The following is a 72,089-nucleotide window of genomic DNA, read 5'->3' as shown; positions in this document are numbered from 1 at the left end:
CAGAAACAAGCAGGTGATAAAACAGGTCTTGGATATGGATCAAATGAATGACTGGCTCAAAAGAAAATACTCAACCGTACTCTAGTGGGAACAATCCCAATGAAATGAGATTTGTTCGATCTAATACGATATATGAACACGCTGAACCAGATATAGATGTTAAACAACCAAGTCGCTATGGTAAAGGCAAGCACGAAGGACTAGGGTATGTGAAACCTAAGATCCCTAGGAAAGAAGAGACATGGAATAAACCAAGATTGAATGAACAAAGAATGGGAAACCAAACTAAGTTCAAACAATCAAAGTTTGAACCAAGTCAACTCAAGTACAGGAATCATCGGGTGACACATAACCAACACTTCAATTGTAAGCCTGTTCAAAAATGATATAGACTGAATAACACAGATCAGAGGTTCAAACAGTACACTGTAAAGCCTAGACCACACACAAATTCACATCGTGTACCTCGACCGACTCACTTTGTAAACACTCACATGGGTAAAACCGTTAGAGTAATTCAGGTGTGGGTTCCAAAAGGTCTAATCCAATTTGGACCCAAATAGATAAGGGTACCATGGTTGTACATTCTTTTTACAGGTACTATCAGTAAAATCAGTCGAGAAGAATAGTGCAACAGAAAGTTCAACGTGGTATCTTGATAGCGGATGCTCCAGACACATGACTGGAAACAAAGACTTACTATCCGATATCATACATTACAAAGGACCTAAGATTATTTTTGGTGATAACTCAAAGGGTAAGACCGTGGGTAAGGATAAGATTATTCATGGTAACTTTATCATTAATGATGTATTACTCATTGATAACTTATGTTATAATCTGATTGGCATCAGTCAACTAAGTGACAATGGTAATATTGTTGAATTTCTTAAACATTCTTGCATGATCAAATCTAGCAACGACGATATTATGCTAACCGGACAAAGAGAACAAAACACGTATAGGCTGAATTGGCAAAGTAAACAACCGATAGTTCCTACTTGTTTTGTTGCTCAGAATGATAAGCAGTGGTTATGGCATAAACGGCTCAACCATTTAAATTTCAAGACCATTAAGCATCTGAGTAAACATGAGTTGGTTCTTGGCTTGCCCAAAGGTGATTTTAAAATAGATAGAGTGTGCTCCGCTTGTCAGCAGGGCAAACAGGTGAGAGCTTCTTTTAAAAACAAAGGATGCTCATGTTCTTCCAAATGCTTGGATCTGTTACATATGGATCTGTTTGGTCCTATACCGATTAGGAGCTTAGGGGGAATGAGATATACCTTAGTGATTGTGGATGATTACTCTCGATTTACTTGGGTAATTTTCTTATCATCCAAAGATCAAACTGCTACTCACCTGATAAAGATTTTCAAACGTATGCAAAATGAGAAACATACTAGGATAGACAGGATCAAGAGTGATAGAGGCACTGAGTTTTTAAACAAAACTCTTGAATCCTATCTAGATGACCAAGGCATCAAGCATGAGTTATCTGCTGCTCGGACCCCACAGCAAAATGGGGTTGCTGAACGAAGAAATCGAACTCTTAAGGAGGCATCCAGAACTATGATTGCTGATTCCAATGTATCTCAAAGACTCTGGGCAGAAGCAATTAACACAACATGTTACACTCAAAACAGATCTATGATTAACAAGAGACACAAAAAAATACCATATGAGATCTGGAATGGCACAAAACATGATGTCTCGTATTTTAAAGTATTTGGTTGTGTTTGTTATATTCATGATAATGGAAAACATCGCCTGACAGCTTTTGATGCAAAAGCAGATGAAGGCATATTTGTTGGATTTTCCTTAGTCAGCCGAGCTTACAGAGTGTTCAATAAAAGATCACTGACTATAGAGGAATCCATTCATGTTATTTTTGATGAAACTACTGTATGTGCAGAAAATGTGAGACCTCATTTCTAATCAACTCTCATCAGAGAACAAGCGATATATAAACAAAAAACCAATAATATATATATATTTTTTTTAAAAGGAGGCTCGCGCGCTCGCGCTGACATCAGCGCGCCCGCGCCTACGCCCCGCAAAAACCAGCGCACCCGCGCTCTAAGTAAGAGAGCCCGCGCCCATACCTCGCAAAGAGGCCGCGCGCCCGCGCCATCCCCTCGCCCAGAATCGTGAAGGCACTGAAATAAACTCAATAAAAACCTAAACACTTGCATTAAGAGTATTTGACATGCCAAAACAATACAAGAAAGGTTTAGGGAAGAGAAACATTCAATACGTTAGTATCTACATCGATTCTTGCTTACAAAACAATTACAAGAAGTTCGAATGACTAAACATGTTCGCAAAACATAACTAGGTTGACATGCTGATTCGACTTCTAAACGAGTCTCACTTCTATCTCTTGCTCTGGACGCTAACCAGGTCTATGCTGACTTGATCCTGCCCTTTCTGTTGCCAAGTACACATACAAAACAAAGCAACAGCCGGATAACCGGTGAGAATGATAATCCCAGTAAAAGCAACATATCAAGTAATACAACAATAACCATGCTTTCAAGACAACAACACAATCAATAACAACGTAATGAAATGCATGTCTTTAAATCGGGATATCAAATCTGATAAACAAAGGATTGCTGCTGTGCTTTTGGGATCCCGAGTATGAGATCATGTGACGACTCACCGACTCTCCCAATCGAGGTGGTGCCACATATCTCACTCCTCTAGACTTTGAGCAACCATAATGAGTATGCTAGCACTAGGCGATACGACTACGACCTAGGCCACTCAATCATAGTTCCCAAACATCCAAACAAAAAGGGCGGTTCTGCCCGCTGAATCAACGTAGGCTCAAGATGAATGCATAACAGAAACATAAACATAAGCCACATAAACAACTCAAATAACAACCGAAAATACAAGTTCCACATGCTAGAACAAGTATTGATGCAATATGTGATTTGAAATGGAAACTCGAGAACCAACAGTCCCGAGTATGCTATCCCACTACAATGACTGCTTTTACCTTTCAATGTCGTAGATCCAACTCCGGACAAGCTACAACAAAAGATTATATCAACAACTATACAACCTAACCAATAAACAACGGTTCAAGGTAAAACTCTTTACCGATCTTCGTCCAACTCTCGACGAACAATGCTGCTAACACAGGGCTCGACAAACTCCAACGAATCTGTTCAGATACAAATCAAATATCAATTACCATGATCAACTTACAAGCCAAGTTCAACAACTCAAAAACGGTTCAAATCTCCAAAACTCAAACCGACGGCATAACGGCTATAACTGAACAAACCGACAATGCAGACAGCAGTTCAATAGCGATATAACCTCATAACAATGCTAAGACAACCAAAACAAGGCAAACCCATCAATCTCAAAATCCACATTTTCGAAAATGGCTTCCAAAAATCATAACAATTCCGAATGTCGCTCTATTTCAAAATCGACAGATAATAAACGATCAGAACTCCGCCAAGAATAACATACTAGAATCTAAATCGATTCTAACAACCTCCGAAAAACAAAACATATCCGATCGGAGAAATACTTACTGTATAACGGAGCTCTCACTGCAGTGATCACCAATCTTCCTTCAGAAATAATTTCCAACGGCCGGATCGAGCTCGGACTGAAATCCCAAAGCTTGGAAGCAAAAGGAATCGGCTACAATGGAGGAGGAAGGAATGGGGAAGGAGATGAAGACTTTGTCAACCAAGTTCTAAGAGTAGATAATATATAAAATCCACAATTTGCGTTTTAGTCCCTAAAAAATCCAATTTTTGCAAAAAGGACCTTGATCAAAATCAAGTCGGCTCGTGAACTCTACAATATCCGATTAACTCAAATAAACTCATTTAAGATAAAAACGGGGCGTTAAAATTCTCCCCCACAAAAAAAAAATTCGTCCTCGAAATCAATAAGAACCACAACTCATAAGATAGAATAAAGAACTAAAGACAGTAAGAAGAACTCACGTCATCCGAATAACTCCAGAAATCGCTGCCTCATGTCAGATTCTGTCTCCCAAGTCACTTCCTCGACTCCATGACGGCTCCACTGCACTTTCACCAATGGAATTGACTTGGTTCTAAGTTGTTTCTCCTTCCGATCAAGGATCTGAATCGGTCGCTCAAAGTAGCTCAGAGTCTCGTCTAACTCGGCTTCGTCAGGCTGAAGAATATGAGAAGGATCTGGATGATACTTTCGCAGCATAGAGACGTGAAAAACGTCGTGAATACCAGATAAAGACGGAGGAAGTGCAAGTCTATAGGCAAGATCGCCTATCTTCTCGAGAATCTCGTACGGACCGATGAATCTCGAAGATAACTTTCCTCTCTTCCCAAATCTAACAGTGCCTCTGAAAGGTGAAATCTTCAGAAAGACTCGGTCTCCCTGATCAAAACTCAGAGGTCTACGCCTGACATTCGCATACTTTGCCTGTCTATCTTGAGCTGACTTCATTCTGGTCTGAATGATCTTAACCTGCTCTTGAAAGAGTGGGTGCCCAGTGAGCCAACTTGTGGCTATGGGCTTTGATGACTCTTTGTACAAACGATCTTTTGTTTAATATAATTTACACTTTTATTAATGGCAATGACTTTATCTTTCTTCATATTGTTATATTGTGATATACTATTGTTGTTTTGATAAAGACCTTGAATATACTATAGTGTATGTAAGATGTGGTAGAACATGGGGATGTCTATCATGAAATACATCTTATAGTCACTGTATATTCTAAACTGTTCCTAGTCGATTGAGCCGTCCGATAATAAGGATAAGGATCGCTCGAGTTTGAGACTAGCATTTGCGATGCGGAGTACCACGTTTCATTGGTAGGGAACATGGAGATGTTCGAAGCATGCAAATGGATATTCATAGGATGAATAATCGAACTACCCTATCCGGACTTTCCAAGTGGTTATCACTTATCGAGTGGATAAAGTCCGCGGTTTTGGTTGTACACCATTAGTCCTTACTACTTGAAACATCATGGAGACTCTATATGCTAGTACTGTGCTTTGACTCGTTTACCGACTCTATGGGGGTCATCAGGTGTCGGGATTGGGTACAGTTACAACACATATAGGAGTCGATGCATTGTTGTCAAGGATTCACCACATACTTGCGAGTGTGGATATCCTATGCGATCTGAGGAGATATTAGTGTGACGAATCTCTGGCCAGAGTACTTGATGTGATTTAAGAAATGGTTTCTTAGTAGCACATGCGATGTCACTAATTTGATCTTCAAGATGTATTGCATAGTTATCGAATCTTGAGCGACTCTCGATATACCAATGGTTGTTGATTCGATCGGGATATTTGGATGAAGGGACCGTACTGTACGCTAACCAAAATCTACTGGTTCTTGTAGGCACTATCAGTGATACCTAGGGAATCATGGGGCGATGTTGCTAGGCGCTTTACCATGATTCGTTGGGCAAGTCGGAAATCGTTGTTCCGAGTCACAAGGAGTTGTGAGCCCACGGCTAGCTGTATCCCTGAACCATTGAGGGTCACACAGTGTAATGGAGTTTTAATCCCCGTTGAGATAGTTAAATTTAAAGAGTTAAATTTAATGAATAAAGAAGTTGGACTTCTTAAATAAGAGTAAGGGAGTAGGATTTCCTAAAATGACATAGGGATGTACATTTTTGGAAACCACTGAATTCGGATTCAGGAAAATTTATCTTGACTTTAAAATGTGCAGAAATGGTTTTTGTGCACATTGGTAAAATCGGTTTATCAATCGGAGTCACGATGAATTTTATATTAATTTCTGAACATGCGGGCTTTGCTTGTCGGGCCTCAACTTATGACTAATGGGCCCTAAGGTGTTAGTGGCCTGCATTATAAATAAGTTATTGCAGTACAGAAATTACACACAACTGGTCATAATTGAGACAGGATTTTTCGAAAAACCCTAGCCTCCCCTCTCAGTTCGGCCGCCCCTTCCCTTTCTCTGCCTGAGAAATTCCGGTCTGTGATTTTGAATTGCAGTCTGGAATAGCGAATCAAATTCGTTTATTCTCTTCGTAGAAAACTTTTGATAGATTTTCTAGTGCAATCTATCAGAGGGATTAAACCTCTATTCGTGGACCTGATTGAAGGAAAGCTTGTTCATCAGTTCCAGGGAGATACAAGAAGCGCAGAGAAATCTGTGTGGTGTCCAATAATCTCGCTTCGAGATTGAAGGTAAAATTTAATAATAGTTATTTAATTTTACACACACTTATAATTTAATCGTTAAACGGTTGATACCCACACTATGGAATTGTTCCATAATAAAATTTTTAAACTTCCGCTGCACCGGGTATCAATCGTGATTGATCTGAACGCCAGTTTTCCAAAAGTGGTATCAGAGCCAGGTTGCTCAGATCAAACGATTAAATTAATCGATTGTACAAAAATTTTTGAGTCTTGGTTTTTTTAAAACAAAATAAATATTTTAAATAAAAAAAAAAAAATTTTCGGGCAAAACCCGGGCAGCGATTGGATCGCTGCCCGGTGGGGCAGCGACGGTCGCTGCCCCGGGCGGCGCACGGCGCCGCCCAAAGGGGGCGCACAGCGCCGCCCAGGGGCGGCGCTCAGCGCCGCCAGGGCAGCGCTCGGCGCTGCCCAGCGCAGAGCAGCGCAGGGCAGCGCACGGCGCCGCCCAGGGGCGGCGCCAGGCGCCGCCAGGGCAGCGATTGTCGCTGCCCTAAAGGGGCAGCCGGGCTGCCTCGGCCCGCGCCCACGGGTGCGGGCCGGCCCGGGAGTGTCCCGGACGGCCCGCGGGAAAAATTATTTTTTATTTAAATTAATTTTAATGTGTTAAAATTTTATTTTTGGTCCGGTCAAAAATTGTTTTTGATTGGTTCACGAGGCATCGGATCGAATTGTTCGAGTCCGAAAATTTTAAAATTGATTTTTGGATAAATTTGAATTTTTGGAAAATTTTAATATTTTATCCTTAAATTGAATTTTGAAATCAATTATTTTTGGTACAATTGATGATAAGATTTGATCTTATGTATATATTAAGTAAAATATGATTTTATCTATAAAATTAGATTCTGTAGATAAAATATGATTTTATTTAATAAAAGGTAAAATATGATTTTATATGTAAAATATGATTTTATCCTGTTTAAATTTAAATTGCCATATGCATGATATCCAATAAATTAATTTTGAATTAAATGTTATTGGATAAGGATGATCGATTGCCATGACCAATTTTGTAGGTGTATGTTAGGAATTTACATTTGTTTTATTGTTGTTGGTTTTATTAATGGGCCTGGTTTATGGCCCAATATGAATGTCATATGTAATAAAAGTGGGCTTGGTTTGTGGCCCGTTCCCACCCCTAAAATGTATCCCCTACTTGTCATTGCTATTTATTGTAAATACATTAGATTTAGTGGGAGATCAAGATTTGAAGATTGTGGGCCCAGCAGACAATAAAGACGAAGAAATGTAAATTGGAAGATAATGTAATAGGATTGCATTGCATACTGCATATTACCTAGGATTGGACTAAGACTCGTGATTGGCAACCACGAGTCAATTAGAAATGGAATCGATCATCCTATATATAATATATGATATTATGATTGTATGCATGTTTTAGACATAATTGTATGAATCCGGCAAGCATACAATAAATTGAAAAATGATGAGACAAATTTTCATAATTAAAAATCCCTCATTTTAAATATGATTTAAAATTGATATCAAGATAAATAAAGGAAATTTGAATTTGTTTAAATGTTCCTACCTTCCATCAACGGTCAATGTATGTGATGCTACCCGCGGATACGGTCCGGCTCATATTATTGGGGGGGCCCGTCCGTCGGAAAGCTGTACATTGGATCGACACATGTTGTAAGTTGGGTGGAACTCCCATGGGATCGGCTCATATTATTGGGGGATCCACATGGCGACCGTCCATCACAACTTAATATTGATGGGTCATCTTGACATGTCACTATAAACGGCGTCATATTATTGGGCCCTTATTGGACATGAGGTAAATACATGGGGGTTGCTTTGGAAGCAATTGGGCTCTACCTTTTGAGAATTATGGTTGGCTGATATTATTCGGGACCATAAGTTTGTCAATTGGACTCCATGTTCTCACTAAGGAAAAAGTTTCCCGCTTTCACTAGAGGGTAGTGAAATCGTTAAAATAGTGGGAGTGAGATTCATAAAATTAAATTCGCCTATTTTATGTCTTAGTAAATTGCTTAAACAATCATTGATATATGTCTGTTTTTCTTTTCAGTATTTCATACAATGAATTCGCGTAATCCATTATTCTCGATCCTCGAACAAAACAAGTTGACTGGCGCAAACTATACGGAATGGTTCCGGAAGTTAAAGATTGTCTTGACATCGGAGAAGATGCTCTACGTGTTAGAGAAATCACCTCCGAAGGAAGCACCAGCTGACGTAAGTCCGGAGGAATTGGCCAAACTTGATGCATGGTGGGACCATGACATCAAGACCAAATGCTATATGCAAGCCTCGATGTCTGATGAACTCCAAAGGCGATTTGAGGACACCGTGAATGCTGCTGACATTCACGCTCAACTCAAGGAACTTTTTGGGGCTCAATCGAGGGCTGAAAGGTTCGCTACTGTTAAGGAGCTAATGACGTGTCGCATGCGTGAAGGGACTTCGGTCCGTGATCATGGGGTACGAGTGATTTGGCTCATACAGAAGTTAGCAACTCTTGATTTGGTGTTGGAGCATGAACTCAACGTGGATTTACTGCTTCTGTCTCTTCCTTCTTCGTTTGACGGATTTGTGGTAAATTTTAATATGAACAAGATAGAAGCCACCCTTGAAGAGATGGTCAATATGCTTGTGACATATGAATCCACACTAAAGAAGGATAAACCAGCTTTCTTGGTGGGCTCCTCATCTTCTGCTAAGAAGGGGCCAAGTACGAAGGGTAAGAAACGTTCTGCCCCACCCAAGAAAGTCGAACCCGAGAAGAAGCACAAGACAAAGGCTTCAAACAATGGAAAATCCAAGGATGTTTGCCATTACTGCAAGAAGCCCGGTCATTGGAAGCGCAACTGCAAAGAATATCTAGAGCAGTTGGGAACTGCAAAGGGTATGTTCTATATTGAAATAAACATTTCACTTAATACTACTTCTTGGGTATTGGATACCGGATGTGGATCTCACATTTGCAATGATTTGCAGGTGATGACAAGAAGTCGCAGGCTTAGAATGGGTGAGACCCAGCTGAGGCTCGGGAATGGTTCCAGAGTTGAAGCTACAGCCATTGGAGATGTTTGTTTAATTTTGCAGAACGGTTTTAAGTTATTTTTAAGAGATGTTTTATTTGTTCCGGATTTAATTAAAAACATTATTTCTGTTTCTATGCTAGATAGAGATGATTATTCTTGCAATTTTGTGAATGGGATTTGCAATATTTACAAGAATGAATGTTTGATTGGAAATGGACAACTTGAAAACGATCTATACAACTTAAAACTAAAAGACGTTCCAATAAATTATATTGATAAACCGGCGACAACAAACAAAAGGAAAATCGATAGTCAAAACCCGGCAAACCTTTGGCACGCTAGACTAGGTCATATTTCCTCAAGGAGGATGAACAAGCTAGTGGGAGAGGGCATGTTTGATATGTCTGATATTAACTCTCTACCTACTTGTGAATCCTGCCTAAAAGGGAAAATGACTAAATCTCCTTTTAAGGGGAAACCTGAGCGTAGTCAAAATCTGTTGGATTTGATCCATACAGATGTTTGTGGTCCATTTAGAGTTGGGACTCAACATGGCCACACCTACTTCATTACCTTTACTGATGATTATTCAAGGTATGGGTATTTATATTTAATGAAATATAAGTATGAAGCATTTGAAAAGTTCAAAGAATTCAAGGCTGAAGTAGAAAATAAGCTAGGTAAAAGTATTAAAGCACTTCGATCGGATCGAGGTGGAGAATACTTAAGTACCGTTTTTTTGGACTATCTAAAAGAGAATGGGATTCTCTCTCAGTGGACTCCTCCTATGACACCACAACTTAATGGTGTATCGGAGCGTCGTAATCGAACTTTGTTGGACATGGTTCGATCCATGATGAGCTTCACTGAGCTTCCACCTTCGTTTTGGGGCTATGCGCTTGAAACGGCGGTATTGTTGTTGAACAATGTCCACACTAAAGCAGTGGACAAAACACCATACGAGTTATGGAATGGCAAAGCTCCTAAGTATTCGTACTTAAGGATTTGGGGATGTCCTGCTTACGTGAAGCAGACAGTGGGAGATAAGTTGGATAGTCGATCCAGCTTATGTTATTTTGTAGGGTATCCGAAGAATTCAATCGGATATTATTTCTATTATCCTGCTTAAACAAAGGTGTTTGTTTCTAGGAATGCCACCTTCTTGGAGAAGGAGTTCTTATTGGATAAGAAAGGCGAGATGATAAAACTCGAAGAAGTTCGAGAAGAACCCGAAATACAAAATAACGATCCTACACCTCAGGAACCATTGCTGGACACGCCTGAACCTAGAAGATCCGAGAGGACTTCTAGACCTCCTATTCGATATGGTCTTCTTCTTGAAGGGGATCAAGATGAACCCGACATTGGATGTGATCCAAGAAACTTCAAGGAAGCGATTTCTGATGCGGATTCAAATTTATGGCTTGAAGCTATGCAGTCAGAATTAGATTCGATGCATACAAACCAAGTTTGGTCTTTAGTAGATCCTCCCGATGGAATTGTTCCAATAGGGTGTAAATGGATCTACAAGAGAAAGCTTGGGCCTGATGGTAAGGTATTGACCTACAAGGCGCGATTGGTGGCGAAAGGTTACACTCAAAGACAAGGAGTTGACTATGATGAAACCTTTTCACCAGTTGCAATGTTCAAGTCCATAAGAATCCTTATTGCTATAGCTGCATGGTATGACTATGAGATATGGCAAATGGATGTGAAGACTGCTTTTCTTAATGGAGACATTAAGGAAGAAATCTATATGAAGCAGCCAGAGGGGTTCACATCCATGGGAAGCGAGCATAAGGTATGCAAGCTTCAGAGATCAATTTATGGTCTAAAACAAGCATCAAGAAGTTGGAACCAGAAATTTGATGAAACAATAAAAGATTTTGGTTTCATCAAGAACCCGGAGGAACCGTGCGTGTACAAGAAAGTAGTTAAGGATGCTGTGACATTCTTAGTACTTTATGTTGATGACATCCTACTCATTGGGAATGATGTAGGGATGTTGCAGTCAACAAAGATATGGTTATCAGGTAGATTCTCGATGAAGGATTTGGGTGAGGCATCCAACATTCTTGGGATACAGATCTATAGAGATAGATCTAAGAGAATGATAGGACTCACTCAATCAACCTACATCGACACCATATTGAAACGGTTTTCAATGGATGGGTCCAAGAGAGGACATCTACCCATGTGTCATGGAGTTTCTTTATCCAAGTCTATGTGTCCCAAGACTGATGCAGAGATAGAGAATATGACACATGTACCATATGCGTCAGCTATAGGTAGTATCATGTATGGGATGATATCTACCAGACCGGATGTAGCATTTGCTCTGAGTGTCACGAGCAGATATCAGGCTAATCCTGGTCAAATGCATTGGAAAGCCGTGAAGGACATTCTTAAGTACTTACGAAGGACTAAGAATATGTTCATGGTATATGGAGGACGAGATCTGAAATTGGAAGGCTATACCGACTCTAGCTTCCAAAGTGACGTGGATGACTCGAAGTCAACCTCTGGATTTGTGTTCATGCTCAATGGCGGTGCTGTCTCTTGGAAGAGTTCCAAGCAGGACACCACAGCGGATTCCACCACTGAGGCTGAATACATTGCAGCATCAGCTGCTGCTAAAGAGGCCGTTTGATGAGGAAGTTCGTCCAAGAGTTGGGCGTCATTCCTGAATTTGTTGGTCCAGTCCCGGTGTACTGTGACAACACGGGTGCCGTTGCTCAAGCAAAGGAACCAAGGTCTCATCAAAGATCCAAACACGTACTGAGAAAATACCACATCATCCGGGAGATTGTGGAAAGAGGAGACATCACTGTCGAACGAGTGGCCTCTGCAGACAATATCGCTGATCCGCTTACTAAGCCCTTGCCAGGACCATTGTTTGACAAACATCGCGAAGCAATGGGTCTACGTAGTATGACTAGTTGGCTATAGGGCAAGTGGGAGATTGAAAGAGTGGGTGCCCAGTGAGCCAACTTGTGGCTATGGGCTTTGATGACTCTTTGTACAAACGATCTTTTGTTTAATATAATTTACACTTTTATTAATGGCAATGACTTTATCTTTCTTCATATTGTTATATTGTGATATACTATTGTTGTTTTGATAAAGACCTTGAATATACTATAGTGTATGTAAGATGTGGTAGAACATGGGGATGTCTATCATGAAATACATCTTATAGTCACTGTATATTCTAAACTGTTCCTAGTCGATTGAGCCATCCGATAATAAGGATAAGGATCGCTCGAGTTTGAGACTAGCATTTGCGATGCGGAGTACCACGTTTCATTGGTAGGGAACATGGAGATGTTCGAAGCATGCAAATGGATATTCATAGGATGAATAATCGAACTACCCTATCCGGACTTTCCAAGTGGTTATCACTTATCGAGTGGATAAAGTCCGCGGTTTTGGTTGTACACCATTAGTCCTTACTACTTGAAACATCATGGAGACTCTATATGCTAGTACTGTGCTTTGACTCGTTTACCGACTCTATGGGGGTCATCAGGTGTCGGGATTGGGTACAGTTACAACACATATAGGAGTCGATGCATTGTTGTCAAGGATTCACCACATACTTGCGAGTGTGGATATCCTATGCGATCTGAGGAGATATTAGTGTGACGAATCTCTGGCCAGAGTACTTGATGTGATTTAAGAAATGGTTTCTTAGTAGCACATGCGATGTCACTAATTTGATCTTCAAGATGTATTGCATAGTTATCAAATCTTGAGCGACTCTCGATATACCAATGGTTGTTGATTCGATCGGGATATTTGGATGAAGGGATCGTACTGTACGCTAACCAAAATCTACTGGTTCTTGTAGGCACTATCAGTGATACCTAGGGAATCATGGGGCGATGTTGCTAGGCGCTTTACCATGATTCGTTGGGCAAGTCGGAAATCGTTGTTCCGAGTCACAAGGAGTTGTGAGCCCACGGCTAGCTGTATCCCTGAACCATTGAGGGTCACACAGTGTAATGGAGTTTTAATCCCCGTTGAGATAGTTAAATTTAAAGAGTTAAATTTAATGAATAAAGAAGTTGGACTTCTTAAATAAGAGTAAGGGAGTAGGATTTCCTAAAATGACATAGGGATGTACATTTTTGGAAACCACTGAATTCGGATTCAAGAAAATTTATCTTGACTTTAAAATGTGCAGAAATGGTTTCTGTGCACATTGGTAAAATCGGTTTATCAATCGGAGTCACGATGAATTTTATATTAATTTCTGAACATGCGGGCTTTGCTTGTCGGGCCTCAACTTATGACTAATGGGCCCTAAGGTGTTAGTGGCCTGCATTATAAATAAGTTATTGCAGTACAGAAATTACACACAACTGGTCATAATTGAGACAGGATTTTTCGAAAAACCCTAGCCTCCCCTCTCAGTTCGGCCGCCCCTTCCCTTTCTCTGCCTGAGAAATTCCGGTCTGTGATTTTGAATTGCAGTCTGGAATAGCGAATCAAATTCGTTTATTCTCTTCGTAGAAAACTTCTGATAGATTTTCTAGTGCAATCTATCAGAGGGATTAAACCTCTATTCGTGGACCTGATTGAAGGAAAGCTTGTTCATCAGTTCCAGGGAGATACAAGAAGCGCAGAGAAATCTGTGTGGTGTCCAATAATCTCGCTTCGAGATTGAAGGTAAAATTTAATAATAGTTATTTAATTTTACACACACTTATAATTTAATCGTTAAACGGTTGATACCCACACTATGGAATTGTTCCATAATAAAATTTTTAAACTTCCGCTGCACCGGGTATCAATCGTGATTGATCTGAACGCCAGTTTTCCAACAGCTCTGCCATATCTCTAAGCATCTCCGGTCCCAAATCTGGTGACTCGGACAAATCATCCCAAAACAACGGAGATCGGCACTTCTTACCATACAAAGCCTCAAAAGGCGCCATACCGATACTCGCTTGGAAGCTATTGTTGTAAGAAACTCGACAAGAGGAAAAGAATCCTGCCAACTAGTGCCAAAGTCTAGCACTACCGCTCGCAGCATATCCTCTAACGTCTGGATAGTCCGCTCTGACTGTCCATCATTCTGAGGATGATAAGCTGTACTCAGATGCAATCGAGTACCAAGTGCCTCTTGAAGACTGTGCTAGAAGTGCGAAGTGAATCTAGGGTCTCGGTCTGAAACGATCGACTTCGGCACCCCATGCAATCTCACAACATTGCTAACATACAACTCAGTCATCTGATCATGACAATACGTCATCCTGTACGGAATAAAACACGCAGACTTCGTCAATCGGTCGATCACTACCCAAATGGCATCGCATCCTCGAACGGATCGTGGTAGCTTCGTGACGAAATCCATGGAAATGTGATCCCACTTCCATTCAGGAATAGATAGACTGTGCAACAGACCTCCTGGTCGCTTCCGTTCTGCTTTTACTTGCTGACAGTTCAAACACCGAGATACAAACCTCGCTACGTCGCTCTTCATTCTCTTCCACCAGAACTGGTTCTTCAGGTCGTTGCACATCTTACGACCTCCAGGATGAATACTAAACCGACTGCAATGAGCCTCTCGGAGAATACGCTGTCTCAATTCCAAAATATCAGGCACAACAATACAGTTATTCACATACAGTACATCATATCTAACCTGGAATTCAGACTGATGCCCAGATCTGACTTTCTCTACTGAAACCTGAATGCTCGGCTCAGACTTCTGTGCTTCTCTGATTGCAACAAACAACTCCGGTTCGGCTTGAATAGCAAACACTCTGATAGTCTCCCTATCTGTTTCAAACTCTAAACCAGAAGTGCAATAATCATCGATCAACTGAGAAACACCAATAGTAGAATGAGATAAAGAACATAGCTTTCGGCTCAAGGCATCTGCAACTGCATTCGACTTTCCCGGATAATACTTGATTTCACAGTCGAAATCCTTCAACAGATCTAACCATCTTCTCTGTCTCATATTCAGCTCTGCCTGTGAAAACAAGTACTTAAGGCTCTTATGATCAGAAAAGATCTCGAAAGACTCACCATAAAGATAGTGATGCCAGATCTTCAGAGCAAAAATGATCGCAGCTAGTTCAAGATCATGAACCGGATAACGAGTCTCGTGCGGTTTCAGCTGCCTCGATGCATACGCTATCACATGCTTATGCTGCATAAAAACACAACCCAAGCCTCGGTTAGAAGCATCACAATAGACTGTGAAACCTCCAGTACCCTTCGGAATAGAAAGAATTGGAGCACTGGTCAGTCTCCTCTTCAGATCAACAAAGCTAGCCTCACAATCTGGAGTCCAAACAAAAGGCGCATTCTTCTGAGTCAGCTGGGTAATTGGCTTGGCAATAGACGAGAAACCCTCGATGAAACGACGGTAATAACCAGCGAAAACCATGAAGCTTCGGATCTCTGGCACTGAAGTAGGTCTAGGCCAATTCATAACCGCTTCAATCTTGCTGGGATCGACAGAAATCTCATCTTCAGAAATAATATGACCAAGAAAGACAACTCGATCTAACCAGAATTCACACTTAGACAGCTTGGCAAACAACTGCTCAACTCGCAAAATCTGCAGTACGGTCCTCAAGTGCTCTGCATGGTCAGTACGGTTCTTCGAGTAGATAAGAATATCATCGATAAAGATAATGACGAACTCATCTAAATAACGCTGAAAGATACGGTTCATCAAACCCATAAAAACCGCTGGAGCATTAGTCAAACCGAACGGCATGACTATAAACTCAAAGTGACCATACCTCGTTCTGAATGCGGTCTTAGGAACATCTTCCTCTCGCACTCTCAGCTGGTGATAGACTGACCTTAGATCAATCTTAGAATAGACAGAAGAACCCTGCAGCTGATCAAAAAGGTCATCTATTCGGGGTAAAGGATACCTTTCTTAACTGTAGCCTGATTCAATTGGCAGTAGTCGATACAGAGCCGCATAGAACCATCCTTCTTCCGAACAAAAAGCATAGGAGCACCCCAAGGCGATACACTAGGTCGGATGTATCCCTTGGAAATCAAATCCTCAATCTGCTCCTTCAACTCTCTCCATTCAATAAGTGTCATACGATAAGGAGCTTTTGAAATAGGTTGAGTACCTGGCACTAAGTCAATACTGAATTCGATTTCTCGAATAGGTGGCAATCCAGGAACATCTTTCGGAAACACATCAGCAAAATCTCTAACCACTGGTAAGTCAACAAAAAGCTGGGCTAGATTTTAGTACATCAACCGCATAAACCAAAAATCCTTCTGCACCTCTCTGTAACAAACGAGTCATAGATAACACTGAAATCAAAGGGATTCTAGATCGAGAACCCTTACCAAAGAATTTCCACTCGTCTGCCATTTCAGGTCTGAACCTGACAACCTTCAGAAAACAATCAACTGTTGCCCTGTACTTGGTCAAAGCATCTATACCGACAATACAATCAAAATCTGACAACCCAAGCACAATACAGTCGAATTCTAACAAATTCCCCTCAAAACAAAGTTCACAGTTCCTGACTAGTCTGACAGAAACAATTCCTCCACCCAAAGGTGAAGTAACAGCTACTATAGTAGGCAACAACTCAGTAGGCAAGACATGCAATAACACAAATTTCTCAGAGATAAAGGAATGGGAAGCACCTGTATCTATCAAAACATGAGCAGAATAACCAAAAATCGAACAGTTACCTGCTATAACATCGTCAGGTGCTGCCTGAGCCTGATCCTCTGTCAAAGCAAAGACTCGTGCCTGCGGTCTCGGAGGCTGGTTCGCACTAGAGTTACCTCCCTGTCTGTTCTGCTACTGAGGCTGGAAAGAGTGCACTGCAGAAGACTGCCTCTCGGGTTGAGCTGCAGGTCGAGATGAACTTCTGCTCTGAGCTCTATCTCTGCTACGCTGAGGGCACACCTTAGAGAAGTGTCCCGGTTGCTGGCAGTTGTTACAATTACCGAAGACTCCCACACACTGATCCGGTGAGTGTCTTCCCCCACACTTGCTGCAGTACATGGCTGAAGATCTAGAACTCTGTCCTGAACCGAATTGCTTCGAACCACTGGAACTAAAAGAACTGTTCCCCTGCCTCTTGAACTATTTACCTCTTGCTTTGTACTGATCTTTTCTGTTTCCCCCACTGTTTCCACCTTCATACCTTTGCTGCTGGTTCTGATGCTGTGGTGGCTGATTGTGATACTGAGATGGTGGGTTCTGATACTGCCTCTGTTGCTGAGGTGCTACCTGGTTACCTCTTTGCCTCCACAAGCCTGCTTCTGCTCCCTTTGCGTGATTCATGGCATCCGCAAAGTTGTTAGGCATGTTGGTGTTTACCAACGTGAAGACGTTGGGGTTCAAACCATTGATGAGCTGATCTGCCTTAGCTTCTTCATCTCCGGCAATTAGCGGTGCAAAATGCAACAGACTATCGAACTTAGCCACGTACTCTTCAATGTTCAGATTCCCTTGCCTCAGGTTGGCAAACTCTGCTCCCTTATCTTTGCGATACGAGATAGGGAAAAACCGCTTATAAAATTCAGATTTAAAAAGAGTCCAAGTAACTTCCGTACCTCTACTCTCCATTGCTTTCTTTGTCATGATCCACCAGCTCTTAGCAACCCCACGTAGCTGATGAATGACTAACCTGATTCTGCGGTCATCTGTGTAATCAATGGAATCGAATAGCTGATCAATATCATCCAACCAACTCTCGCAGTCAACTGGATTTTCTGAACCCATCAATAACGGCGGATTGAACAACTGAAACCTCTTCAGCAAGGTTTCCATAGGCGTTGCTGAAGCATCCAACTGATCAACTTCAGTGCTAGCTTGCTCAGTCGCAGGGATAACTGGTGGTGTGTTTCTGTTTATCACTCGACGAGGACCCATCTAAATAACAAAGGTTAGGACACGAGATATCTCAATCGCTACAATCAGTGCCCTTACAACCGCTTGGAATACCGGATACCAGTCGATAACAGAAACAATTATATCTCAAGTAGATCATGCTTTATAAATTTAAATCACAAAACCATGTAATTCAATAATCCTCAACAATAAAGCATGCTCGCATGGAATTAAGTTCACAGTTAAAATAATTCAAACACATGCGAGGAGCCAATACATGCAGACTCGATCTACCCGCTCACTCTAGTTCAACCAAGAATCTGATCTCTCTGATACCACTTAATGTGATACCTCGTTTCTAATCAACTCTCATCAGAGAACAAGCGATATGTAAACAAGAAACCAATAATATATTATTTTTTTTAAAGGAGGCTCGCGCGCCCGCGCTTATGCTGCGCAAAAACTAGCGCGCCCGCGCCCATACCTCGCAAAGAGGCCGCGCGCCCGCGCCGTCCCCTCGCCCAGAATCGTGAAGGCACTGAAATAAACTCAATCAAAACCTAAACACTTGCATTAAGAGTATTTGACATGCCAAAACAATACAAGAAAGGTTTAGGGAAGAGAAACATTCAATACGGTAGTACCTACATCGATTCTTGCTTACAAAACAATTACGAGAAGTTCGAATAACTAAACATGTTCGCAAAACATAACTAGGTTGACATGCTGATTCGACTTCTAAACGAGTCTCACTTCTATCTCTTGCTCTGGACGCTAACCAGGTCTATGCTGACTTGATCCTGCCCTTCCTGTTGCCAAGTACACATACAAAACAAAGCAACAGCCGGATAACCGGTGAGAATGATAATCCCAGTAAAAGCAACATGTCAAGTAATACAACAATAACCATGCTTTCAAGACAACAACACAATCAATAACAACATAATGAAATGCATGTCTTTAAATCGGGATATCAAATCTGATAAACAAAGGATTGCTGTTGTGCTTTTGGGATCCCAAGGATGAGATCATGTGACGACTCACCGACTCTCCCAATCGAGGTGGTGCCACATATCTCACTCCTCTAGACTTTGAGCAACCATAATGAGTATTCTAGCACTAGGCGATACGACTATGACCTAGGCCACTCAATCATAGTTCCCAAACGTCCAAATAAAAAGGGCTGTTCTGCCCGCTGAATCAACGTAGGCTCAAGATGAATGCATAACAGAAACATAAACATAAGCCACATAAACAACTCAAATAACAACCCAAAATACAAGTTCCACATGCTAGAACAAGTATTGATGCAATATGTGATTTGAAATGGAAACTCGAGAACCAACAGTCCCGAGTATGCTATCCCGCTACAATGACTGCTTTTACCTTTCAATGTTGTAGATCCAACTCCGGACAAGCTACAACAAAAGATTGTATCAACAACTATACAACCTAACCAACAAACAACGGTTCAAGGTAAAACTCTTTACCGATCTTCGTCCAACTCTCGACGAACAATGCTGCTAACACAGGGCTCAAAAAACTCCAACGAATCTGTTCAGATACAAATCAAAGATCAATTACCATGATCAACTTACAAGACAAGTTCAACAACTCAAAAATGGTTCAAATCTCCAAAACTCAAACCGACGGCATAACCGCTATAACTGAACAAACCGACAATGCAGACAGCAGTTCAATAGCGATATAACCTCATAACAATGCTAAGACAACCAAAACAAGGCAAACCCATCAATCTCAAAATCCACATTTTCGAAAATGGCTTCCAAAAATCATAACAATTCCGAACGTCACTCTATTTCAAAACCGACAGATAATAAACGATCAGAACTCCGCCAAGAACAACATACTAGAATCTAAATTGATTCTAACAACCTCCGAAAAACAAAACATACCCGATCGGAGAAATACTTACTGTATAACGGAGCTTTCACTGCAGTGATCACCAATCTGCCTTCAGAAATAATTTCCAACGGCCGGATCGAGCTCGGACTGAAATCCCAAAGCTTGGAAGCAAAAGGAATTGGCTACAATGGAGGAGGAAGGAATGGGGAAGGAGATGAAGACTTTGTCAACCAAGTTCTAAGAGTAGATAATATATAAAATCCACAATTTGCGTTTTAGTCCCTGAAAAATCCAATTTTTGCAAAAAGGACCCTGATCAAAATCAAGTCGGATCGTGAACTCTGCAATCTCCGATTAACTCAAATAAACTCATTTAAGATAAAAACGGGGCGTTACAAAAAATATTCAAACTGACATTCAAGATCTAGCCAGCAGGCTGAAGTCAACCGTTCTACAGGATGAAAGTGATAGTGATGATCCTCCTAACACAAGAGATGAGCAAGCAGAAGAGATTATTCAACCCAATGAAGGAGGAGTAGATCACATCAATGACGAACAAATAATCGGAGAGGGTGCTATTTGTAATGCCCCGATTTTATTATAATTAAGTTTAATCGAGTTAATCAGGGTTTTCAGTAATTGAGGATTGTTTTGATATTTTGCAGAGGGTCACTTTTCAAATTTTGAGAAATAAAGGACTGAAATGCAAAAGTTGGATTTAATATATTATCCCATGCAAGTTGACCATCACCCATCACCTCACCATCACTCTCTCCTTCTCCCTTCTCCTCCCCATTCAACGTACCGAACAGGAAACCATGGGAGACGCCATTTTGAGATTTTTCTTCCTTCGATTCGCTCGATCCGACCGTTAGATTTCAATTTTGAGTTGAGATTCACGATCACCGCAACGAGGGCTTCATTCTGACGTAAGTTTTGCTTCGATCCTCGAACTTTGAATTTCGTTGGGTTGTCAGAATTTGATAATATTGGAGTATGTCGTTCTTGAGCTAGCATAGATCGTATATTCGAAGTCGGTTTGGAAAAAGAACGAAGTTTGGATTTTATATGATTTTTGAGGCATATTTTCGAAAATGATGATTTTGATTGAGGTTGGATTTGAGTTGTTTTGATGGATTGGGATGATGATTGAGTTATTGTGATTGTTGTTTGATGGTTTGTATTTCCGGATAGTCAGTTTATAGCCGTTATGCCGTTGAAATCGAGTTCGAGTTATCGGTTTTTGGTTCGGTTTAGTTGAATATCGAATTTGATTGAGTTTGAATTCCGAGTTGATATTGAGTCCGTATTCGATGTTTTGACAGTTCATTGAGGATTCGGGAGTTGATCGAACTTGGAGACTTGTTTATCGATTGAAGAATTGAAAATGGTATATTATTGATTGTTGTATCGACTTTGAGTTTGTTATCCGAATAGACTATGATATCGAGTTATCTCTTGTTGACAAGAATAACTTGAAGCTTCGAGAAAAGGTAAAAGTCGACAATGAAACGAATGGAAACGAATACTCGAGATCGACTTATTCTCGAGCTCCCGAAAATCACATACTACATGTTTATTTGCTTGAGTGAATTTGATTGTTATTCTATTTTCACTTGCATTCCATATTGAGCCGATTTCTCGATTCATTTTGAAATTAGACGATTTAGGGAGCTATATTGAAGTGGCTTTGGATTTCGAGTTTTTCCAATTGCCAGAATACTTCTTATAGTTGCTCTGAAGTTTAGGGGTTGAGTTGAACGACATCCACCCCGAATGGGTGTGTCGGTGAGTTGTTGTGAGGACTTGGCCCCGGGATCCCAACCGAATAACGATTGATATTTCGATTATCTGATTTGATAGTCCCGAGTTTTGAAGTCATGCATTCATTCATTCTCATTTTGATTTGTTACTGATTATTACATTTCAATCTGAGGTGTTTACTTGATATTGCATGCCTGTCTCTTTTACTTAGAAATTATATTTCTAACCGGTTTATCCGGCTGTTGTCTTTGTTTGTATGTGTACTTGGCAACAGGAGGATCAGGAGCTGGACCAAGTCGTTTGGGTTAGCTCGGGGTGTGATGATAGAAGTGAGAAACTGTGTATCTTAGGGTCGTACCTTTTGGATTTGTACTGTTTTGTTTAGTCGAACGAATCCCTACCGTCAAACTTGTACTGTTAAACATCGTTTTTTTGGTGTTTCAACTCCTTAGATATCATATATTTATGATGTTTGAACCTTGGTTGCTTGAGTTTTTGGGTTTAGTTTGTTAGACTTTTCTTTTATGCCCTGGAATTCAGCAGTTCGAGAGGGCAGCGCGGGCGCGCCGTTGATTCTCGAAGCGAGGGCGCGGGCGCGCTGTTCTTGGCTCGGGCACACCATTGATTCGCAAAGCGAGGGCGCGGGCACGCGGTTCTTGGCGCGGGCGCGCCATTGTTTTGCGAAGGCTCGGCGCGGGCGCTCCTGATTATTGCGTGGGCGCGCAGTGCTAAAAAAAAAATTATTCATTTTCCGCGGTTTATTGTGTTCGATTATGTTTAATTATTCGATATTAGAGGATTAGAAACGGGGTCTCACACTATTGAACCTAACAACGCAATCAGAGATGAGGAAGACACTCAAACAGGCGCAAATCCTCTCGGACCAAATCTTCGGTGGAATAAAAATCATCCACCTGATCTGGTCATCGGTAACCCTACTGTACCTATTCGCACACGTAATCAACTGATTGATGAGTTATTGCATGCAGTTTTCATTTCATAGCTCGAACCCAAACACATAGATGAATCATTACAAGATACTAGCAGGATTGAAGCAATGCAAGAAGAACTAAATGAATTCACTAGAAACAAAGTGTGGAATCTAGTCCCTCGACCGACAAATCAAAACATCATAGGCACCCGATGGGTGTTTTGAAACAAGTTGAATGAGGATGGGACAGTGGTAAGAAATAAAGCCCGACTAGTTGCTCAAGGATTCAGACAAGAGGAAGGCATTGACTTCGACGAATCATTCGCTCCATTAGCAAGGCTTGAGGCTATCAGAATATTTCTTGCCTATGCTGCTTACAAAAACTTCAAAGTATATCAAATGGATGTCAAGTCAGCTTTTCTCAATGGTTTACTTCAAGAAGAAGTATATGTTGAACAACCACCAGGTTTTATCAACTCTTTAACTCCAAATTTTGTTTTTAAGCTTGATAAAGCTCTTTATGGCTTAAAACAGGCACCGCGTGCATGGTATGATACGTTATCACAATTCCTATTAGATCATGCTTTTACTATAGGAACAGTCGATAAGACTCTTTTTAAGTTTGTTAAAGGAGATCACATTTTACTCGTTCAGATATATGTAGATGATATTATATTTGGATCAACTAATCCTTGTCTATCCGAGAAATTTTCTAAGTTGATGCAGAAACAATTTGAAATGAGCATGATGGGAGAATTAAATTTCTTCCTCGGACTGCAAGTCAAGAAGCTGGATAATGGTATCTTCATAAATCAAAATAAGTACACCAAAGAACTTATCAAGAAGTTTGGTATGGAAAATTGTTCTGCCATTTCTACCCCTATGAGTGCTTCTATTAAACTTGACAAAGATGAAGCAGGAACACCAGTTGAGGTAACTGTGTATCGAGGTCTAATCGGTTCATTACTTTATCTTATGGCCAGTAGACCAGATATTATGTTTGTTGTATGCTTGTGTGCAAGATTTCAAGCAGCACCCAAGCAATCGCATTACATCGCAGCCAAGAGGATTATTAAATATCTTAAAGGCACTACAAATGTGGGTCTTTGGTATTCCAAAGACTCAGAATTTAACCTTGTTAGCTATTCAGATGCAGATTATGCGGGTTGCAAGTTTGACAGAAAAAGCACTAGCGGGTCGTGTCAATTTTTAGGAGATAGACTTATTTCATGGTTCAGTAAAAAGCAAACATCAATTGCCACCTCTACTACTGAAGCAGAATATCTTGCAGCTGGCAGTTGCTGTGCTCAATTACTGTGGATACAACAACAGCTTAGGGACTATGGAATCCAGTCAAATGAAGCTCCCATATTTTGCGACAACACGAGTGCTATTGCAATCACTCAAAATCCAGTGATGCATTCCAGAACCAAGCACATTGATGTGCGCCATCATATCATTCGTGAACACGTACTCAAAAAGGAGATTCAAATGATTTACGTATTTACTGACCAGCAGGCAGCAGATATTTTCACCAAGCCATTGCAGGACGCTAAGTTTTCTTATTTTCGCAATATTCTTGGTTTAATTGATTTAAATTAAGACAAGCATAAGTTTAGGGGGAATAATCGTTTATTTCTTTTAAGAGCACAAAATACATTCATTACATAGAGTGCTTATCCCTAACCCCTAGTGAGTCTAAAGTTAGCATGAGCCGCAAAAATTCTGCTTCTCATTTCATGACTCCACTTTATCATCCAGACGGAGAGGGAGCCTTGACCATTGCAGACGTCATCCTCAAAACAGATGTTCTGCATCTCGTCTCTTTCTGCCAACAACATCATGAGCCGAATAGCGGATGAACTTAGCACCACAGCAGTGCTCTGGGTTCGCAAGCAACGCTTGCACCACAGCAACCCTGCAGCGAGGCACAGCCTAAGAGGCACAACACCTAAACGATGTTGACGACGAATGGCTTCCATCATATACCACACGCTCATGCCTCTTTCCACAACTCTACTTCTGTAGATGAACTTTCGTCTTTCGAAATCGGACTCATCCATTTTTTTTTCAACTAAGCTATGATCTATCTACTTGTTTACATCACAATATTTATAGGCGAAGAATATCAAAGGCCAAAGGTCACGAATGGCAACAGTTACCTACTGATTTATCTTCATGAAAATCCGAAAGAGATACTTGCTCAGACTGTTGATAAGCATACTTTATCGATATTTGTGCACTCTTGCATTTATTTAAAAGCTCAAAATAGTTATTATTTGCAAACAGTGATTTGTCTTCGTTAACATCTGCTTTTCTTCTCGATGATATCTCGTTTAATGTGTGATGTGACGTAACTTTATTAATTCATAAAAGAAGATAATGCGCAAAATAGATTTGTTTATTTCAGGAAAAAGAGAACGACATATTACATAAGAGCCCTAAAGGCCTCAAGAGCCCTACCGATCTCCTTCTCCACCTCACTTTTCCAAGAGAGCATGAAGAACGTAAGCTCCCTGGTAGGAGAGTGAACGTAGCCGAGATCATCCGACCGGATGCGCTCCAGTCCTTCTAGCTCTTTGTAGAGCAAGAGGAGCAACAGGCCCTCTGGACTGAAGACCAACATCGAGTCAGACGACCCCAGCTTGTCTTCATATTGCCGCACAAGGGCAGCATAGTCTCTCTCAGAATCATGAGGATGGCCAGTTGAGAGAAACAGATGCAAATCTTCAATCGTATCCATTTCTTCAACAACCTGGAAGAACATAGAATCTTCGTACTCTCGAGACCTTACTCTCTTCAGAGCAGCGACGAATTCCTCTGCCAAATCACCTCCCGGACCCGGCATATTGTCTTCTGATTTATTGAATGATTTCTTATTGTTACACGACTGATATATTCACTTCATATTTATAGGCATAAAAAGAGAAGGTGAAACGTTGGGTGATATCAATCATCTACTGAACGGATCACGCATTAAATCATTACTCTAAAAAAATTCGACGGCGTGTCCAAGACTTCACCTGTCATGATGACAGACGTTCAGGAATGATTACAGTCATTGGAATTCGACTCCAACCGCCTTATATTATATTTTATTATATTATATTCACTGTACTTACTTAATTTTACCGCGTATCTTTCACTCTCTCTATTTCAAAATTCAAAATTTTAAGTGACGTGGTACCATATTTACCGATCATTTCACACGTCTCTCACAAATTGTCTTGCAAATTGAACTCATATTCACTTTTTGCTTCTGCATTCTTCACAAACTATTGATCAAATACTTTGTTTGCAGAAAAACTCAAGAATTTCTATCCAAAAGACTTGTCTGGCCATTAATTTCGATGAAGTTCATTCCATCCAGAATGCGGAAATTTCAGCCATGTTCAACATGATTGAAGCTTCAGGACTTCGAAAATTTCTTAGCTCTGGATCAACGGTCAACTATGATCTGGTCAAGGAATTCTTTGAATCCGCCCAACTACATCATGGAAGAATCATATGTATCATCAGAGGACGGAAGATCGAGTTCAATCAACATTTCTTCGGCGACACTTTCAACTTGCCCACAACCGGTTTGATGAAATGCGCAGACTTACCTGACGAAAATGCAACTCACTGGGCAGCTCAATTCACACTTGATGGATCACCCATTAAGGTCAATGGCCTCAAACAAAGCTTGAAGCCAGCATACTGACTATTGGCTAACATAGTCGCAAAAACTCTTTTAGCCAAGGCTGTCTCCTACGACAAGATCACTCTCGAAAAGCTTCAGTACATGGCCTCTATTGCCTCCCAGTTGAACTTCAACTGGTCTTCGATTCTCTACTCTACTTTATGTGAAATGATTAGAGGCAAAGGACAATCGGAAGGTTTTGCACTACAGATACTTCATGCAGCCAAATGGTTAAATGCAGTCACAATTCCTTTATTCTTAAACAAGAATCAGGTTACTGCTGACCAGCTCAGGACTATCAAACGAGAAATAGGGGCAGAGCAACAAACTGCCAAAAGCACTGCAGCTACCCAAGTCAAGCGTGCTCGACCGATCAGACAACCTATTCAAGTGGACTCTGATCTGGAGGATGAGGTTAGTGACAATGCTCACTTAGTTCAAGTATTCGCTCACCCCTCTCCATCCCAAAAGACAAAAATGGCTCCCAAGCTATCTCACCCAAAACCAAAGAGGATCAAGTTGTTATCTACAGTTCACACCCCAACGTCTCAACTGACCACAGCAACCCCTGAAGTCTCAACATCCGAAACACTATCTTCCTCCACCAAAAGGAATCACTATCCAGGAACCCTCGTTCTCTGTACTGACCACAATTCAACCGACCCTCAGGGAAAAGACAAAGCACCTCTCATCCCATTTCAAAAAGCCCAATCGGTAGGGAAAATGGAGGTTCTTATCATTATTTTTAACATTCTCCGGGCTGTGCGGTTCAAACTACAGGAATTTGATGAATGGGTAAACTATCGTCTGAATGCTTCATATTCTCAGATCTTTCTTGAGAATAAACTGGAGTACCTTTCCAAATTGGAAGACAAGATGTTCATTCTCACTGCCACATCAAATCTTGAAACAGCACTCGGCAGATATAAGTTGGTGGACGTTCAGCTTCGTGATAGTCTCGCCCGACATATTCTTGCCAAAAGAGAAGAGAACTATCAGCCGATGAGCAAAACTGCCAAAGATGACACTGAAGTCATCTTACGTCTTAAGCAGCCAGTTGATATCACTGACACCTTTTTACGAGAATACCGGCTCAAATACTCCATCCCACTACCGGATGACGAATACATACAGGCGTATAACAACGAAGTTCGGGCCATGATTCCTCTTCTAGATTCTCATGATAACTCGGAAACATCTGACTTCGTATTTTCAGCAGAGGAACAGGAATTTATTGCGGCACAAGACGAATTTCCCTTGACATATTTTCCGTTTGCTTCCTCATCAACCGCTGAACCTACGTCAAGTGCTGATCTCATCACAGACACTCAACTGACTGACCCGATCACAACAGTTACTGGTGATAATATTCCTGAGATCCCACTCACATCAGTCTCAGATGTTATGCAATCAATTTTTGATGATGAACAACCAACATCTCCTCTTCTGGAGATCCATTCTGAAGACTTGCCTCAACCGATGACTGATGGCTCACAGCCCTCCAGTCCAACTCACCAAACAGATCAGGTGATTGGAATCGATGTCCGTTCATTGATTGAGACCACCACAGTCTTGCCTCCAAAAGAACAAACTGCCACACGAACTTCTATTTCAGTTCCTGATTCCGAACAAGCGAATTATGCTTTGGAACGCATTGTAGAATATCTTCGCGAGACCACACAGTGACTCAACAATCGCATACAAGGACAAGACGCTGGTATTGACAACACAAGATCAGCGATTATGTCTCGTCTTAACAGTTTGTCTTCTGAACTCGTAAGATGTGTCACTGAACTGAAAAACTAGAAAGAACGCAATCTTCGAGCTATGGGTACTATTGCCGAACAGGTCTCTCAAACTGTTTGCCGCACAAATGAGCACACCTCAACGCAAATCTCAGTTCTTCAGGCTGATTTAACCGCTCATATTGACTCCCGCATTGACATTTTTCAAACCACTATCGATGCTCAACTAGGAGAGATCAGCTCTCATCTCACCCGTTCTGATGTCAAAAAGGGGGAAGTATCCAGAAAATCAGTTGACACCTCTTCACAAAAAATGCAAAGGAAGTAAGGTACATTTTATGTACATTTTATTTACTTAACTCAATGTAGGTGTAATAGGTTTTCACTGCTACTTATCAATGATTGCTTGTAACATTAATTGTTCAATGCAATTCATCTTTGCAATGAATTCATTTCGTCTACTATCTTCTTTAAATGATTTTTGGGGCCTAGGTTTTGTCATCACCAAAAAGGGGAAAATTTTTGAATCCTGACTTTTGGTGATAACAAAACAATACTTTGTTGTTTAGTCGGCTGCCAGTTATTTGTATAAGTAAGCTACGTCAACCGAGCAAAGACATATCTACCGACGTCAGCTAAAGCTTATCAACCAACAAAAAATGCAAAACAGTTGTATGTCAAACATATCTACCGAATGAGATATCTACCGAACTTCAAATACAAAAAGGCTATACGCTACAGTTCGAAGTTACAGTTTCCCAGATCTCAGAAAGTGACAAGACAACTAAAAAGCAAAAGGACGAAGCATTTAAAAATTTGTCTGATAAAGTGAGAAAGCCTTAAATAGAATTTAATGTGAGCGACACATTGAATAGACAATTAAAGGCGCTCCCAGTATGAAATATTCAAAAAGCTTTATCAGCAGGAAAATCCTACCGTTGGACAAAGAAGAAAGACGTTGAAGACAAAGGCTATATATATCAAAGCCTCTCTAGACAGAAAAAGAGGACAGAACACAACACAACAACGCTTATTGAGAATCTATCTATCTTAGCTCTCGAACCCATCTTGAATACTCAACTACTCAAAGAGAAAACCCTTAGCTTTAATAGCTTTATCCGATCTTCGAAGAGATCTTTTCAAGGGTTGCTCAAATCCAGATATCGTTTGAAAGACGCTACCTGATACAAGGATTTGAGAAGTCTTAAGTCCTCGAGAGACTAAGACAATAATCATCACCATCTGAAGAAAAGTTTGATAAGAGCTTTAAATCTTATCACTGTGAATCTAGGAGTTCCATATTAGGCGTGGGATAAGTTCTAGCTTGGATCGGGTGTATTGCAAGATGTTGTAATAACCAAAGTCTTCTAGTGAATCCTTCCGAGGTGGAAGAAGGGGTGACGTAGGAGATTGAGCTCCGAACATCCAAGAAACATATCTGTGTCTACTTACGTTATTACATTGCATCATTTCATGGATATCATCTAGCATGTTGAGAGCTATTTCCGCACTAATCATAGTTGCTCTTATATTTCTAGCAGGCTAAAAGAAAACCGGTCGAGTGAACTAACATTTACTCAACCATATTGCATTAGATTTTAAAGACTATCAATATTGTGTATTCACACCCCCCCCCCCTCCCCTCTACACACTATATCGATCCCCAACAGCTAGCTAACCAGAGCGCCAGCTGGGTTAAGGCCCATGGTGGTGGTTGTTCCGTACGGAGAGCCGTATTTCACATCAGGTCACACGATAGAGGATCCAGAAACTTTGTAAGCTCTGATACCATTAAAAATCCTAAGGGAAGAATTAAAATGACATTTTAATTTAAAGGTATTATAGGAAATATTTAGTTTGGAGGACATATCAGGGAACATTTTTGAAAAATGAGGACATAATTGGGAACGAATAAAGTGTTAGTATATTTTTGGAAAACTATGGAAACTTTAGGGACATAATTCATTATTATTCCTATATTTTCCAAAGAGGAGATTCTAATTTTTATAACACCGATTTTTTTTGGTTTCTCCCAAACAAATTACTTTTAAAATATGATTTTTTTGTTTTTTTTTAATTTTTAAATAACTTCTTGTTGATATTGTAGTGACCCAACCCGGATCCACTAACTAATCAGAGTTATAGTAAAAGCACACGCAATAAAATCTTAAAGCATAAAGTGCGAATAATTAAAATACAACAAATCCAATCGGCAGAATACAACCGACGTTATCACAATTGTATAAATACTGTTATACAACCAAATCGAAGGTTCAGGGTAAATAAATCCCTACCCTCTACAACCTCGCACTCCCCAAGCTCAATCCTGCTGAGAGCCGCCTGGACCGTCCAGCCTCAAACCTGCCCCGCCACAAGGTACACAATACCCAACCACAGGGGCGTGAGCTAGAACGCTCAATAAGAAGCAATGATATAAATACAAATATGCACACACAGATGATTTAAAACTCAAGTGAAAACACTTTCTTGCGCCGAGAATATACAGTACCGGCTAGAGAGCTACTCCGCGGGGTACTCGTATATTCCATATCAGGGCTGAGCTAACCCCATCCTGACCCGAATCCAAAACAGGATACAAGCCTCATATGGAAACTGTCATACCTGACTCGAGTCCAGAATGAGATCATCGTTCCCTATGGAGACTGTCAATGACTCACATCTCTCCGGATGCAGTCACACGTAAAATCATGTATGTGCTAAGGCGGTAAAACATGATAAAACATATAGCACATACTCATGCAACATATAAGCAATTATATCATGCCGGCTATCTCGGTCAGTACTTACGTACCTCTAACACTGCTGGTCTAGACTCCAAGCCTACTAGTCCAGTCTACTAGCTACTACAATACAAATATCCATGCATCAACAATTAAGCTCTAAAAGCCTTAACTAAGCTATTGCATACTCCTAAATATTTTTAGGAAGCCAAATTATACCTTCGTCCGTCGTCAGCCCGCTGGTGTAGAATCGCCTCAAAACTTAGGCACACCTCCGCTACGACGCCGGAATCGCTAGGCAACTTCCGGATTCCCAATAGGATGCCTAGAACTCCGTAGATCTAAGTAAGAAGGTTCGAAAACCAGAGGAAAGGAGGGAAAATCGATGCACAGAATGAGGGCTCGGACCCCTTATTTATAGACGGCGATCGGAACGTCCGATCCCTCATCGGAACGTCCGATCGCGAACGGAGCATCCGATCGTGACATCGGAACGTCCGATGTCACCTCACGTGCGTAAGCAGTGATGTCATCTTGCTGACGTCGGTGATGACGTCAGCCCTAGCCAGAACGGAATGTCCGATCTTCCAACGGAACGTCCGATCCCGATCGGAGCTTCCGATCTGTGCTTCGGAGCTTCCGATCCACTTCGGATAATTTTAGGCAAAATTTAGTAATTAATTTCCTTAATTACCTTGATTAATTGCGGGTCACTACAGATATATTTTTAAGGAAAAACTTCAATTTCGATTATATATTTGGTTCTTTACAATTTTAATCCTCTATATTATCAAATTTTAAGTTTTAAACACGGGTTTTTCAATTTTTTGGTAAATTTAAATATTTTTATTGGAAATGTTGATAAGAGAATATAAAATATATCAAAATTTTTTTGAAAGGAAATACATATCAACTTAACAATTAACATCACAAAAAATTACTAAAATGGGAAGGGAAAAAACCAAATTAAGATAATGAATTAAAACTAAAATTTGTCTGAAAAAAAAAACTCAAAAAATGTCTCCTAGAAGTCATCTCAAACACTTCTTTAATACAGTCTTTTCGCTCAAAAGCCAAACTGGGTTTTTTTTTTAAAATCAATTCTTCAACCGAAAATCAGTCGACGTGCTAAATATATATTTTTTGGGACTGAAATTTATCCCATTTGATATGGAAAATTTTGGTGCCATTGTAGTTTGTACGATAGAATTTTGTTCTTTATAAATAAATTATGATAATAAATATATACTACAATTCATAATATTTATGTACAATATTGGAGAAAACCATATTTTTGTCATTTTATAATTTTGTCATTTTATGTTTATGGTCATTTATGATATCAAATTTCAGTTTTATTTTAAGTGATATTGTACAAATAGTGTCACATTAACACTGTATTGGTTTTATATTAGGTCAAATTGAAAACAAAATTAAAAATAAACTAACTAATATAGCGAACTAAAAGAAAATTTGTAGCACAGAGAATGAAAATCACAAACATATAAGATTAAAAGAGCAATTTTGGTGCTATAATATTAGTACGTACACAAGCCACCCATAGATATATATATATATATATATATATATATATATATATATATATATATATATATATATCGACCAGTACTAGTGTTATTATTCATTCTCTCGTGTTTTTCATATACTCGGGTTTTAAAAAATAAATTAAAATAATTAAATACACAATGCATAATTTATCTGAAAATCTCTCCTCCCCCGGCCCTCATGATATTGAATTTATTCCATTTTTCTGTCCATACAATCCAAAAAGAGACAACAAATATAGAGCCATATATCCATATCTCTATATTCGATGGTTCTCTATCCAATGAACCACAAATCTTATAAAACCTCCAATAAACAACTCAGGCAGCTGGCTCCAAAATTAACCATGAAGAAGCTGGACTCAAAGCAAGAAGAAGATGTCGAAATCCTCAAGGCCGTGGCGCAAGCATGGCACGGCCATTCGAGCAACTCGAAGACAACAACCACCACCTTAGAATCCGATGCTTGCAGGCAGTATTTCAAGGGCAAGCCGAGCAGATTCAAGATCGAGGCGATAAGCATGGCTATCAAAAGAGACAGGTGCAACACTAGCTGGGATTTCGGGCAGTCGCTTTGGGATTCGTATGAGATTGTGACCGTCTCCAAGAAGCTGGAGATGGGGCTAATGGTCACCGACGACTCGTTCGTAGCAGCATGTAGCCAAGATAGATCAGGTGTCAAGAGGCACAAGGAGAGCAAGAATAGTTTGAGGAATTTGTTCAATAGGATGTCATCCAAGAGATTGAATCATGATGATGGGCTCATTTCAAGAAAGTAGTCCTTTTTAATTGGTATAGGTTTTTAGTAGTTTGAGGCTTACCTTCGCTGATGATGTAATTGAGTTGAGCCGATCCGAGTCGAGTCGAATTTTTAAATATTTAAGTTTTACTTTTTTATAATCGGCTCATGCTCGAACTTTGTTTAACGAATATATTAACGGCTTACGAGTTTATTCAAGCTTTTATCGAGTCTAAACAAACTTAATAAGTATAAAATATATTCTAAATTTAAAATTTCTATTGAATTAAATTAATTAAAAACTAAAATTTATATTTAGAAAAAATTATAATTTTTTTATTCTAATAAATAAATTTCACCGATTTTTATATATTTATCATGAGTAATAGAATATTTTTATTTTCTTTAAACACAGAACTATATGAATAAAGAAAAAACTCCATGAAAGCAAGATTAATGATTCATATAAATCACTTAGTGGAAAATGTTCCGAATAAATCCAACGAGTAACTAATTATAAAACCTATATATTAATCAAATATTGAAATTATTATTTTTCTTATCTAAGAGCTGGTTCACGAGCTTACTGACGAACATGTTCACGAACTAACGAGTCGAATATTGTAAAGTTTGAACTTGTTCATTTATCTTAACGAACATCATTAAATGAGCTCAAACGAGTTTTATCTAATCGTGTTTCGAATAGCTCATACGCCACCTGATTGATTAGAACTAGATGTATCGATTGTAATACTGCTTACTTTTAAATTATAAAGACATTCATTATTACTCATATCTCTATGATCACAAGTCTATAACTCATGGTAGATTTAAATTTGGTGGAAAAAGTTAACGGACAAAGGATTTTTACATCTAATTACTATTTTATGTGCATAATTAATTGGTCAATTGATAAACTTAATATTAGGATTTAAGCTGGGTAAAAAAAAAGTTAAATATAACGATTTTCCTTACATCTCCTCATCATATTAGGTATAAATTTACTTTTAAAAAACATTTGTCTTTTGATTTTATAATTTATTCACCTATTCGATATATTATATATAATAAAACTAATGATTAAATTAAAATGATATTGAAAGGTTAAATATGGGTAAGATTGACCCGTCTCACACGAGTGTTACTCATAAAACTAATGATTAAATTAAAATGATATTGAAAGGTTAATAGGATTAATTATTAATTATTCTAGTTCTAAATGTTTCACTTGATTGAATTTGTTGTTTATTTTTTGAGTGATGCTGCAGGTACAACAAAATTTATTGGCCAATTTTACAACAACAAAAATTCAATACAAGAATTTAATTTATCAAAATCTCACGATATATTAAATACAAAATCTCGCGATAAAATAACAAAATCTCACAATATTATTGTTGTAAATATCGTTGTACATAATATTTGTTATACCTTTAAAATTTTCCTTACTTTTTAGTGTTAATTTCTTTGCAAATATACTGCAGTAGTTTAATAATGTTTGGTTAATAATATCGATTTAATTACAAATTATGTGAATTATATAACTTTTCTCTTTTATAAAATATCATTTTACAGAAAACTCAATACTAAATAATATAACTTTTTTTATTCATATTTAACCAAAGTATAAGTAAATTTCATTGCATATTGATATTGAAATTAAAATATCCAAAAATTAACATGATGAATTGACTAAAAACAACCTCCTCATACCACGTGCTTTTTCCTAGTCAGTTTAAAAAGTTGAAAACTTAAAGTTCAATCTACACAAATCTAACATGAAAAAAAAAATGATCCGACGGTACCCGAAAAACGTTTATTTAGCAGAGCATTGTTAACAGCTTTTAATGCAGAAAGAGGATCATTCACATTCTGCAGCGATAAGCTCCATGACGACTTGCGGGAAGTCTCCCTTGTTCTTCTCAAGTAGCTCCTTGTTCATTTTTGTATCATAAAAGCCCTGCATCGACGAAACAATTACACAAGATTATACGAATTCTGTGAAGATCGCAAAATCACAGCAAAGAGATGAGCCGAATAACGAGACATGATTTTAGGTGTAATGACTTAGAAACCCACCATTTCGAAAAGCTCATCTAGGATAGAATCCCACTCAGAAAACTCTGAAACATCGTCCTGGTACGAATCATCCTCGCTCATCGAGGATACGTCCTCGTCCTCGTCCTCGCTTAAATCAGCAGATTTGAAGCTCATTCCATCGTCTTCAGATGCCGGTAAGTTCATATCAGGCAACGCTGTGAGAGGATGAAGCGCGACAGAATGTATAGAAGTTGAAACAGATGCGGTAGAAGAAGGAATGGAACTTGATTCAACTGATGAGTCGGAGTTATTGTCCGGATCATTTTGACAATACTCAACTGATTCTGGAACCACATTAATAGTCGTGGGATCATTCAAACAACTGCTCAGAGGAGGTGAGTTCAGGTTAAAGCTCCTAATGTTTTCCAGCGGCTTCGCTGCAACGGAAGCAACGACCTGCAGAAGAAGCCGTAAAATATACAATCCGAAGCAAGAAATTAAAAATCATATTAAGAAATTCTGAAAAGTTAAACAGCAAGAACTGCAGAACAGCAACGACCTCGATCCGAATCCAAATGAGTTGCCCAAACCTTTGTCCAGAGGGAGAAGCCAATTTCCAGCAAGATTCATACTTTCCTGGAAGCTCGGGAGCAATGCAATCAACAGCAACATCGAGCTCCTGGTTGATGGCCAAACCAGTCGGAGGAATCTGGCCAAACGAGAAAACCATCAAACATTTTACTTAACTAAGGCGTGCACAGCAAGACGAGGACACCAATTATTATTTTGGGTCTTTAATTTTGGTAAAAATTTGTCAATTATGGGCCTTTAGTTTTTTCCAAAACAGCCCACGCTAATAGCGCTAAAGTGCACGATAATAGCGCTATAGTGCACTATGGTTGCGCTTTTCCTGATAATTGCGTGCACTATTCGTGCAAAACGCTAAAATAGTAAAAATGCGCTATGGCGTGCGAAAAGGCCAAGAGGGCGAAAAATCCAGGCGAACAAAACAGTGATCGTGTTATGTGTAGATACGGGGTATAAAAATTATATAAAAAACAGGACAACTCACCTTTAACTCAACAGAAAGTAATGTGCACAATTCATCTCCTCCCACCCAGGAAATGGTTGTTTTCTTGGGCCACGCAACTATACCATTGTTCTTCAGTCGCCAAATCTTGGTAAAGGGAGTTAAAGGTTCCATAACAGTATCATTGGCTACATTCACATCTGCAATGAAGCAGCTATCCATCTTGGACAGACATGATTTAACCTTAAAACCGCTGCAGTCTTGCGATGACACTGGATCCTTGTCCTTGGCATGCTGAGGTAGAGCATGAGAAGCAAAGATTAGCACAAGGAGAAGTAAAAGCTAAAAGAAAGTCAATGAAATAACAAAAATAATGATGATTATGTACATACAGAATCATACAACACATGATGTGGATAAACCACAGGGCGATCGATTCTGATATAGTCACTTGCATTTCCCATTTCGGCAAAACAAATCATGCACAGATCATACTCCTCCTTTCTGCACGAGAAAACTTAAACCGTCAGATTTAGTTTTTTAGGATAAGCTTATCAAGAAGATTTTAAGTTCAGTCGACTAATCCTTACACTTTCGACTTGAACCTAGGGCCAGTGATAGGATGAACCCCACAACCATCACAGAAAATGCCGCAGTGAAAGACATGGAAAGCACCGCTAGATGTAACCGCCCTAGAAGCAGGATGAGATTGAAAAGCCTTGACATTTTCTACAGGTATTCTGGAAACCGGGCAGTCATCTGCGGGACTAGGACTTGAACACAATTCAGGAAATTTTAAGGAACAACGATAAGGAGTCCAAATTGAGCTTGCAGAGTTTCCAAAACTTTCGAGAAACAAAGATTTATTCCTGTCACCTACATGGTCTACCTTAGCAGGATTGGAAGCACTGAAATTGAAAGGATGTGGTTCAAGTTTAGGACCTCTGATATTGGTAGCATTTTCCCTGGGAAAAGTACTTGCGGTGACCGTCTTTTCCATAAACCTATCTGTGTTTGCAACAGGAGACAGGTGAGCAGTTGTCACAAAAGGCTCGTCCTTTGCACGAAATTCCCCCATCTTTTCAACCCTTTCTTTCTTGGTCATTTCTTCCTTATCGGCTCTACGTGGCACAACCTTAGATTCAGCAATCGCAGGCAGGCCAACGCTGGTACTCTGCGACTCAAGTGCCGCATCATTAAAGCCAGGCACTGAAAAAGATGGAGCCTTCATGATTCCTCCGGGAGCAATTCCAAGTTTCTCAGCATTTAATGAGTTGACCAATCGATCATTTTGATTTGTCAAGCTCTCGTTGTGTCCTAGAGATCGCTTCTCAGATCCACCATTTGATGGAACCTTTGGTGTGGCTCCATCTACCTTGGATGGTTCCAAGTTTTTGTTTTTTGTCGCAGCCGCACGTGCGCTTTCAGTAACATCACTCAGGGTTGTAGTTCTTGTTGCAAGTTGCGAATCCGAACGATGGGCCAAGAAAGACAGGCCAATTTTTGAGAAGTAGTCCATAAGGTCAGTAACACCTGCAGCAGAGGACGAAGCTTTAGATGCCAAATCACCGGATAACTTCATGACAGCTTCACAGGGCGCCTCTGGAACAGCATTCAGAATTTTACGACGATTTGGGAATGGTTGTTGCACGCATTGAGATTTCAAGGGATTAGAACTTGCATTCCGACAGTATGGTATGCCATTTTTCTCAGAATTCAGCTTGACTGTAATTCTCAAGGGATCCAGCGCCTGCTTCACCGCATCACGAAGATCATCGTCATCAACAAGAGCCACCTCATCACCATCTTCATCAATATAAGTGAGTGTGAGTTCAGTATTTGGAGCTAAGTTGAAGAGGGTAAGAAGCTTCTCCCTTAACCAATCCATGTTGAGATCAATATCATCATCAGCAAGGCGAACATTGAAACGCCTAAGAGTTTCTTGAAATTTGACCTGTAAAAACATAGCAAAAACTAGATCAAACCAAAACCCATACTAAGCCTAAGCAGAAGTCTGAGATGTATAATCAGTGTATTCATCTAGGATATACAATAAGGTATACTTTTACACAAAAATTAGCCCAAGCAATCTCCATCCTGAAGGTGATACACCGAACCATAGCTACGAAATCATAAATCTTGAAAACCAAAAATTTTGAGGTCTATGCATAAAATTAAATCCATCTTAAAACCTTGTAGAAATCATACTTCTGATTGTAACAAAAAGCCAAAGTCCCAAAACCACAAAACAATATTTTAAAAAGTGTACACATGATAACCCACGCTACCCGGAATTCAGGAGGAAAAACCAGCATGCACACACAATAAATAGGGAAAATTACTCTAAAAAAAGGGAAAATGACATTTTTTTTGTTATTCATTTTTAGTCATGTCATCGTGCAGTTTACAGTCTATTAACTTGCACATTTTTTCAATTTTAATTTTAATCATTTGTCAACGTCAGCAATTTTCGTTGACGTCATCATTTTACAGTGTCTCATCAAAGGATCATAAAAATAAAAATAAAAAACGTCGGCATAGGCTACGGTGGTCATTCAGATATTCCATTAAAAAAATAAGACCGCACAGGGGAATTATTTTAAAATAAAAATAAAAATTGTTTTAAAAATTCCGAAAATTAAAGGAATTTTCAGTTTCTTAAAAGGATCCTAACAATATTTAATGGGGCAAAAATAAAAAAATTTGTAAAAAAATTCGAAGAACGTCGGCATCGACTGCTGTGGTCGATCGGTTCCGCAAAGGTGGCCAAATCGGTGATATTCCATAAAAAAAAAATTAGCATGATTCTGAAAAGTGAAAACGACCCGTGCCAACCCTCTGCAACCGTGAGGGCAAACCATGCCACTACACTAATATTTTAAAAAAACACTCGGGAAAAAAGAAAAGAAAGAACACACAAACTTTAATAACTCATCATGGGAAATCAACCTTGATCACCATGGTGGGAACTTCCATAGTCCCTGCTCTACAAAAAAGAAACCCACAAATCAGAAACCCTTTTCACCCCCAATTCATCTTCCCCTAAAATTAGGGAAAACCCAATTCCTATTCAACGTAAAATCTTCCATTAAATTGCAAAAAATAAAAATAAAAACCAATGGGAAAGAACAAACGAGAAATAAACTTTGGTAAAGTAAATAATTGAAATCTTAAAAAGATTTCACCCAATCTATGGGTATCCGGCCAGCAGAGTTTCACTCCAAGGTGTGTCTTTGAGTATTGAGATTTGGGAGGATATTTATGGATAGCGTCCTTATGTATGCATACACATATATATTTGAGAAGTCATGAGTCGTTCAATGAAAAGATTTTGTTTGTTGTTGAGCGGAGGCCGCGGCACGTGCAATGCGTGTGCAGTATGCTATGTTATATTATAATTTTTTTTTTAATAAGTAATGATACATTTTTATAATAGGTGATGATACGTGCATCATGCGTGCTTCGTATTACATTGTATTTTATATTTTCATAACGGGTCATGGCACGAGTATCGCGCGTTGCATATTACATCATATTTTGTGTTTTTATAACAGGTCGTGGTATACTTATCGTGTGTGCTCCTCCTTGAATCAAATTTTATATTTTTTGTAATGGGTCGGGAATACGTATTACGTGTATTTTTTATTTAATTAATTTTCTTGTTAACTTAAGTATGATATGATGAATTAAATATTTTAAATTTTAGATGTGTGTATATAACTAACTATATATACAAAATTTTATGTATTAATTAATTTTATGTTAATTTCAGGATAGTATAATGAATTTAATATTCCAAAGTCTAGATAAAGATAAAAATAATATTTAGTAATTTACAAAATTTTAAAAAGTAGATAATATATCTATACTACTATAATTTATGAACTCTTAGAAAAAACCTTGGTCATTTTAATAAATGGACAAAAATATCTATTCCTTTATTATTGAAAAATAAAAATATTATGGGGACTTTTTTGATGATATAAATATAAACTATAAAGTAGGCTGCTACGACTTGTTACTTGTTGGAAGGCGAAAAGCCATTATAAATTGTATAAATCTCGTAAACTGGTTAAATAAAAATAAATAAAAAAAGCGAAAATTTACTAAATCAAATATTATTGTGATAATTTATTCTGCACTTTTTATTTCCATATCACGTTAATTTTTCCTTTTAAATTGGAGCATGAATTTAATTTGGGAGTTGATAAGATCAAAGATTTTATGATTTTTAATTTCATCTTTTTTATTGAGTAGATTTGTCAAAGATTACCTGATTGTTATTACTTATTATCATTATGCTTTTACAAAAAATACTTTCGCAATTTGATATTCCGATGTTGGACGTCAAAAAAAAAAAATTCAGATACCTGGAATTTTTTTAGCTGTAAGAGTGTTTTTTTTTTAATCTAACTCTGGTCAACATTTTTTTTTATAAAGATCACCTCAGTGTATTTGAAATATACTTCGTAGGTCGTTTTCTAAAAATAATGGTTAACCAAATTCATTTTTCTGATTTATCCTGTAAACGAATCATGTAAGATTGAATATTAATTTCTTTATACTCAAACTTATCAAATTCGGTCAAGTTCGAACATGTTCAAGTTAATCACTCTAGGCTAGACATATTTATTAGTTTTTTCGTAAATCGAACTAGCTGCTAAAGTTGAACTTAGTTCGAACATTGGTTTAATTAAGCTCGACTTCGAATTTCAACTTAAGCCTAAATCGAGCCTAAATTAGTTTGTGTTTCAAACTTGGAATCGACTAAAAGATTTCGACCTTGACTTCTAATGGGATTGTTAAGCCAATTGGTCCGGAGATTCATGTGGTCTCAAAGCTTAATTGAAACTGGACTATTTACAATGTGGTCTCAAAACCAAATAACAAGTCACCCATTAACTCGAACACACCAGACCCATTTATATATATCTGCATAATGCAAACATCTCGACACCAAAAGAAAACTGTTTAAAAAAATCATACTTCTGATTGTAAATTGAACCATAGATATAACATCATAAATCTTTGAAAACCAAAAACTTTGAGGTCTTTGCATAAATTGAATCCATCTTAAAACCTTTTTAAAAATATCGAACATTGGTTCAACAAAGCTCGACTTCTAATTTCAACTTGAGCCAAAATCGAGCCTAAATTAGTTTATGTTTCCAACTTGGAATCGACTAAAAGATTTCGATTTTGGCTTCAATTCTAATGGGATTGTTTAGCCGATTGGTCCGGATATTTATGTGGTCTCAAAGCTTAATTGAAAGTACTGGACTATACACTATATATGTGGAAGAATTCGTTGGCCCAATCTTACAACATACACAATTCGAGCATATATAATGTATGGTTTCTCAATGTTGGATTTTTAACGATTGATGCATTCAAATTAATTTAACATTGACTCTAAATTTTATTGTTTAATTTTAAGGTTCCGAAGTTCGGGTTGAGAAATTTTTTATTAACACCCTTGCTTCAAGGGTTCAACTTGACCAAACTCATCCAGATTGACATCCCTAGTACAATTGTCTTTGTTAGAAACAAAGATAATAGTGTAGTATCTGGCCGGAATAATATACAATTTAAAATATTTTTATTGTAATATTATCTCCAACTACTTTTGGTAAAATGGATTATGCTCAATTACAATTGTCATTCGAGTTTATATATATATATATTTAAATGAAAAAAAAATTACCTTTATTATTCAATGTAGCCAAAAGTTTTAGCCTAGTGTAGATATGAAAAACAAAGAGAAATATTTTCAAAACTGGACCAAAATCAAGGGCCATTATATTGCTCATAAACGTACATACACCTCAAATTCTACAATTTTATAACTGTACACTACAAAAAAGGTTTTTATATATGCCAACTATTTCAACCAAGTCAATGTCACCATGCTCAAAAGAGTGGCACAAGCAAAAGCAGCAATGCTCCTTTCCTCAAGCAAGACCTTGACCAAGTACATAGCAACATCTGAAGTGATCTTCCTCCCTTCCTTAACCAAAACACGGCGACGTTTCCCCACGAAAGCCAAGAGCACCATCACGGTTATGCACGTGACTATGGTAGTCCGGACGGCGAAAACTATCAGAAAAACGATCAAAAAGACTACGAGAATGGGTAGAACAGAAGCGTAATAGCTGGAAGAGTGGATTGTTTTGTCTATCGAAGAGAGAAAAATGGAGAAAGATATTAGCAAGAAGAGGAAGCATGATGTGTTCTTGGTGTTCTTGGTGATTTGTTTCATTTAAAATTATTGGTTGTGAAGAAATGGAGGAGGAGATGATTGGTATATGTAGTTGTTTTGATATGGGAATTATTGGTTGTAAAGTTTAAAGGGGATTGGAAAGTATGTTGTGCACATGGCAAGGTTGGCAGAAAGGGTTACCAAACTTAATAATTTAATCACCTACTTTTGAGAATAATGGGGTAAGCTTTCACAACTATTTAATATTGGATGATATCCTTGGTGATACATTGAATACATAAAGTTGTATTATTTTATTCATTACTCAAGATTATAACTTTATACGTATATTAAAATAATAGATCTCTTATGCAACGGTTTGGAAGATGATAAATTTTAGTGTTATCCGAACATTGCGAGTGTATTTTCTTGGCAAAGGAAAAAATCGTCAACAAAAAAAATCTCTCGAAGGAGGATTGCATTTAATGATAGGAGTTGAATAAAAATTAATCAGCAAATTTCATACATAGTTTTGGGGAAAAAATCGAATTTTAAAAAAAAATTGTCGACCCTATGAGGTTTGATTATAATAAATTGTTTTCTTAAAATTTTGTGGGTCGTTGATTTATTTATAGTGGAGACAACGTATGTACAAGTATTTATGTTGGCTATGAATATTGTATATATAATAAATAAAATCAAGAAAAGGTTGTTATAATTAAAGAACATTGAAGGATGTGTTGTTGGAAGCAGCATATTACGTACATTGAATTGATTCCTGGTCTTGCAATGTTAGCATCAACAAAGACAATAGCAATAAGTGGCCATGATTCATGTTCTTGGAATTTTTTAATAGGGATAGGAGGGGGCCATTTTTTAAAATAAAATTTTATTTATTTTAACTAATCATTTATGCAAGAATAAAGTTTACTTTTATCAAATATGTTAAATGTTTTCTAAAAAAGTCAAGTGTCTGGAATTTTTTAGGTTTCTATATGAATTATTCGAATATTGATTGTAATCTTTGTGTATATTATAACTTGGTCTTGGGGTAAGCCTATATTCGTAAGACGAATCGACTTGATTTATATATAATTTTTTCTATGGATCGGATCGGGTCCAGTAGTAGGTCTGTCTCACGAAATTAATTTGTGAAAGAATCTCACAAGAGTTTTGTGTTGTAATTTTCGTATAAGATGTTATCTTGTAATAGAATTTTAATTTATCACTAGTGTCATTTGTACGTAGGGATGACAACGGGGCGGGTTTGGCTAAACCCAGGACCCGCCCCGCCCCGCGAACCTGCGGGTTTAATCCGGGTTAGACCCGTTGGACTCGTCATAAATTAAATAATTTTAAATTTATTAAAATAAAAAATTTAAAAATTAACAAATTAACAAATATCATTAAATTTAATTTTAAATATAGATTTATAATATTTAAGACAAAAAAAAAATTATTCTCACAAGTTTAAATTTATTAACTTGTAATTAATTAATATTTATTAGCTAAAAAACATTATAATGATTTATTTTTATACTAAACATATCATAATAAAATAAATTCATTTCAATCCAATAATATTACACATTCAAATTATGAATAAAATATTAATTATTTAGTATAATAATATAGTTATATATTATTAATATTACATATATATTATATATTTATATATATACATGAATATTTTAAATTTATATATATATAATACTTTGGCGGGGCGGGTTTGGCCAAACCCGAGACCCGCTGTAACACCCGAAAATTTTAAAACGTAAATCTGCATGCATAATTAGGAGAAATTAATTTTTAATTAAGGATTAAATGTATTTATGTGATATTATGTGATTTATATGCATGATTTAATTTATTTTAGCATTTAACCCATAATTATGGAAATTCTAGATTTTAAGGAATTTATTATTTTGATCGCTTAGACGGGACCGCGGACGGACGAGATGCCAAAATTCTTAGCCAAAAATATTTTATGAGTTTTATGAGCCTTAAAATATTATTTTAAGGTATTTTTTCAAGAAAATTTTAGTATTTAATTATATATTTATTTAAGGGTTGATTTTTAGCCAAAATTAGTCCCTTTATTGACTTTTATTAATTTTTAAAATTTGCCTAAAATATTATTTCGGGATTTTGATTTTTATTATCAGAATAATATGTTATGTTGAGATTTAAATATTATATTTTAGGCATGATTTTATCTTAAATTAGTTATTATCTTAATTAAATTCTAATTAACCAAAAATCTATCCTATCTACCCCAAACTCACGTCTCCCTCTCCCTTAGCCGCCTCCAACCTTTCTCCATCACCATCTTCACGCCCCATAACAGATATCAGCCTCTATAGCCGATCTTTCAAATATTTATCGAGTTTTTGGTCCGTTCGTCGTCCCGGAGCCTCGTAGACGCATCAATTATCGTCCTAGAATTATCAAGGCATGTATAAATCTTTTTTTTGGCCACCATATAAGCTATTATGCATGCATTATGTTTTATTTCAGAATTTATTAGCTATGGTTCGAATTTATGCATTTTATGAATATGTTGATGCATGTGTTTGTGTTTCTTTCCATGACTCACGTTTTTCCCTTGCATGGTTCGGTCCAAGGCTGATGGCTCGATCAGGGGGTGTCCTAGGGTGCCTTAGGGTCGAGCAGGAGCAGGTGGTTCAGGCCGTTTTGGGCTGGGTGCGAGCTGGGGCTTGTTTTGGTCAAGGCTAGCGGCATGTTAGGGTTTGGTGGAATAGGCCTTCGGCTTCTTGGTTTTTGACCATGGCTCAGGCTGATCCATGGTGGGTTAGGACCGCCCAGACGTGGGCTACGTCTGGGTGGTGGTGCTCCGGCCAGGGGCGGCTGGAGCAGGGCGGCAGCAGCCATTCCGCCGCCGAGAGGAGCAGAAAAGGGGGGGGTTCGGGTTATGGGTTCTAGGGTGGATCCGGGTCGGGTCAGGGACTTGGGTCGGGTTTGTCGGGTATAGGGTTGGGTTGGGTCGGTTCGGGTCCGGGTTAAGTGGGCCGGGCTCGAGTCTTTTAATTTTTAAGTAATTTATGTTTTAATTAGTTTTTGGGCCAATTAATTAGAAATAAAATTATTTAGGCCTCCAAATAATTTTATTTGGGCCTTCAAAATTATTTTTAAGTTAGCCCAATGATTTTTATGGGCTCGTGGGCTCATAGGAATTTTTGGGCCAGTCAGTGATTTTATTGGGCCAGTCCAGGAATTTATATGAATTAATTAGTTAATGGGCCTAAATATTTTTATTTAAGCCCAATAATATTTAAGTATTTTATTTTAGTAAAAATTATAATTTTTAAAATTATTTATTCAATTATGGGCTTTAAGTTAGTTAATGGGCTTTAAGTCAGTTAAGGGGTTTAGTAGAGAGACCAGCAGTCTGGACCAACCCATGAAAAATAACTAAGTCCGGAATATATATTTAATTATTTTTATGCATGAAGTTTATATTTTAAGTATAAGTATATTTATTATGAAAAATCAATTAAATATATATTACGGACAAATTTTCAGTGCATGCATTCATGAAATTTTATATGATATGATTATGATTATGTATGAGTGGAGCAAAAATATTTTCTTGATGAAAATTGAAGTAGTGTGACATAAAGGTGGTTATCCACGATATGATATATGATTTATGCGGTAGTTTACTACCATAGGAGGTGATTTATCACCGCCACGTACGTTGGTTCAAGAGACTGATCAGTCGACACAGATAAGCGTCACACTTACGGATAGGACCATAGACTGTTTCATAAAATACCATGCTCAACTATGTTATGTATGATGAAGAAAGATGATGTTTATGCTTAAGATTTATGTTTCAGCATTTATGTTATGAAAAATATTTCCATGCATGCTCATGTATCATGTATATGTATTAGTATGATTATGTGATGCATTATTTTAAACCTTGTTATCCAAGTTTAGACATGTTGAGCCCCTAGGCTCACTACGCTTATATGGTGCAGGTGAGACAGATGACTTTTATGTAGCTTCTACCGGTGGTGAGGACGTATGAGCTCACGGAACAGTGGCCCCGTGATCGTTGCATGACTTAGGATTATTTCAGATATATTTTATTATGTTATTGATTTTTAAGCAAATTATACTTTTACTTTAGTATTTCCGCACTTGGTGTTTTTGGAACATGCAAAACTTATTTTTATTTCATGCTGATATTATTTATCTTTTATTTTGAATTACATATATGTATGGGCGTATATGTATTGTTATTATTTTTTTAAAAAAAAATTACGCATTTAACTTTAAAGAGTCCTAGATGTTACAATTGGTATCAAAGCACGGTCCTTGGAGGGTGTTCATCTGCCACGTGAAGCTCAGAAATCTCACTATCGGTCTGTATGTTTTAAATTGTTTTTCTTATTATCTATAAGGAGCATATGTAATGATTTAAGATTTCATGTTAGCAAAGTTTTAAAATACTTAGTTATGCATTGCGATTTACGTGAAAAATGTGTGGTGGTGCAGAATGCCTCCAAGACAGGATTAACAGACGCGGGGGACCTCCACCTCCGCAGAACCCTCTTTCAGCATTGGAGCAGGCCAATGCAAACATGATGGCTGGGATTACTGCTCTGTTGGAGCAGCAGGAGGCGCGCCCGAGGCTGTCACATGAGGAGGACGTGGCTGAGCGGTTCCAAAAGAAGGGACCGAAGGAGTTTTCAGGCACTACCGATCCGCTAGTTGCTGAGGGATGGATTCGATCCCTGGAGACCATCTTCGATTACATGGGGATTACTGATGCTGACCGGGTCAAGTGTGCAACCTATATGATGAAGGGAGATGCAGCTTTATGGTGGGAGGGCGCTGTCAGGGGAGTACATCTTCCTACCTTGACTTGGGCAGAGTTCAGGCGTATCTTCTACGCCAAGTAATTCACGGAGGATGTACGCAGTCGCATGGTCCGAGAGTTTATGAGTCTCCGTCAGGGGGACAAGTCAGTGGTGGAGTACGTGAGTCAGTTTGAGAGGGGCTGTCATTTTGTGCCCTTGATTGTAGACAGTACACCAGAGAAGCTGAGGCAGTTCGTTGAGGGATTGCGGGCTGAATTCAAGCATGTCGTTCGGATGATGGACGTCACCACATATGAGGCTGCAGTTAGCAGAGCTTTGCGTTCTGAGGAGGGCAGAAAGGAGATTCAGAGAGAGCAGCAGGGTAAGAGGCAATTTCAGCCAGGATATCAGAGGGCGACTTCGCAGCCTCCTGCGAAGAAGCAGTACGTAGGGCCATCTAAGGGCCCAAACCAGCAGAGGCCGCAGGGTCAGCAGCAGCAGAGGGGCGGGGCCCCTAAGAATGGAGGAGTTCCGATTTGCCCGCAGTGTCAGAAGCCGCACACCGGGAAGTGTTTAGTGGGGTCCAATGTATGCTATCTTTGCAAGGAGCCAGGGCATGTGTCTTACAACTGCCCGAAGAGGAAAAACACCACTGGGAGGGTGTTTGTCATACAGGCTGAGGAGGCAGACCCAGATACCTCCTTAATCACTGGTATATCCAAACTTATGCTTTTAAGAAATTTTTGGGAATTTACTTCATGATTTGCATGGGTTATCTGTTTGCATGATTAGAGTAAGATGTATTTTTACTTGTGTTTAATTAAGAGAAATATTTATAACTTTTATTGGGAGAGAGTAAGTATAGTATGCGATTGTTGGGATTTTCTGCGTGCAGAGAGAATTCTAGTAGGAGAAAACTCCACGTATGCGTTGCTAGATTCAGGGGCTACGCATTCGTTTATCTCCCTGGAGTTTATCAGACGGATAAGCATTAAGCCCGAGGTTACTGAAACGGGGTATGATGTAACCATGTCGTCTGGACAGCTTCTTTCTACCACTAGTATCTGCAGAGGCTTGGAGATGGATTTACAGGGGCGCGCTATCAGGGCAGATTTAGTGGTTTTACCGTTGACTGGATTCGATCTGATTTTGGGTATGGATTGGTTGTCAGTCAACGGAGCAGTGATTGATTTCCGACAGAGGACAGTGGCAGTGAAACCGGTGGAAGGCGATCAGTTTGTTTTCTATGCATCTTCGAGCTATGAGATCTCGCCTGTGATTTCTTATACACGTGCGAGGAAATTATTGAGACATGGTTGTCATGGGTTTCTTGCCAGTGTAGTCACATCAGCAGTGCCACCTACCAGTTCCCTAACAGATATAGAGGTGGTAGGTGATTTTTCCGACGTTTTTCCCGATGATGTTGCAGGGATTCCATCTGATACCGGGTACTGTGCCAATCTCTAAGGCACCATATTGACTTGCTCCTACTGAGATGAAAGAGCTGAAGGAGCAGATTCAAAAATTGTTGGAGAAGGGCTTTATTCGCCCTAGCTTTTCTCCTTGGGGAGCCCCGGTATTATTTGTGAAAAAGAAGGATGACAGTTTCAGACTTTGCATCGACTACCGAGAGCTTAACAGAGTTACAGTGAAGAAAAAGTATCCACTGCCGAGGATAGAAGACTTGTTCGATCAATTACAGGGAGCTTCGGTTTTCTCTAAGATTGATCTGCATTCGGGCTATCATCAGTTGCGGATCAGAGATGCAGATATGTCCAAGACAGCATTCCGGACACGATATGGGCATTATGAGTTTTTGGTGATGCCCTTTGGGTTGACCAATGCTCCTGTGGTTTTCATGGATCTCATGAACCGGGTTTTTCAGCCGTACTTAGATCAGTTTATCATAGTCTTCATTGATGATATCTTGATCTACTCGAGGAGCATTGAGGAGCATAGACAGCACTTGCAGACAGTGTTGCAGACTTTGAGGGAGCATCGATTTTATGCGAAGTTCAGTAAGTGCAAGTTTTGGCTTGAGCAGGTGGCATTTCTAGGCCACTTGGTTTCAAGAGATGGGATAGCAGTGGATCAGACGAAAGTGCAGGCAGTGCAGGATTGGGGAATTCCAAAGAATGCTTAAGAGATTCGCAGTTTTTTGGGTTTAGCAGGCTACTACCGAAAGTTCATCAAGGGTTTTTCTTCTATTGCAGTACCCTTGATTTCCTTGACCAAGAAAAATGCGAAGTTTATATAGAGTTCAGACTGCCAGAGGAGCTTCGATCAGCTTAAGGAAGCACTCACTACTGCGCCAGTGTTGACAATGCCAGTGCCCCATGAGGAGTTAGTGGTGTTCACGGATGCGTCTAAACTGGGCTTAGGCGCCGTGCTAATGCAGAGGGACAGAGTCATTGCTTATGCATCGAGACAGTTGAAGATTCATGAGCAGAACTATCTGACGCACGATTTGGAGCTTGCTGCAGTGGTCTTTGCTTTGAAGATCTGGAGGCACTATCTGTACGGTGAGAAGTGCAAGATTTTCACAGACCACAAGAGTCTCAAGTACTTCTTCACTCAGAAGAAGTTGAACATGAGACAACGCCGATGGTTGGAATTAGTGAAGGACTACGACTGTGACATTAGCTACCATCCGGGTAAGGCTAATGTAGTGGCCGATGCGTTGAGTCAGAAGACTTCAGTGGTATCATGTTTGACAATACAGTTGCCACTTCAAGAGGAGATTCAGAGATTTGAGCTGGAGTTCTACCCGAGTGGTCATACACCGAGTTTGGCAGTGTTGGTTGTACAGCCGAATCTTCGAGATCGTATCAGGGATGGACAGCCTGCTGATGAGGAGTTGCAGCGGTTGAGGCCAAGGGCAATCTTCTTTTTACCGTCAATGATGGCATTATTCAGTACCGTGGTCGTATGTGCGTACCAAACATTGATCAACTGAGGACTGAGATCTTGACAGAGGCTCACACATCTCCGTATTCCATTCATCCAGGAAGTACGAAGATGTATAAAGATTTGCAGACGTGGTATTGGTGGCTCGGCATGAAGAATGATATCGCACGATTCGTATCTGAGTGCTTGACTTGTCAGCAGGTCAAGGCAGAGCACCAGCGTCCAGCAGGGTTGCTTAATCCTCTACCCATTCCAGTATAGAAGTGGGAGAACATCACGATGGACTTTTTAGTTGGCCTTCCGAGGAGTACTAGAGGATGTACAGCTATTTGGGTGATCGTGGATAGACTCATCAAGTCAGCTCATTTCTTGCCGGTGAGGACTACTTATTCGTTGACACAGTATGCAGAGCTTTATATCAAGGATATTGTTAGACTGCATGACATACCAGTGTCGATAGTATCATACAGGGATCCGAGATTTACATCTGCTTTTTGGAAGAGTTTGCACACAACGTTGGGGACTAGATTATTGTTCAGTACAGCGTTCCATCCCCAAAAAGATGGTCAGTCTGAGAGAGTGATCCAGGTTCTCGAGGACCTACTGAGAGCTTGTGTCATCGACTTTCAGGGCTCTTGGGAGACTAGATTGCCGTTGGTGGAGTTTACCTATAACAACAGCTTTCAGGCATCTATAGGTATGACTCCTTATGCAGCTCTCTACGGGAGGAGATGCAGATCTCCCGTGCATTGGGATGAGGTTGGTGAGGGGATTCTACTTGGTCCTGAGATTGTACAGCAGACTGCAGATGTTGTGATTTAGATTCGGGATCGTATGAGGACTGCTCAGAGTCGTCAGAAGAGTTATGCTGATACTCGACGACGAGCTCTTGAATTTGCTGTTGGTGATCATGTGTTTCTGAAGGTATCACCTACGAAAGGGGTGATGAGATTTGGTCGAAGAGGTAAGCTGAATCCGAGGTATATTGGGCCTTTTGAGATCTTGGGGAGTGTTGGCACGTTGGCCTACCGTTTGGCTTTGCCACCATGGCTTGCGGCAGTGCACAACGTCTTCCATGTATCCATGCTACGGAGATACGTCTCGAATCCGGTGCATGTACTGGATTACGAGCCTTTGCGGTTAGCACCGGATCTAGTATTTGAGGAGAGGCCTGTTCAGATCCTAGCCAGAGAGGAGCGGAGATTGATGACGCGGGTCATACCGATGGTCAAAGTCCTGTGGCAGAATCATTCCGAGGAGGAAGCCACTTGGGAGACCGAGTCAGACATGAGGACTCGCTATCCAGAGTTATTCGGGTAAGTAACTTAATTTCGAGGACGAAATTCAATTTAAGGGGGGGAGAATTGTAACACCCGGAAATTTTAAAACGTAAATCCGCATGCATAATTAGGAGAAATTAATTTTAATTAAGGGTTAAATGTATTTATGTGATATTATGTGATTTATATGCATGATTTAATTTATTTTAGCATTTAACCCATAATTATGGAAATTCTAGATTTTAAGGAATTTATTATTTTGATCGCGTAGACGAGACCGCAGACGGACGAGATACCAAAATTCTTAGCCAAAAATATTTTATGAGTTTTATGAGCCTTAAAATATTATTTTAAGGTATTTTGTCAAGAAAATTTTAGTATTTAATTATATATTTATTTAAGGGTTGATTTTTAGCCAAAATTAGTCCCTTTATTGACTTTTATTAATTTTTAAAATTTGCCTAAAATATTATTTCGGAATTTTGATTTTTATTATCAGAATAATATGTTATGTTGAGATTTAAATATTATATTTTAGGCATGATTTTATCTTAAATTAGTTATTATCTTAATTAAATTCTAATTAACCAAAAATCTATCCTATCTACCCTAAACTCACGTCTCCCTCTCCCTTAGCCGCCTCCAACCTTTCTCCATCACCATTTTCACGCCCCATAGCAGATATCAGCCTCCATAGCCGATCTTTCAAATATTTATCGAGTTTTTGGTCCGTTCGTCGTCCCGGAGCCTCGTAGACGCATCAATTATCGTCCTAGAATTATCAAGGCATGTCTAAATCTTTCGTTTGGCCACCATATAAGCTATTATGCATGCATTATGTTTTATTTCAGAATTTATTAGCTATGGTTCGAATTTATGCATTTTATGAATATGTTGATGCATGTGTTTGTGTTTCTTGCCATGACTCACATTTTTCCCTTGCATGGTTCGGTCCAAGGCTGATGGCTCGGTCAGGGGGTGTCCTAGGGTGCCATAGGGTCGAGTAGGAGCAGGTGGTTCAGGTCATTTTGGGCTGGGTGCGAGCTGGGGCTTGTTTTGGTCAAGGCTAGCGGCAGGTTAGGGTTTGGTGGAAGAGGCCTTCGGCTTCTTGGTTGTTGACCATGGCTCAGGCTGATCCATGGTGGGTTAGGACCGCCCAGACGTGGGCTACGTCTGGGCGGTGGTGCTCCGGCCAGGGGCGGCTGGAGCAGGGCGGCAGCAGCCATGGAATGGCTGCTGCCTGCCGCCGAGAGGAGCAGAAAAGGGGGGTTCGGGTTATGGGTTCTAGGGTGGATCCGGGTTGGGTCAGGGGCCTGGGTCGGGTTTGTAGGGTCTAGGGTCGGGTCGGGTCAGGTCAGGTCGGTCCGGGTCCGGGTTAAGTGGGCCGGGCTCGAGTCTTTTAATTTTTAAGTAATTTATGTTTTAATTGGTTTTTGGGCCAATTAATTAAAAATTATTTGGGCCTTCAAAATTATTTTTAAGTTAGCCCAATGATTTTTATGGGCTCGTGAGCCCATAGGAATTTTTGGGTCAGTCAGTGATTTTATTGGGCCAGTCCAGAAATTTATATGAATTAATTATTTAATGGGCCTAAATATTTTTATTTAAGCCCAATAATATTTAAGTATTTTATTTTATTAAAAATTATAATTTTTAAAATTATTTATTCAATTATGGGTTTTAAGTTAGTTAATAGGCTTTAAGTCAGTTAAGGGGTTTAGTAGGGAGACCAGCAGTCTGGACCAACCTATAAAAAATAACTAAGTTCGAAATATATATTTAATTATTTTTATGCATGAAGTTTATATTTCAAGTATAAGTATATTTATTATGAAAAATCAATTAAATATATATTACGGACAAATTTTCAGTGCATGCATTCATGAAATTTTATATGATATGATTATGATTATGTATGAGTTGAGCAAAAATATTTTCTTGATGGAAATTGAAGTAGTGTGACATAAGGGTGGTTATCCACCATATGATATATGATTTATGCGGTAGTTTACTACCATAGGAGGTGATTTATCACCGCCACGTACGTTAGTTCAGGAGACTGATCAGTCGACACAGATAAGCGTCACACTTACGGATAGGACCATAGATTGTTTCATAAAATATCATGCTCAACTATGTTATGTATGATGAAAAAAGATGATGTTTATGCTTAAGATTTATGTTTCAGCATTTATGTTATGAAAAATATTTTCATGCATGCTCATGTATCATGTATATGTATTAGTATGATAATGTGATGCATTATTTTAAACCTTGTTATCCAAGTTTAGACATGTTGAGCCCCTAGGCTCACTACGCTTATATGGTGCAGGTGAGACAGATGACTTTTATGTAGCTTCTACCGATGGTGAGGACGTATGAGCTCACGGAACAGTGGCCCCGTGACCGTTGCATGACTTAGGATTATTTTAGATATATTTTATTATGTTATTGATTTTTAAGCAAATTATATTTTTACTTTAGTATTTCCGCACTTGGTGTTTTTGGAGTATGCAAAACTTATTTTTATTTCATGCTGATATTATTAATTATCTTTTATTTTGAATTACATATATGTATGGGCGTATATGTATTGTTATTATTTAAAAAAAAAAATTCCGCATTTAAGTTTAAAGAGTCCTAGATGTTACACCCGCCCCTGACCCACTTGTGGACCCGCTTCGGCAGGTCTAGACCCGCCCCGTCGGGGCGGGTTTGACGCGGGAGTGGGTTTAGACCTGCTCCATTGCCATCCCTATTTATACGCAGTACAGTTGAAATATCTAGTGTCTTTGTCTATGTATTACATACTTATTTGATAGGAATAATTTTTAGATATATATATATATATATATATATTGTAAATTAATTATCATTCAATATTTTATTTTATCAAAAGTGACAAGTGATTAATCATATAAAAAGTTTAAAATACTGGTAAAGCTAAAATAGAAATAATTTTTAAAAGTGGATAGGATAGGTTCGTTATAGATAAGTTATAATAACTAAAATATTTTTTTTTAAATATAATTTTTATACGGAAGTTAGTTTTTTTTTTTTAAAGAAATTTTTGCTACAAAATTATTTTTAAATTAAAAGTGCTAAAGGCCAAATGATAAGTATCAAAATGAATAGGGTTGATGTGCAAAAATTATATTTTTATTCATATAATTTGCAATTTTTATATTTTAGTACTATTAACGATGAATTTGCATAATTTTCATTTTTGTCTTTTAACTTATTTGTTTTTTTTTTTTCCTATTTTTGATATTTTTTGGGTAAATACATGGACCCGATAAAAGATGATCAAAAATAAAATTTACCATAACATAACATGATCATAAATAAAGTTTTTAAAAATAACATACAAGTTAAAAATCCAACTCCATTATAAACAAATAACAATAATAAATCCCAGCACCAAAAATGTAAATTTTCCATGACCCAAGTTAATCAGGCTGGCCCATTCACATTATCCAGACAGGCCAGGCCCATCGGCCCATCAAGTGGCAATAAATTTGGTGGCGAGGGACAATGGGCCCAAAGCCCACACGAACTGTACGAAGATCACACATATCATTCGTGCCGGTCAATCTCCGCCCGTATAATAATCAATTGCTTATTTAATTTAACAAATCCCCATTTAAAAAAAAAAAATTGATTCCGAAGGAACCCATTTCATATGAATCAGAAGCCCATTAGCTCATGCGGAGGTTAAATCGAAGGATGTGCACTAGCGGCAGGGAGCTGAAAGAGGGAGCAACATGGCCAACCCCAGAGCATACCCTATAATATTTCAGCAGGAAATATACTTCATATGAGGATCAAACCTACAACGTTTGGGAATCTCTTCCCACATCACTTCAGACCTTATATATGCTCTGTGGGCATAAATCTCCGTTTTAGTAAGTAAAATGGTGCGGTAATCACAAATAAGAGCCACGTTATGTTTCGATCCGTAAAAATTGGGATTTAAAATTGAAATTATATTTCTAAACTCGTGGATTTAAAACCAAAATTTTGGTTGAATTTAACAATTACAGATAATACTATTTGACATATGAAAATAAAAAAATTATACATCGCTTATTTTAAAATATCTTACATCAAAAATTTTTTTGTAAATATTCAAATATTGTTTCTCATAATATAAAAATTATTTTTAAAAATAACAAAAAAACTCATATAATTTATTAAATAGTTTTTTCAAGAATGGAAAAAAAATTGAAACTTAATGTGGATTTTGTATCAAAATTTGGTGAATTGGGAAGATTTTTAATTTATAAAATTTTTTATATAGAATATTTTTATTTGATGTTTACATAAATTTATCAAGATATTATATATCTATGTTAATTATAATACAAAAAATTTTATTTTAAATTTTAAAAAATATATAAAATCTCCGACCGAAGATGACATTGAATCTACGGTGCATCGATGCTGTAAGGGAATGGGGGGTTGCACATAAACAGTTTGATGTGTTGTCACAAGGTGTTGACAACACCTACAATAACACCTTGAGTAATTTGCAGCGGAATATAATTAAAGCATAAGTAAAATAAACAAGCAACCAATAAACAGACTCAAATAATTTAAGCAAGAGTATAAAATACTCTTGCAGCGCCTCAGAGCAAAACTTTACTAGAAAATAAATTAAAGAGTTTTACAAACCCTAAAACTAGTAATTATTTTAAAAATCAATTTCTCAAAACAAGTGAGAAAATAAATAGTAAAAGTTCTCCTAAAACATTCTATATGAAATAGAATAAATAAAACGAGATAAGGAGAAAAATTTTGAAGCCAAAAACACGTGAGCAGCACACTTTTCCGATCAATGATCTTCAAGTATTCTCCACAGCTTCAAGACAATAACGACCGATACAAGCATCAGAAGATCTTCAATTCTTTCTCAACGTACGTATTATGAAGCTAGTAACTCCCACGGTGTCTCGATTTCTCTCTATATTTATGTATAGGTCGATCTCTCCAATATATAGCCTAGAATTCTTCCTTGTAGTTATTTCCTTGTAGACATAGGACTCTAGTTCTTGTTCCTTTTTGATCAAGTCAAATCTACATAATAAAAAAATTAAATCATTAGAGATAAGATAATAAACTTAATCATATCTCAAATCAAGTTATTCAAGAAAATAAATAACTTATATAATATTACTTCATGTCCAAGAAAGACAAAAGATATTAAATAAAATCTTTTCTAAATAGGATGATTTTAAGGAATAAAATATTCCTTTCAATCTCCCCCTTTTGCCTTTCGGGACAAAACATATTTAATTCACAAACAGATCAACTAAACTCCCCCTTAATCAAAACTCTTCCTGAATAGATTCTTCCCCTAAGTATAAGCAGAGGTGTTGTCACGAGATGTTGGCAACATCTAGCTACGACACTTCAAATCAGAATACATAAGTGCAAGGAGAAACAGAAACAAGAATTCATATCAGAGCTGACATCACAAAAGAACAGTTTTGATTAGGATCAGAGCAAAAAACACAAAACCTAAGACCAAAATCAATTGAAACTAAACTAGCAAAACCAAAACAAACAAAACTAGAATTTATTGCTCTCGGATGAGCCATCAGCTTCTTCTTCTGCTTCACTTCCTTCTCCCTCTTTTTGTTCAGAAGGGCTAGCTCCACTTAATAGGGACTGATAGTGAGCCTTCATCCCTTCGTAATAGGCTAGATCAGCCTTCGCTTGGGTAATCTTCTGCTCAGCATGCAGCAGTTGAGCTTGAATAAAGTTAAGATCAATATCTTGAGCAGTAGATGGGGGTACAAAAACAGCAGTGGCAGAGAAGGTGTTGGCAACACCTGCCACAACACCTGCGGCAACATCTGATTCAGACCAAGGAAGGTCTATTTTCCTATTTTATTTGAGTAATGCAGGTGCGATCTTTAGCAGTTCCCCAGCCTCAGTAAGTAGCTAATCATCATCCTTCTCAATCTCTTGAGACAGCAGAATAGAATAGAATAGATTAGGGATGGATAAGGCAGCTTCAATGTTGGTTGAGCACAATCTGCAAAGGCCATGACTGTGTCAAACACAAGTCGGCCATAGTTGAATGAAATTCCAGTACCAATAGCATACAAGATAGGGGCTTTATTCTTGGTAACCACAGTAGAATTTCCGGAAGGGGTCCAGGTCTTCACAGCAATTTGCTGGAGAACAGAGTATAATGAAGTCAGCTTGGCAGCCTCCAACTTCTAAGGGTGAGCTGGAAAAACAGTGACTTGTCCTCCTGTGATGACAGAAGTCATCTCATCCATGGTTGGCAGTGCAGCATCATCACTGGCAGGAGTCTAGAGAAATCCATTTATAATAGCAGGACAAAGAAAAAATTTGCCCACGCATATACACTTTCCCATACTTCATGTACCTTGGATCCTTCACAACTTTAGTGAGATTGCAGTAGAACTCTCGCACAAGTTCTCTGCAGTAAGGACCAGCAGTAGTAACTGTAGAAAGTATGTTCCTTACCTCAAAAAATATGATCATGTTCTGAGCTCCATAGCTCTCCACATCAATGTTGTGTTCCTCCAGGAACTCACGATCAGCATACTTATCCCAGCAGTCAGCAATCTCCTTGGAGTAAAAAGTAGATGAATAGGATGAGTTTACCCGGTATTCTTCACCCAAGGTGTTGTCCAGGGTGTCGGCAACACCTTCCTCAGCACCTTCTTCTTCTTCATCAGAGTCATTAGAAACTAACTCTTCTTCCAATTCCTTCTCAGCATCTAAACCTTCACTCGAATCAGAGCTGGAACTATCAGAAGGTTTTGGACGGTTATCAGCAAATTCCTTAAGCATCTCCTCATCTGGTTCATCATCAGATTCATAAATAGGAGCTGTAGCAGCAGACGTAGGCTTTTTGCTTGGAGACTTCTTCATTTTAGCCATGAACTAGGCTATTGACATCTCCTCATCATCAGACAGAACAGAAGGAGTAGTAGATGATGGTTCCTCGGGAACAGGAATGGATGCAGAAGCATCTTTCTCTTCAGCAGCAACAGATTGAGTTTCTGACTCTGTGGATTCATCCTCAGAAGATGAATCTTTCTTTGATGACTCAAACGGAACGGGGATAGTTGGAACAGATGATTCCATGGCACTGGATTTTCCCCTTTTTTGATGCACCAATTTAAAATCCTCATCAGAGCTTGCATCACCAGAAGAGAATTCGATGTCCACAAGAGAAGGTCTGGATGGTTGACCCTTCCCACGGAATATTTTCGAAACAGTGTAATCTGGGTTGTAGCCAGCTTGTCTCTTGGATCTACGGGTCAAGGGTTTCGAAGAAAACACCTTGTTCAGCACGCTCATGTCTGGAAAATTTTTCACATCAATGGCATTACCAGGCTCTCCTAGAGCGATGGAGTCCAGGGGCATAGGTTCTTCTGCAACAGGAATTAGGGCTTGTTCAACCACGGGGTATGGTGACATAGGTGTTGGAACACCTTTCGCAGCATCCTCTTTGTAGCCCATCTCCGATCGAATATATTGAGGATCAAAACCTTTTCCTGCCATTTGAATTTTACGAGAGTGAAAATCAGAGAAGAAATTAGAGCAAGATGTGAGCAGAAGCTATGAAAATAAGGAGAAGCGAGGATTGAAACAATAATGTATTTTCAAAAACAGATAAATACCCAAATATATAAATCACTCAACCTTTCCTATCCTCACTCGTATTTACAGCCTTGCTAACGGTAAAAAAGTCCAACGGTAACAAATCCTAATACTAACGGCACTCTAATTTGATTAGGAAACAAATCTCTTTAATTTTACCCGATAATCTAGGCCCAAATATTTCACCAAATCTTTCCAAGATTAACTCCTCATCAGAATAAAACACCACTGAAACAAAATCCAATCCCATCCGAATTCAAAAATTCAGAGGATAGGGCAAAAATCAAAAATTTTTGTTTGATCAGAATTCATAACCTTCCGGCCAAAGATATTCACAAATAAAAATATGCATGTCCTAATTATGTATAAAAATAGAGTGTGACAGAAATTAAAATGCAATTATATGCACAAATATATGTTGACAAGTGAGGTGTTTTCCACGATGTTGGCAACATCTCCCAGCAACACTTCAGGATTCTGAAAATTTTTGATATCAACTTTATTATTTTTACAGAAGTGGTAGCCTGCACACTAAAGGAACGATCTTTAAATGGACCCCTTTAGGTAGCTTTTTTCATTTGCTTCTGATTATCAATCAAATTTGATGATTGACTCAATTCAAGCTTAATCATTTTTGTTCTTTTGTTATTCTAATTTTTGCAAAGTCACTTTTCATTTGGGACAAGATCATGGATTACACGAACGTCCCTCCACTACTTTGTGACTTAATCAAAATTATTTTTTAATCAATCCATATTAAACTGTAAAAACAATTTGCAAAGAATCCTGAGTGAAACACAATAGATAGTTACAAAGTATCCAACACATCACAAAACAGAATGAATGCATGAATGCAATATGTCTAAGATCCTAAAAATGAACATGCATGAAAAGGTGTTGTCACAGGGTGTTGGCAACACTCCTGACAACATCTCAGTTCTGTCTATAATGCACACATACTGAGAGACTTCCTTAGACTGGAGAATCTCTCGAAATCCAAAGCTTTTGTGAATATATCAGCTAATTGGTTATTAGTTGCAACAAACTCAATTAAGATCATGCTTTTCTCGACCAAATCTCAAATTAAGTGATGTCTAATGTCAATGTGTTTGGTTCGAGAGTGTTGTACTGGATTTTTGGATATATCAATGATACTAGAATTATCACAGTACACAATAGGAGTATCACTCTTAACATCATAATCATTTAGCATTTGATTGATCCAAATGAGTTGTGAGCAACAGCTACTAATAGCAACATACTCAGACTCGGCAGTAGACAGTGAGACACAGTTTTGTTTCTTACTATACCAAGACACTAAGTTATTCCCCAAGTAGAAACATCCTCCCAAAGTGCTCTTTCTCTCATCTAAATCCCCAGTCCAATCAGTATCACTAAACCCTACCAAATTCGAATTGGTTTCTTTAGTGTACCACAAACCCAAATTTAAAGTTCCAGCCACATATTTCAGTATACGTTTTACGGCCTTTAGGTGAGTAATTTTTGGGTTAGACTGGTATCTAGCACACAAACAAACACTATAAATGTATCAGGTCTAGTAGCACTTAAATACAAAAGACTATCTGTAGTAGCCCGTACCCTAATTGAGTAATTAAAGGATTAATGCTAATTAAATAAATTGGGTATCGGACGGATCGGAAGCTTCGAAGGCACGATCGGAAGCTCCGATGAGCGATCGGAGGCACCGATAATATTACGTCAGGCATGACGTGTGGTTGGATCGGAAGCTCCGATCAGGATCGGAAGCTCCGATCACCCCTATCCGGAGTCAACAAGTGATAATTTGACACGTGGCAGATCAGGATCTTCGGAAGCTCCGATGGCAGGATCGGACGTTCCGATCGAGGTTCGGACGTTTCGATCAAGGATCGGAAGTTCCGATCGTTGTCTATAAATAGAGGGCCCGAGGCTTCATTTCCAATTGTCAATTCCGAGTATTTTCCTCTCCTTCTAGTCTATTCGAGTTGTTCTAGCCTTCTTAGGTTTGACCCGGCGGTCGGCGAGGCATTCGGTAGTCGTAGCGGAGTTGTGCCTAAGTTCTGGAGGCATCGACATCAAAGGGCTAACGACGGACGAAGGTATAGCTTTTGCTTCCTATAAATATTTAGGAGTATGCAATAGCTTAGTTAAGGCTTTTAGAGCACTTTAATGATAGTAGTATCATTTGGCAGTGTAGCGCGGATTATAGGCGTGGACCTAGGGCTGATAGCACTTGCCTAGTATTTGAGGTACGGAAGTACTGTTCGAGATATCCTGACTGAGTATGCATGTATTATGAAACGACCCTAACTCTATAATTAATAAATAAATATGCGGAAATTTTTTTTTTTTTTTTACTTACTAAATAAAATATGTACATATATGCCCATACATATATGCACAGAATAAAAAGATTTAAAAATAAATAAATAAATAAATAACTTAAATAAAAATGCATTCTTTAATAAAATAAATATCTGAGTCTACATTTAATTAAAATACTGTCATGAGAAAATAATTAAAAACTGCATGCACTAAAAATATTTAAAAATAACATTCCAAAACCCAACCACTGAAAATTACTTAAAAATGTAACATACTAAAAATATTCAAAACATGCATAACGACTCAGACATCTATCAAGGTCACGGGGTCACTGCATGTCCGCTCATATGTCCTCGCCGCCGGTAGGAGCTACATCCTCCTCTACGTACTCACCTGCACCATACCAGTGTAGTGAGCCTAGAGGCCCAACATGCTAACATAACAAGGGTTTAAAATGATTTAAATCAATTTAATACTAATACATAACATATACATGAATGAGCATGCTTCAAAATATCATACCAAAACTTAACTTAAATTACTCAAATATCATAATACATATCTATTGTTGAGCAAAGTAATTTTCTAACATCGCATGGTTGTATCCGTAGTGTAACCTTAAATCATACATTAAATACTGATCAGCGTGGAAACCAACGTACGTGGCGGTGACGAATCACCTCTTAAATTGGCAGTAAACTGCCCTTCAATAGTTCACATATGGGGACGAATCCCCCTCAAATCTCAAATTGTCACACTACTTCAACTTCCAACATAAAATATTTTCTTATTGCTCAACCTTAAACATTTAATCGTACATAAAATTATTTCATGAATGCATGTACTTAATTAAAATGTGTGTCCTTCATATATATTTAATTTAATTTCATGCTAACATATAAATATTAAAATAACTCACATGCATAAAATAATTAAATATATATTCAGGACACATGCAAATTTCTCATGGATTGTACTGGACTGCTGGCCCTAACACCCAAGCCCATTTACTTAAATCTGGCCCATTAATACTGAGACTGGCCCAATAACATACTTAAGCCCAATAAAAATTATTCTAAGCCCAATTAAATAATTAAAGCCCATTAAAACATTCTAGGCCCAAAAACAACTTAATCTGGCCCAATAGGCCCGAAAGCCCAAAGACTGGCCCAATGACTTCCATGGGCCCTAAAGCCATAAAAATTAGTGGGCTCACTTAATTAAATTAATTAAGCCCAAATACTTAAATTTAACCCAAAGTAATTAAATGGAACCCAAAACATTTTATTTCAAATTAAATGGCCCAAAAATCAATTAAATCATAAAATACTTTAAAATTAAAAAGACTCGAGCCCGGCCCACCAACCCAGACCCGGACCAACTTAACCCGACCCACTACCCTACTGACCCAACCCGGACCACTCAGACCCGGCCCAGACCCGAAACTAGCCCAAAACCTCCTCTCCCTACCCCTTTCTCGGCCAACAATTTGAGCAGTTCCACGAGATTCGTTTGTGCCATCTTCTCCAGAAACATTTGGCCGTGAAACCACCTCACGAACGTAGTGCACTCAAAGACGTTTCCAAAAAGCTAAAAACCAGCCAAAATGATGGCATAACGAAGGAGAACGGACCTCTGCAAGTCAGCCTATCCTAGACTTGCGCGCAGACCTGAGCAGCGCCAGGACTTTCGATCGTTCTTCCTACTACGGCCATATTTTTCCGTGAAACCACTTTTCAATCCTAACCAACATCTAGATGGTTCAAAACCTTCAGGCCTCACCCAAAATAGTGGCCTGGAGAAGGAGAACGAAGTCTTTTCCTCAGAACCCTGAACCTGCGCACCCTTGGACCCAGAACTGATGCAGCTCAACTCCAGCCCTGTTCCAGCCTTAACCATCCAACCAAACCCAGCCTAGGGACCCTAAGAACCCCTCTGAACCATGGACCAGCAGCCATTCACGCCCATAATCATAAAAACGTGAGTATGTTAATGAAATCAAAGAACCATGTGCATACCTCCAGAAATCCGATTTGTTTTACTGAAAATTTCAATGAAAAGTTTGATTCCTACACACACACACGCATAATAACTGATATGGCATGAAAAATAGAGAAAGAATCATGCCTTGCACCGTAGTTTGAAGAGAAAGGAGTGCGTAGAACGATTCCGGGACGACGGGGCGATGACAACCGACTTGAAAGCTTCAAAATCGAGCTATGGTGTTCTTCGTGGAGGCTGCTAGCCGAAGAAGATGATGAATATGGGGTGGGGTGGCGGCTGATGGAATTAACGTGGGGTTTGGGTAGATTAGGTTTTGTTTTTTTTTAATTAAAATATAGGTTAATTAAATATAGATAAAAGGTTTTAAATATAAAAATATACAACTTAAACTTTCAAATAAAAGTTAAAATCTGATAACTCAATTTAAAATCCCGAAATTACAATTTAAGGGAATTTTAAAAATAATTAAAAGTCATTAAAATGGCTAAATTTGGATAAAAATGGACTCCTAAAATTATATAAAATTAAATACTAAAAATTTTGAGGTAATAAAACTCAAAATAATATTTTTGGGCTCTAAAAATGCTCATGGAATAAATTGGCTAGAAAGTTGTCATCTCGTCCGTCCACGGTCCCGTCTCCGCGATCAAAACAATTAAAATACTAAAAATCGTAAAATCACTAATTATGGGTTAAATGCTTAAAAAATAAATTAAATCATGCACAAATAAATCACATAATTATTTAACCCATAAATCACAAATTTAAATAATTAAATATCCTAATTATGCATGCGGATTTACGTATTTAAAATATCGGGTGTTACAATTCTCCCCCCCCCCCCCCCCCCTTAAATTGAATTTCGTCCTCGAAATTTAAAGTACTTATCCGAACAACTCCGGGTAGCGAGTCCTCATGTCTGCCTCGGTCTCCCAAGTAGCTTCCTCCTCTGAGTGATTCAGCCACTGGACTCTGACCATCGGTATGACCCGCGTCCTAAGCCTCCGCTCCTCCCTAGCCAAGATCCGCACTGGCCTCTCCGGCCAAAACGCACTACTCCCTTCATAGGTGACACCTTCAGGAATACGTGATCATCTACAGCGAACTCCAAATCTCGTCGTCTGGCATCTGCATAACTCTTCTGACGACTCTGAGCAGTCCTCATCCGATCTCGAATCTGAGTCACAATGTCAGCTGTCTGCTGCACAATCTCAGGACCCAGTAAAATTCTCTCACCAACCTCATCCCAATGCACAGGAGATCTGCATCTCCTCCCATACAATGCTGCATAAGGAGCCATACCTATAGACGACTGAAAACTGTTGTTATAGGTAAACTCCACTAATGGCAATCTAGTCTCCCACGAGCCCTGAAAATCGATGACACAAGCTCTCAGAAGATCCTCGAGAACCTGAATCACTCTCTCAGACTGACCATCTGTCTGGGGATGGAATGCTGTGCTGAACAAAAGTCTAGTCCCCATAGCTGTGTGCAGACTCTTCCAAAACGCGGATGTGAATCTCGGATCTCTGTCTAACACAATCGACACTGGTATGCCATGCAACCTAACAATCTCCTTGATGTAAAGCTTCGCATACTGTGTCAATGAGTAAGTAGTCCTCACCGGCAAGAAATGGGCTGACTTGGTGAGTCTATCCACAATCACCCAAATCGCTGTGCAACCTCTGGCACTCCTCGGTAAGCCAACCACAAAGTCCATCGTAATATTCTCCCATTTCCATTCCGGAATAGGAAGAGGTCTAAGAAGTCCTGCTGGACGCTGATGCTCTGCCTTGACTCGCTGACAAGTCAAGCACTCTGACACCACTCTCCCGATGTCTCTCTTCATTCCGGGCCACCAATACAATAGCTACAAATCTCTATACATCTTCGTACTTCCGGGGTGAATGGAGTACGGAGATGTGTGAGCCTCTGCTAAAATCTCAGCTCTCAACTGATCGACGTTCGGTACCCACATCCTACCACGGTACTGAACAATGTCATCCACCACTGTATACAAGAGATTACCCCTAGCCTCATCTCTCTATCTTCATCGCTGCAACTCCTCATCAGTAGACTGTCCATCCCTGATCCGATCTCGCAGAACTGGCTGCACCGTCAATACTGACAAGCTCGGTGCATGACCACTCGAGTACAACTCCAAATCAAACCTTTGAATCTCACTCTGCAGTGGTAACTGCACTGTCAAACACGATACCACTGTCGACTTCCGACTCAAAGCATCGGCCACTACATTAGCCTTACCTGGATGGTAGCTAATGTCGCAGTCGTAATCCTTCACCAACTCCAACCATCTCCGTTGCCTCATGTTCAACTCCTTCTGGGTGAAGAAGTACTTGAGGCTCTTGTGATCAGTGAAAATCTTGCACTTCTCGCCATACAGATAGTGCCTCCAGATTTTCAAAGCGAAAACCACTGCTGCTAACTCCAAGTCATGCGTCGGGTAATTCTGCTCATGAACCTTCAGCTGCCTCGACGCATACGCAATAACCTTGCCACACTGCATAAGTACTGCGCCTAAACCCAGCTTAGACGCATCGGTGTACACCACTAACTCCTCGTGTGGTACTGTCACTGCTAACACCGGTGCAGTAGTGAGTGCTTCCTTCAGCTGATCGAAGCTCCTCTGACAGTCTGAACTCCAGATAAACTTCGCATTCTTCTTGGTTAAGGAAGTCAAGGGTACTGCAATAGAGGAAAAACCCTTGATGAACTTCCTATAATATCCTTCCAAACCCAAGAAACTGCGAATCTCCGAAGCATTCTTCGGAATACCCCAATTTTGCACTGCCTCAACCTTCGACTGATCAACTGCAATCCCATCTCTCGAAATAATGTGGCCAAGAAATGCCACCTGCTCAAGCCAAAACTCGCACTTGCTGAACTTGGCATACAAACGATGCTCCCTCAAAGTCTGCAAGGCTGTCTAAAGATGCTGTCTATGCTCCTCGATGCTCCTAGAATAGATCAAGATATCATCAATGAAGACTATGATGAACTGATCTAGATACGGCTGAAAGACTCGGTTCATGAGATCCATGAAAACCGCTGGAGCATTGGTCATCCCAAATGGCATCACTAAGAACTCGTAATGCCCATATCGTGTCCTGAAAGCAGTCTTAGACACATCTGCATCTCTAACACGCAACTGATGATAACCAGATCGCAGGTCGATCTTGGAGAACACCGAAGCTCCCTGCAACTGGTCAAATAAATCCTCTATCCTTGGCAGTGGATACTTGTTCTTCACTGTGACCCTGTTGAGCTCTCGGTAATCGATGCACAGTCTCATACTGCCATCCTTCTTCTTCACAAATAACACCGGAGCTCCCCATGGAGAAAAGCTAGGACGAACAAAGCCTTTCTCTAACAATTCCTGAATCTGCTCCTTCAACTCTTTCATCTCGATAGGAGCAAGTCTGTACGGTGCCTTAGAGATAGGCACGGTGTCTGGCACCAAGTCGATGCCGAACTCCACATCTCTCACTGGTGGAATTCCTGCAACATCCTCCGGAAAGACATCCGGAAAGTCACGAACCACCTCTATCTCTGATAATGATCTGCTAGATGGCTCTGAAGTCGTGATGATGCTCGCTAGAAACCCCTGGCAACCCCGTCTCAACAACTTCCTCGCCTGAATAAGAGATATCACCTGAGGAATATCACTGCTCTGAGATGCATGAAAAGTGAACGGGTTGCCTACTGTAGGTCTCATTTACACTGATCTCCGACGAAAATCAATCGAAGCTCCATTGACAGTGGGTATGATGTTACTATGCCGTCAAGGCAGATTATTTCTACCTCGAAGGTTATTCGAGGACTGATACCAACTGAAACGACCCTAACTCTATAATTAATAAATAAATATGCGGATATTTTTTTTATATATATACTTACTAAATAAAATATGCACATATATGCCCATACATACATGCACAGAATAAAAAGATTTAAAATAAATAAATAAATAACTTAAATAAATGACTAAAATAAATAACTTAAATAAAAATTGCATTCTTTAAATAAAATAAATATCTGAGTCAAACATTTAATTAAAAATACTGCATAAATAAAATGATTAAAAATTTGCATGCACTGACAATATTCAATAAAATATTCAAAACTCACAACCACTGAAAAATAATATAAAATGTGTAACATGCTGACATAATCAAAAACATGCAATGTGACTCAGACATCTATCACGGTCATGGGGTCACTGCATGTCCGCTCATATGTCCTTGCCACCGGTAGGAGCTACATCCTCCTCTACGAACTCACCTGCATCATACCAGTGTAGTGAGCCTAGAGGCCCAACATGCTAACATAACAAGGGTTTAAAATAATTTAAAACAATTAAATATTAATACATAATGTAGTGACCCTTACCCGGATCACCTACTAAACAGAACTTAGGCATGCAATTAACTTAATAAAACAGATATCAGAATAAAACTGCGGAAACCAATAACATTATACAATCCCAAGTAAAGGAATCTGTAATTATCCAATAATATACAACCAAATCGAATAGCTGTATAAACCCAAACAACAGTAATAAAGCCTAGACGAAGCTCCAGCTGGCCAACCACTGACTAGCCCCTCCTGGATCCACCCTCCTCGTCCAATCGCAAACCTGCCCCATGGAATAGGGTGTCCAGAAAATACAGAGTACGAGACGTGAGCATAAAACGCTCAGTGCGAGAGTATGAGTATACATGCATGCAAAGTGAACTCCCTATAGACTCGAGGTCAAGGATCAGATAACAGAGACAGACCGGGCCCTGGTATGTAGCACGCTGTGCCGTCGCTTCAGGAGGTGGCTCCCATACCGAGATAACTGTGGATACGCCGGACCCAAATCGATGGAAGTCCATCCACTAACAGGATAGGGTACAACCCTACTAACAGACATCTCGAAGGAGATACAGCAAGATGCAAATGAATGCAGCATAATATCATGGCATATAAATCATGCAGTCACATAATACATGAATACTCAGTCAGGATATCTCGAACAGTACTTTCGTACCTCAAATACCAGGTAGGCACTACCAGCTCTAAGTCCAAGCCTAAAGTCCGCCTACACAGCGAAATGATACTACTATCATTACAGTGCTCTAAAAGCCTTAACTAAGCTATTGCATACTCCTAAATATTTATAGGAAGCAAAAGCTATACCTTCGTCCGTCGTTAGCCCTTTGATGTCGATGCCTCCAGAACTTGGGCACAACTCCGCTACGACTATCGAACGCCTCTCCGACCTCCGGACCAAGCCAAAGAAGACTAGAACAGCTCCAAAAGAACTAGAAATAGAGAGGAAATCCGGAATTGGCAAGGAGAAATGAAGTCTCGGCCTTCTATTTATAGACAACGATCGGAACTTCCGATCCCTGATCAGAACGTCCGAACCTCGATCGGAACGTCCGATCCTGCCATCGGAGCTTCCGAAGATCCTGATCTGCCACGTGTCAAAATATCATTTGTTGACTTCGGATAGGGGTGATCGGAGCTTCCGGTCCTGATCGAAGCTTCCGATCCAGCCACACGTCATGGATGACGTAATATCATCGGTGCCTCCGATCCCGATCGGAGCTTCCGATCGTCCCTTCGGAGCTTCCGATCCGTCCAATCCCCAATTTATTTGATTAGCATTAATCCTTAATTACTCAATTAGGGTTCGGGCTACTACATTCTCCCCCACTTAAGATATTTCGTCCTCGAAAACAGATCTTAAGTACCGAATGCAAATACAAAAATCAGAAACATTCTTTATTCAAATCAAACGTTAACAGAGTTTGCAACTGAATACAACTTAAAGAATGAAATCAAAACAACTCAGGATGGTCTTTACGCATCCTGTCCTCAAGCTCCCAAGTAGCTTCCTCAGTGCCTCGGCGCTGCCACTGAACTAAAACCAAAGGAATGACTTTGTTTCGTAAAACCTTATCCTTATAATCCAGGATACGAAGAGGTTTCTCAACATAAGTCAAATCCTTGTCTACCTGAACCTCAGATCGCTGCAGAACATGAGATTCATCCGCCACATACCGTCTCAACAGAGATACGTGAAACACGTCGTGAATACTAGATAGATGCGGTGGCAATGCTAGTCGATAAGCCAAATCGCCAATACTCTCTAAGATCTCAAACGGACCGATAAATCTGGGAGACAACTTGCCCTTAAGGCCAAATCTGAGAATCTTGCGGAAAGGTGACACTCTCAGAAACACTTTCTCCCCGACCTCGAACTGCAAAGGCCTACGCTTGATATTAGCATAACTGGCCTGACGATCCTGTGCAGACTTAATCCGTTTTTTGATCTGATCAACAATGTCTATCGCCTGTTGGATAAACTCCGGTCCCTCAGCCTGTCTCTCCCCCACTTCTTCCCAGAAGAGTGGAGTACGGCAACGTCGCCCATACAACGCCTCAAAAGGTGCCATCCCAATACTAGTGTAATAGCTGTTGTTGTAAGCGAACTCGATCAACGGCAAATGATCCTGCCAGGCTGAACCAAAATCCAAGACGCACGCTCTAAGCATATCCTCTAACGTACGGATAGTGCGCTCTGACTGACCATCAGTCTCTGGATGATAGGCTGTACTCAAACTGAGAGTAGTACCCATCGCACGCTGAACACTCCCCCAGAATCTAGAAGTAAACCTGGGGTCCCGATCGCTGACAATGCTCACAGGCACTCCATGAAGTCGAACGATCTCCTGAATGTACAACCGAGCCATACGATCCACATTGTACTCCCGGCTATAGGCAATGAAATGCGCTGACTTGGTGAGTCGGTCCACCACAACCCAGATAGCATCACAGTTCCTCGGGGATACCGGCAAATGGGTCACAAAGTCCATAGTGATAAACTCCCATTTCCATTCAGGAATAGGCAGACTGTGAAGCAATCCTCCAGGTCGTCGGTGCTCTGCCTTGACCTGTTGACACACCAAACATCTCGAAACAAACTGATAAACACTGCGTTTCACTCCCTTCCACCAGAAACGAGTACGTAGATCCTTGTACATCTTGTTGCTCCCAGGATGAATACTCAACTTAGTGCGATGTGCCTGAGATAAAATATCTTCTCGCAACTCTTCATCCTGTGGAATCACAAGCCTACCAGACAAACACAGAAAGCCATCTGACTGATAATGAAATCCAGACGAGCTACCCTCGTTAGCTAGACGAGCTAAACGCTGGGTCTTTGAATCAGACATCTGAGCATCTCGGATCCGCGAATACAAGGCTGGCTCAGATAATTTCGCAAACATCCGGATACTCTGCATACCTTTCTTATGCTTGAAGGTATAACCTGAAGTACAACAGTCACTGATCGCACTAGACATCGAACAAGTCTGAAGTGCGGATAGTCGCACCTTGCGACTCAAAGCATCAGCGGTGAGATTAGCAGCTCCCGGATGGTACTTAATCTCGCAATCATAGTCCTTAAGCAAGTCCATCCAACGTCTCTGCCTCATGTTCAACTCCGCCTGAGTGAACAAATATTTGAGACTCTTATGGTCGGTGAAGATCTCAAATTTCTCGCCATACAGATAATGACGCCAGATCTTCAAAGCGAACACAATGGCTGCTAACTCCAAATCATGGACTGGATAGTTGTCCTCGTGAATCTTCAGCTGTCTAGAAGCGTATGCGATCACATGCCCATTCTGAGTCAGGACACAACCTAACCCCTGAAGAGAAGCATCCGTGTAAACTACATACCCTCCAGATCCTGACGGTAATGCTAACACCGGCGCAGAAGTCAACCGCCGTCGAAGCTCACGGAAATTCTCCTCACACTCGGAGGACCACTCAAAATCCACACCCTTGCGGGTAAGCTGCGTCAACGGTCGAGCCAACTGAGAGAAGTTCAGAATGAAGCGACGATAATACCCTGCTAGACCCAGAAAACTACGGATCTCAGCAACTGTCGTCGGACGCGACCAATTAAGTACCGCTTCAATCTTGCTTGGATCAACAGAAATCCCCTCCCTGGATATGATATGGCCAAGAAAAACCACTCTATCCATCCAGAACTCACACTTGCTCAGCTTGGCGTACAATTGCTCATCTCGAAGAGTCTGCAATACCAACCGCAAGTGAGAAACATGCTCTTCCGTATTACGCGAATAAACCAGGATGTCGTCAATGAAGACCACGACAAACTTGTCCAAATACTCCCTGAAGACACGGTTCATCAAATCCATGAATATAACCGGCGCATTAGTCAAACCAAATGGCATCACTAGGAACTCGTAATGCCCATAGCGAGTACGGAATGCAGTCTTGGCTACGTCCTGATCACGGTCTCTCAACTGATGATACCCAGATCTCAAGTCAATCTTGGAGTAAATTGATGTGCCCTGCAGCTGGTCAAACAAGTCATCAACACGAGGCAACGGATACTTGTTCTTCACAGTCACTCGATTCAGCTGCCGATAGTCAATGCACAGCCGCATCGACCCATCCTTCTTCTTCACGAAGAGAACAGGAGCTCCCCAAGGAGATACACTAGGACGAATGTACCCCTTGTCCAAAAGATCCTGTAGCTGATTCTTCAACTCATGCATCTCTGACGGAGCCAGACGATACGGTGCTCTAGAAATAGGCGAAGTACCCGGCATCAACTCTATGCCAAACTCGACTTCCCTAGCAGGAGGAAAACCCGGAATC

The 72,089-nt window shown here is 39.4% G+C and overlaps 3 protein-coding genes across 4 annotated transcripts; 2 read left to right on the top strand and 1 right to left on the bottom strand.

Moving 5' to 3' along the window:
• The first annotated feature begins 23,397 nt into the window (after positions 1 to 23,397).
• Positions 23,398 to 24,429, top strand: LOC140862258 (secreted RxLR effector protein 161-like). Its single transcript, XM_073265262.1, has 2 exons — positions 23,398 to 24,120; positions 24,412 to 24,429. The coding sequence occupies exons 1-2, from the start codon at positions 23,398 to 23,400 to the stop codon at positions 24,427 to 24,429; spliced, it is 741 nt and encodes a 246-aa protein (XP_073121363.1).
• Positions 24,430 to 32,730: 8,301 nt separating this feature from the next.
• LOC140862257 (uncharacterized) lies at positions 32,731 to 33,162 on the top strand. The gene has a single exon (XM_073265261.1). It carries the CDS (start codon positions 32,731 to 32,733, stop codon positions 33,160 to 33,162), a length of 432 nt encoding a protein of 143 aa, XP_073121362.1.
• Positions 33,163 to 34,815: 1,653 nt separating this feature from the next.
• Positions 34,816 to 39,465, bottom strand: LOC140863446 (protein JOKA2-like). 2 transcript variants are annotated; one of them, XM_073266882.1, is made up of 7 exons: positions 38,256 to 39,097; positions 36,783 to 38,146; positions 36,585 to 36,696; positions 36,235 to 36,486; positions 35,722 to 35,871; positions 35,202 to 35,618; positions 34,816 to 35,082 (listed from the first exon to the last, which is right to left on the bottom strand). In XM_073266882.1, the coding sequence occupies exons 1-7, from the start codon at positions 38,310 to 38,312 to the stop codon at positions 34,984 to 34,986; spliced, it is 2,451 nt and encodes an 816-aa protein (XP_073122983.1). In that variant the 5' UTR covers positions 38,313 to 39,097; the 3' UTR covers positions 34,816 to 34,983. The 2 variants fall into 2 exon arrangements, with proteins under 2 accessions (XP_073122983.1, XP_073122984.1); XM_073266883.1 differs by lacking the exon at positions 38,256 to 39,097 and adding an exon at positions 39,142 to 39,465 and having other exon boundaries at positions 34,817 to 35,082.
• Between the last annotated feature and the right edge of the window lie 32,624 nt (positions 39,466 to 72,089).

Source organism: Henckelia pumila, chromosome 4 (genome assembly GCF_033568475.1).
Source record: "Henckelia pumila isolate YLH828 chromosome 4, ASM3356847v2, whole genome shotgun sequence".
NCBI classification, from domain to species: domain Eukaryota; kingdom Viridiplantae; phylum Streptophyta; class Magnoliopsida; order Lamiales; family Gesneriaceae; genus Henckelia; species Henckelia pumila.
Note: the sequence above shows the minus strand (reverse complement) of the source record. Positions and strands in the feature narration are given on the sequence as shown.

Bases quoted from the DNA above. Each gene is read 5' to 3' on its own strand.
- LOC140862258 (XM_073265262.1), top strand. From the start codon at position 23,398: ATGGGAGAATTAAATTTCTTCCTCGGACTGCAAGTCAAGAAGCTGGAT.
- LOC140862257 (XM_073265261.1), top strand. From the start codon at position 32,731: ATGAAGAAGCTGGACTCAAAGCAAGAAGAAGATGTCGAAATCCTCAAG.
- LOC140863446 (XM_073266882.1), bottom strand. From the start codon at position 38,312: ATGGTTCGGTGTATCACCTTCAGGATGGAGATTGCTTGGGCTAATTTT. The intron at 38,147-38,255 runs GTATACCTTATT...ATGTTTTTACAG, and splicing joins GGGCTAATTTTTGTGTAAAA to GTCAAATTTCAAGAAACTCT. The intron at 35,083-35,201 runs GTGGGTTTCTAA...TCGTCGATGCAG, and splicing joins TAGATGAGCTTTTCGAAATG to GGCTTTTATGATACAAAAAT.